The sequence below is a fragment of the Melitaea cinxia genome, chromosome 23 (assembly GCF_905220565.1).
Source record: "Melitaea cinxia chromosome 23, ilMelCinx1.1, whole genome shotgun sequence".
Lineage (NCBI taxonomy): Eukaryota > Metazoa > Arthropoda > Insecta > Lepidoptera > Nymphalidae > Melitaea > Melitaea cinxia.
Window position 1 is genome coordinate 7,086,733 of NC_059416.1, and position 72,089 is coordinate 7,158,821.

The following is a 72,089-nucleotide window of genomic DNA, read 5'->3' on the forward strand; positions in this document are numbered from 1 at the left end:
GTATAAAACGAACGGTGCAACCGCGGCTAAGGCAATCTTGGCTCTGGCTTGGCACGATGCACTTGCTGTATCCTGCTAGTAGCTTAACCTAGACTCTTTTAATAATTAATTTGTGCAAACGAATTAATTATTACATATTAGGGCGGACAACTCGAGCAGTGAAGGTGAGCGTTAATACTTATCTCAAAGGGGGCCTCCTTAAATCTACACCTAGGTCGCAAGTCCTAGGCACTGCTCTGAGTTACTCCCTCTGCCACACGATGGACTCGGCACCCGCACGGTGAATCTATCAAACGCTAAGAAGTTAGTCTTCGCCCCCTTAACTAATAACTATCCCGCCTTCCGTGCTGCGTTATCTTTCTGTTAAGTGAATCCTGTTTCATGATAAATTGTGTTTACTTGTGTCAACATTACTCACTGAAGCCCACAGTAGACTGGGTACTCCGAGAAGATGAGAGAGAAATATATCTTCAAGCCGACCAATTATATCTTCTTCATCTCCGACAAATATATATTACATCACAAAATATTGACTGACCTGTGTCCTGTATCCCATAGTCTAGACCAGTGATTGGTAAAGTACGGCCTGCGGGCCAACTCCGGCCCGCAAAAGTATTTAATTCGGCCCGCCTAGAGTCCATCGACTTGGTCCATCGATATGGCCCGTTGTAATTTCGTTTTGTCGGTTGAGAAGAAAAAGTAGATTCTACTTAGTAGAATAATATTTTCGAAAATATTATGGAAAATCAAAAACAATTCCATATGTCTCACACGCCTAACAAGGTAGAGCCTTCGATTAAAAGTTAAATTAATTATTATTTAGGGTAAAAGATATTTTTAACTGAGGTAGGTCACAGCAGGAATTTCCTGCTCAAAATATGGAGCAGCCCGACTGGGGTAGTACCTCGACCTTACAGAAGATCACAGCAAAATAATACTGTTTTCAAGCAGTATTGTGTTCCTGTTGGTGAGTAAGGTGACCAGAGCTCCTGGGGGGATTGGGGATTGGGTCGGTAACGCGCTTGCGATGCTTCTGGTGTTGCAGGCGTCTATAAGCTACCTTAATCGCTTACCATCAGGTGAGCCGTACGCTTGTTTGCCGACCTAGTGACATAAAAAAAAAAATTGTAACATTTGTGTGTAATGTTGTAATGTTTTTATAATATTATGATTAAAATTTTTAACAAAAAAGGCATTTTTTCTATAATTCTGGCCCTCCTCTAGAATTTCTTAAACTTTGTGGCCCGCCATTAAAAAGTTTGCCCACCACTGCACTAGACTACTTTCACAGATTGCGGACTTAGTGACAAAGAACGCCACTATATTAGATTTGATAAACCACAGGTACAAAAGAATATCTATTCAAGCCAAGGATGATCCATGGCTATTGAAATTAAAAAACATCCAGATTTCAACAGAGAAGATGGCTGGCCATTACCACCTGTTTGGGATCCCATTAATTTTTAAATTATTTTTAATATGTATATTATAATAATAACATTTAAAATAATTAAATACAAAACCAAGCATAATTAACCACAGATTAAAAACTCAGCACTACGTAGAGAGGATTAAACAAGAATGTATCGTTAGGACTTAGGTAGGAGTTAGGACATCTGACACCTCAGTCCTCCAAACGCCGGGCATCTAAAAAACTAATGTATATAAACTGCGATAAAATCCGCAAAAGTTGTTTTATTATAATATGCTTAATAATGGCCATTTAATTGATTATTCAACTGTCTACGTTGTATTAGGTACTACCTATGTTTTATTACACTTTTATTATATCTAGATTTCCATAATGTTGTGATTTAGATATCATTTAACCTATTGAGTTCAAGTCTCAGAGCACAACAGATATTGTAAAGTATTTTGGGTTTTCGTGTCTTTGATCTTGTAACAAAAAACCTTTTGATAATGACGTCGTTATTGCGTTGTTTTTCCTGTGTAATATAATACAAACAAATAATATTTTTGTATAATCCGTCGGTTAAGTTGGACGAAAACTGTTGTTTTAGATAAGTCACGAAGACGTGTGTAGCTGTTGAGCTTTTGTTACATTTTTTCTTCATTTATTTAATATTAAATTTGTTTGGAAAATAATTGTGGTTACCACAATATTACCACAAAATATCTGAAACCATGAAATAATAATGGTAGATGTCATCTATATACTTTATAATACCTAAAAATGTTACTGACGTTTTTTTTTAAATCCCAATAATAAACTACTATAGGTACTCCTTTACTATACTCCTTTTAAAAAATCGGCTAAACCAATGAGATGGTGGAATTGAGTTGAGTAATTATTTATTTGAGAATAATTTAAAGATAGTTTTGCCTACTAAGCTAATTTAAACTTTCTTTTTTTTAAATGACGCGTGTTGTGAAAGCGGTTCTATGTAAAAAGTAGAATTTTTAAAATTGATGAAAACCCTTACAAGTAATAATTAAAGTAAAACAAAATTAAATGAATTATTAGTAAACAAAAAAAAAGAATAGAAAATAGTTAAATCTATTTAATTATCAGTCCATAGATTCAATTGAAGCAGCATATATTATGTATAGTTATTATGTCGCATAAATTAATGCACGTAATTTTTACCTACAGTGAAGTTAATAAATAGTTTTAACATTTTTAAGATATTTTAGTAATAACATCATCATTACAGCCTATACAGTCCACTGCTGGACATAGGCCTTCACAAGTTTACGCCAAAAATAACGTGAACTCATGTGTTTTGCCCATAGTCACCACGCTGGGCAGGCGGGTTGGTGACCGCAGTACTGGCTTTGTCGCACCGAAGACGCTGCTGCCCGTCTTCGGCCTGTGTATTTCAAAGCAAGCAGTTGGATGGTTATCCCGCCATCGGTCGGCTTCTTAAGTTCCAAGGTGGTTGTGGAACCTTGTTATCCCTTAGTCGCCTATTACGACACGCACGGGAAGAGAGGGGGTGGCTAATTTCTTTAGTGCTGTAGCCACACAGCACACATTTAGTAATAACACTATGTATGTGATTATTTTATCAGTGTAACTTAAAAAAGAAAAAAGGTATTGATTGATAGTAATTAAAGATACTTAATTTACATTACATACATCTTAATATATATAAGTAAACTAGCTGGTCAGTTTACGTTGTTTTGCCATATATATTATTAATCCGTTTAATCCCCCGCCCCCTTATAACTTAGAGGTATGAAAAATAGATGTTGGCCGATTCTCAGACCTACCTGATATGCACACAAAATTTCATAAAAATCGGTCCAGCCGTTTCGGAGGAATATGGTAATTAACATTGTGACACGAGAATTTTATATACAAAGGTTACGCGTTACTTTGTTCGTCCGCGATGGACTCCTAAACTACTTGCCAGGTCAGTTTGTATGTCTTGCTGACAAACAACAGGTATCCAATTTTGATGACAACCTATTGGAATATTTTGTCCTGTATATGTAAATTTTTAGATGTAGTATAAGAACCGACACTCATGAAATGAGGTTAAGTATTTTTTTAGTACCACTAAGGTACCAAAACAAGCGTATGGTCCTTCTGCTGCTAAGAGGATGCCATAATCCGTGCATATCTGGAAAATCAGAAGTATAGATGTCAGATATATAGTATGCCTTACTACAAAGATCGTAAGTGATGAAGTACACAAAACCCAGCTCCTTTCAAATATTTTTTTTACTTTTAATAATATTGAACCTACCATACATATTAATTAAATAAATATAATAAAAATGAAACATTGAAATATCTCGTTAGGTCATTAAAATGTAAAACTGGTTTATATCGTAGTAATTTATAAAATTAACCTATTTTTTTAAATTTCTTACTAGAATAATTTTTATATGATTAAAATTTCAAATGCTATATGGAAACAATTTGTACTCTGTTACGATTATAGTGATTGGTACAAGTATCCGAACATACAATCCATTCATTCGTTTGACGTATGTAGAATGGAAAAGTTGCGTGACGTGCGTCGGGGAACTGTTGCTCGGTCAATTACTCACTTCATTCACTACTCTAAAACGTGAACGCGATTTGTGAAACATGTCCGTCTTTTGTGTTTTTTTGACGTAAATATTGGCGAAAATTCCTTTTGTGCTTTCATCTACGTGGTAATTTTTGGTGCTAAATCAGTTTTATAATGTGTGTGATTGTGTTGTGAATTGTTCATATGAGGCTGTTATACAAAAGTGGTCCAATGGAGTCTCTCAGAAAATGGTTCTACAAACCAAAGGTACTGTCAAAACAATTATTCTCGTGTAATTTCCTTTAGACACACTCCGTTTACAGCATATAATATGTTGCACTTTAAAAAACGATTGTTCAAGAATTTTATAAATTTACGAGCTACGATAGCTGTACTTGCGATGACTTAATATATTTGCTTCCAAGCCTTTGTTATGAGTGAATCACAAATTGTTTTTATTTTCCTTCTACCTACTATTTAATGGTCGATTACTTTGCAATGCAATTTAAATTGCTTATCGTTGATAATAATTAGTGGCAGAGATAAATAATGCGAAACGTTTAAACTTACGTCATTTTAAATGAGCTAATTAAATTTATTGCTGTGAGTTTATTTCTAATATATAAATGTGTTCCAAAATATTTTAGCAATTATAGCAACCGAATTTGACAGGACTTTCACTGGCAAGCTGATGTAATAAGGAGTACCTTAGGCTACTTTTATTTTAGAAATTTATTTATTTATAACTGCGAATATAACTTTTTTGTTAAATACCACGCAGACAAATTCGCGGGCACAGCTAGTTTAAAAATAAAAAGTAATCTTATAATTATTAAATTATCATCTTAAAGTAAAAAGTAAAGTAGTAAATAGGAGATATTACAATGAGCAAGGGAAAGTTCCAGAACCCACAAATTTATGTTTAATAAATAATTGTCAGCTGCGAGATAACAAATCACTATTGAAAATGTCACGTATAAAAATAAACACAAATATGTACAATTGAGTTGTTGATATGAAAACGAACAGTGTCTGCTTTTGTCTGTTTTTATATATATATAGAATAAAATTTACATAATTATAATCAGTTTTACATACCCATAACATTTGTAAACTGGTTTTCATGCTGATTAGATAAACAGTTGTTATTATGTTTTGATATTTTTGTTATTGTCTTGGAATTTTTTTAAATTCTTATTCTTGGAATCTATTCTATATCAGTAATAGAGATAATATTAAAATTTTTATAGATAAATAAAAATAAAGTGCCAAAATGTATGTAGATGCATAAGTTCCTCATGATTGCACTACATTTGATAAGAATATAGATATATTTATATTATTATTATATATTTATATATTTTATTTTTTTTGTTATTGTCAGTTATTATCAAGACCACTAAAAGACAGTAAAAAGAAACTATAAATTAACAAAAAAAAGTATAGCAGAACTTTGTTCACTTTGTCAGCTAGTAGAGTATAAAAAATACTTAAACGTGTATAAAGTAATGTCACTGAGATCTGTTGTTGTGCTCCCATCGTAGAATTAGGTACCATGTAAATCTCAATTATATCTTTTCAGTTTTATTTTCTAGATATGCTGGCATTATCAAAAAAAAAAAAAAAAAAAAACGCAACTATCTTTAAATATAAAGTTATTAAAGTGATAAAAACAATTCTTTTTATAAGCACAAAATGTTTTTATAAACATATTTTATATGTGATGTATGTTTTTACTTTAAAAAAAATTCTCCCAGTTTTGTATTCTTTTTGTGGTGAAATGAGCAATGCATTCGGTAATTATTATCAAAAGTAATTTTGATTCTTTGATATTGATCAAGCTAAACGATTAACCAGCAGTTAAAGTTCGATTCGATTGGGATTATACATGTGCCATTGATTGTCTAATGGTGCATGTATTTGTTCCTGAAATCATACCAAGTACATAGGTGAAAAAGTGAGAGTTTCAGTAACCATTATATGAACATTCTTGTTAACGGTAAACAAACAAACATTACAGATGATGATGCAGGAATAAGTTTTAGATACACTGATGTTTTTCCATTGTCATCGTTACTTTCCACTTTACATTGTTCCCAGAAGGAATATTCCAAAAACCTTAATACTTTCATCATACAATCTTCTCTGCCACATAAGCTACAAAGATACAAATTATGCATAACAAAAGTTGTATGTACATGCTAAGAAAAACGAGTGCTAAAGCTCAGTGTTCCGTATGTGGAACCCCGATAAAAATCAATTCTGCCTATCGCAGTCCACTGCTGGACATAGGCTTCCCTAAGTTCGCATTAAAAATGGCGCGAACATAAAAGGTTTGCCCCTAGTCACTATGCTGGGCAGGCGGGTTGGTGACCGCAGGGCTGGCTTAGTCACACCATAGATGCATCTGCCAGTCTTCGGCCTGTGTATTTGAAAGCCAGCAGTTGGATGGTTATCCCGCCATCGGTCGGCTTTTTAAGTTCCAAGGTGGTAGTCGAACTGTGTTATCCCTTAGTCACCTCTACAACACCCACGGGAAGAGAGGTGGCTATATTCCTTACTGCCGTAACCACACAGCATCACCGATAAAAATACTACTTATATTACCAGCAACGGTAAGGCTTTAGATTAAGAACCGTCGAATTATCTAAGCTCAAAATTAGACCATTTATTGTCATAATTTCATTACAAAAAAGAAAACAACCCTAAGAATCTATCTAACTTCCAAATTAGACCGTTTTTTCGACATAATTTTGTTACAAAAAAAAATCTCATATCTAACTTCAAAATGACAGTTCTTAATCTAAAGCCTAGCCCCAACAACTAATATTTACCAATACGTTTACTGTAATAATACAAAAAATACCTTACTTCTTCAAAATAAGCACTTCGTTACAAATCATAGTATTTTGTTTGCCTCAGAATTGTTGTTGTTATTTCTTTTTTGGTTTTTGAATACTCACAAAAAAACGTAACATTTTCAATCAATTTTTACACTAAGCCTATGGTAATAGACACTGTGAATATTTCTATATGCAAATGTTTATATTATACAATTACTATATATATCAGACGGTTCTATTAAGACGATAAGAGATATATTGCTGCTAATATTTTTATAGTTCTGAACAATGAAAGTGATTGTCCCATTTATGGTACTAGCTGTAAGATGTGACATAATTGTTATACTTAAGTCACATTAACCTTATTCTCATCCAACTTAAATGCATGCACTTAATTTCTAAAAACCAAATAGATAGACAAATAAGGTATTCAATGCATTATAAAATATTTGTCTTGTGATTTAGAATGAGTGCACATTTTGTTGGAATTTCTAGATCAAATAGAAATCTGTTATGTAAAATAAAAATGTAAGAATTAATTGTTTGTTCTAGAAAAAAAATTATGTTATATAATGAAATAGAATTTTATGTCATAGTAATTAATAACTTTTATACTTTTTTGTTTATTTTCTTAATTATTTGGTTTAATTAACTAATGATGAATGAGTTGCAAATTATTCATTAAAATGTAATTAACGCTTCAGCCTGTTATATCCCATTACTGGCCATAGGCCTCTTCCCCCATGTAGGAGAAGGATCAGAGCTTAATCCACCACGCTGCTCCAGTGCGGGTTGGCGGATACATTCCCTACTACGAGTAACGATCGCTATCAGGTGTACATGATAACAACCGGGACCGACGGCTTAACGTGCTCTCCGAGGCACAATGGCGACCCACAAGGACTGCACAAACACCCAGACCACGGCAAACACCTGTATGGCTAATACAAATGTTTGTCATGTGCGGGGATCGAACCCGCAACCGCCAACGCTACGGTACAATCCATGGCTGTAACCGTTGCGCCAACGCAGTGTCATTAAAATGTAATTATTAAAACGAAATTAATGTATTTACGTTATAATAATTAAATTTTAATGAATGATTACTCATTGATTGCCCCATATAAAATAACAAATGTAAAATTAACAAATTGTTTAAGTTAGTTTTTATTGTGGAACTTTTTTTCAGATGTTACATGAAATAGATTAGGATAGTAGTGTGTAAATGCACACTTACACACTTTAACATTGTATTTGATCGATTCTGTGATGTCCCATTGCTAAACATATGCCTCTTTTTCTCTTTTTAGATACAAAATTTCGTGTGGTTTTGTCATTAATTCAAATTAAATACGGATAATTTGTTTATTATAACCACAACTTGACTTCGGCCGGAGGTCAGACCGTCCTTGTTTTGCAGATGTCGTGAGTAGGGTTGCCAACCATACTTTATAATAAAGTATTCTACTTTATTTTTGGTAAATATACTTTATACTTTTGCATACAAATAAAGTATATTAAAATACTTTATTTTCAATCTTTAGTGTGATGCGTGAAACAAAATACTCATTATGGGTACTTAACTATTTAACGGTACACATAAGGTAAAACGGATGATGGAAAGGATTTAAAATTACTGAACGAAATGTTAGATGTCAGATGTGGTGTTTTTCGAATGTGACAGAACAGGTGACAATCTGACATTTGTCACAGATGTCACTACTCACTATCAATCGATATTGTAGAAAAATTGACCGTTGGCTTTGTTTATATGTAGTTAAGGATTCAATGGTTGGAAAAATGGTTTGACCTTAGCGAAGATAACTGGCTTTCAATACTTCCTAACGTGTCCTTAAAAAATGCGGTTAAATTTGAACATTTTGAAATGATAATTATAAAAACTAAATTACAAGACGGATTAAATATTAAGATGCAGGATATTATAATCCGATTTTATAAGACTTAAAAGAGATCCAAATAAAAATCGCTAATGATGATAAAGAATTTTCAGTGAAAAGTACAGTAGAAAAATGGCAATATATACTTAAAAATGCACCTGATAGCTTACAAATATAAAAAAAATTTCTTACTTACTCTCTGTTCCCACTACTTAAGCTTTCACTGAAAGGGTTTTTTTAGTAATGAATCTAAAGTAGCGAGAAGAGAGAAATATAGCGTCAATAAATTTAATTAGAAACGAATTTTTATTTATATAAATTTAAATATTGATTTTTAAATAAGTTTGAAACATTTAAACATAACAAAAAATTGTTAGCATGTGCTAAAGGCACACAAAAATACGTTTTTCAAGCAACAAAAACATAAAATTTGAAAAATACTTTTTTTTTCTTCCAAATACTTTATTTTTTCCTATCCAAACCATGTTATACGTTTTTTTTGTCAAAAAAAGTTGGCAACCCTAGTCGTGAGACTGTTCACCATCCCGCTTGCACACTTTCACTTTTTTTTACCGCTTTCCCAATAGCGGGTGAAACTCGGTCGTATCGCCAAATGTTTCGCGAATCGCCATACATTATAACTATATATTATTATTGTGAAGTTATCGTTTATTATTGTTGACTATTTTTGTATGACGTCATTCATAGGCGAATTATAATATTCGATTTTTTGATGTGTATCGTTTAGTACTTTAGTCAAGGTTTTTTTTCTTATAAAGTGTAACTTAATTCGTGTTTGCATGTCCTTAATAAGAAAAAACGTTTTTAAAATTGTAATTTAGCACGCGATAGTTAGTTACATTGTGCGAATGCTCAGTTAAGTAAACAATATTTTTCTGAAATCGTTGCGCACATATTTACTAATTCGAAAAATATATGAAATACTTCATTTTGAACTTTAATTCGTCAAATAAACGTACATATTGCATTACGTATTTTTTTTACATATAGTATTATAATATATATTTTATTATTAAAAATACTTAGTAGCTTATAAAACTTGTATTAGTTTTTTGCTTAAAGTAATACTTGAGAAAAAATATTAAATCAAAATATACTTTATTTTTCTTTTAAAATACATTAGAATTGTTATTTTACTATGCAACATTTATATGTCCTATAAAAGTATGTACGTATAAAAATATGACTAATATTAAATAAACGCAAAAGAAAGGATTACTATGGAATAACACAAGGGTAATTTTTATCCCTGAAAAATGTACGGTTTCATACTTATGTTTTCTCATGATCAAGTCCGGGTAACAGTTTTTTTTTATATATAACTAGCGACCCGCTCCGGCTTCGCACGGATATAAAATATAATTATAGCCTATGTCATTCACTGAAAAAATGATTAAAATCGATCCAGTAGTTTTCATTTATTCATTACTGCCCGTGGCCCGCACGCGTTAACTTAGAGTAAAAGCCGGCCGGAACCTCCGCAAACGCTACGTACCGCGATTTTTAAATCTGTAATATCTTCGAAAATATTCATTTAAATCATATGCTGTAAAGGGCCATATAGATCTATATTAAATAAAAAATATATTTAAGGTATTTAATTGGATAAGGATTAATGCTGTATTGGTTAAAATCGCTTCGAAAATTAGCCATTATTTGTCGTAAAAAGTAAATGACAAAAAATGTTATTGTGGGATATCCATAAGAGATAGGTATATACCATCGCGGAGTTTTCTGTAGACCTTTTCAATGTGTACAATACTTAGTACATTATTTTGATAAATCTCGTAGGGTTCAGCCTGCGTTTGCAATTTAAGCGAAAAAAAAATAATTATTTACGACGTAACATTAGAAAACTTAAGAATAACAGTATTTCTCCACTATTTAATGGATGTTATTATACATATAAACCTTCCTCTTGAATCAATCTATCTATTAAAAAGAACCGCATCAAAATCCGTTGCGTAGTTTTAAAGATTTAAGCGTACATACATGTGCAGGGACAGAGAAAGTGACTTTGTTTTATACTATGTAGTGATTAGTTTTAAATTATTTTTTCCGCAATCGCAATGTGGCTCGTCCTCTTTCCCTCTGGACCGACGATCCACGTAAGATCGAAGGCCGAGGCTAGATGAGGATTAGAGATATCCGGGATATTTGGAGCGAACTTGGGTAGATCTATGCCCAGCATTGGACTGCGGTAGACAGAAACAAAAGGCGAAGCGATTTAGTTTTGTATACTTTAAACCTACTTATATTATAAATGCCAATGGTTGTAAGGTTGAATAGTGAAAGATGAATGTTTGTTGCTCTTTGATTTTTTTTTTTTAATTGATTGTAATGGAACTTCCTATGTAGATAGCTGGAGAGCTAAATAACACATAGGCTCTTTTCTATCCCGACATACCAACGGGATCTGAAATTAAAACCGTGAAACCGCAAGCCGTAGCTAGCATATAAGAATCTTATATTGAATAGTTAGTTTAGTCACCAACACGTACGCAGTTTAGAACGTGACGGTTGTTTTAATGCGTGATTTATCAGTAAAGACGTTAAACGATATTATAAACGATAACGTACGGTCATGCTACTCTTTATTGAGTGCGATGTTGCCGTGTTATGATAAAACGGTATAAAGGTCAAGCCCTTTGAATTTTATTATTCCTAAACACATTACAACCAGCGATAAACCGACCGTGTTTCGAAAAACAAATCGTGATTTTTAGTTTTTACTTCGAAATTGGCGTTTAATTCTTTTTACGTTAAACGTGTCTTTCTGTATAGTTCATATAAGTATTTTGCTATAAGTACTTAATTGTAATATTTTCTGAAATATACTTTAATACTGGTGCTATTACCATTTGTGCATGTCGTTATTAGTTTGAACGTTAATTGTAATGTCTACAAACAAAACGAAAACGAAGAATTTACAAATGTATAATTAATTAACTATAATTAATTATTTGCTTGTTGATTACTTTTGTAATCGTGTATTTTAATGCTTCATTTAATGTTAATGTCATATTAATGTTATATTTGAAGTTCTGTTAGTTTTTTTGAGTATAAAATATCAATATAAGATATCCGTTTTGCGTGAAGTAGTATCCATTCATCTTTACAAACTTTGGCATATTCATAATGTTTGTTGGATTCATATGCCGTGTGGTGTCGGCCGAGTAGAATAGCACCACCCCCTTTCTTCCCGTGGGGGTCGTAAAAGGCGACCGAGGGATAAACCTGGCTCAAAATCATCAGGGTCCTGGAGAAGGAAAATTTCATTTGAAACCTGGAATGGGGTCTCCGTCAAGCATTCGTAGCATAGCTCTAAAATGCGAAGGACTCCTGCAGCCGAACTGGCTCCACAAGTATCGACTCGTCGTTCTTGTGGGCCTAGCCAGTGAGGTCGGGAGGGTGTCGCAGAGCTTAGGTAACTCTGCGTGTACCTGAAGAGTGTCCTAGGCGACACAGTGTCTGATCGTCTGCAATAGACGGACTGAGGCCAATGTATGTAGTTGGATCATTTTCAAACACCGTTGAACAGAACACCTACAGCTTGTCTAAAAGTTTGAATAATTATTATTTTAATTGATTGTTCCTCCGTTGTGCCAAATGATCGTGATTATTTCCCCGATGTCACGTTAAATTGTGATGATGCGTTGGAGATTGATCGTTCCATCGTCGACTATGATGATGATAAATTTTGTAGACAGTCTTGATAGCCATAATGTTGTTATAGCTGACCTAGGACACAATATAATGACGACAGCAAATATTATTTAGTGTGTAAAAATATATATAAAAACAATTGCGCATGTCAGCTCTGACACGTGACTGTAGTTTACACCATAAAAGAACAATTAATTAAATATTACTTAAATAGTTTATACATTTTTCATAATACGTAATAAGGGCGGTAAAATAAAGAAGTAAATGTTATGTTGTTATGTATTGTGTAATTTTAATTATTGTTGTTTGTTTGTTATATTTGTGTATTATTTCAGTTGTAGCATTGTGCTTAATAAATATTGCGTTATTTTATCAATTTCCATTTTTTTGACTGCATGCATTGTGTTTGTTATTGTCAGGATAAGATAATAAAATTCATACGAAAGATAAGATAACAATAAAAGGTATAATAAAAAAACCAATATCATAAAAAAGGAAGGAGATACGATCAGGGTCAGTATAAAATATTTTCCTTGACATAAGCTATACGTATAGTAACCGCTTACCATTAGGCAGATCGTAGTATACACTAGGGGTTTATATAAAAACATATATAATGTATTATTTTTTTTTTTCATCACATAGGTACTTCTCTAAAACTTTGCATTAGACAACATACGTGGCGGAACAGTCTTTTTCTGCCTTACAATGTCTCACATCATCCTCCATTTAGTGAAACGTAAATAAAAATATTTCTGGAAGTAAACTTGCGTACGAATTTCCTTCATACGAAAGATCCTCCCGGGATTATGGTTGCTGTAAAGTATCCGAAAGGTCAGGCATCTAAAAACTTAATAAACCGCGATAAGATCCGAAAAGGTTGTTTCATTGTGATAATGTTTTATTTTAACCACTGATATTCATAAAGATATCATGTATATAATATTATTTTATTGTTTCTGCCATATCTCAATGTCAAGATATAAGAGCTATTTTGACAGTCGTTAAATTCATCATTATTCACGAGGTTATATATAACGGGCTGATTGAACTGAAAATCTATTCACACATTATATTTTAGATTGTAATATATAATTATATTATAGCAGATGAGTTGGTTCTTAATTATCCACGATGTAAGTTTCATGTAAATGTATGAATGTTCTGTTTGAAATACCTAAAGATCGTAAACCTAAAAAATAAAACATCCTGAGCCTGATTCCCTGCTAAGCACAAGGATAGTTGTCAGGTGTTCATGAGATCACAGAGTGTTATGATGCTATGTTAGGGTACAAGGATCTTTTCTGACCATCGAATCCTAGGTCATACGTGTGAATGTAGCCTTTTGCACTACGATGCCAGAAGTACACCATGTCGATTCTTATTAAGATTCAGTTCACCAGTCTGTTAAACAAATTTACTTGCGATATTTTATATTTTAATTGCCGTTGTAGTTATAATTCGTCTCATATTGAAGTGGATTCGTGGGCGTAAGACAATCGATAACGTTGTCTTACACAATTGACCTTTTACTGTTTTATGAACACAACATAGGTACAGTTTTATATGTCATAAAGAATATTTATTTGACACAATTCATAACATACAGGTTACAGACATGTCTGTATGTAATAAATTCTTTACGACAGTTCTATAAGTATAATAACCTTATTAAGAATTTCGATTAGTCCTAACTGTTCTATTTTTAGAGTGATATTTGGATCTGATTTTTATTGTTTTCGTGATTTTGCTATTTTGTAAGTTATAATTTAGTAAAAAATGTAAATGAAGAAAATTGTACTAAATTATAACTTACAATGTAGAAATTTTACACGTATATATATTTACATAATTGTTCTTTATTGTTGCGAATTTGTTAATTTTTTAACAGTTTTGATCATGCTTTTCTTTTGCTGTGTTAGTTATCTCTGAATATCTGGTAGTCAATTTCTGGAGAGCAAATCATTCTTCTAACAAACTTCTTGAAGTTAATTTGCGTTTCAATTAGCTTCTTGTTAATCTTCCTTTAAATATGAACGAACCTAGGTCTCAACTCATCAATTTTGAAAACGATTGCAATTGTTGCAATGTAAAGCAGACGTAACCGTTGTGAAATCTGTGGCCTTATGTATAAAAATGTGTGTATACAAAAACACATATTTACTGCTCTTTTTGTACCAGATACGCTCGGTTGCACTGCTATAGTGTAGACTCGAAATGTCGTCACGATAATCAGCCTATTTTATTAACCTACTGTGTATATTTGGGGCCTTCTTTGTTATTCACTTTATATGTTAAAGAATTATGGTATGATTAAAAAAAATATCATTGGTAAGAAATTAACATTAACCTTTTCTTAGCGTTTTGTTTATTTATGTAAGTAATTTAATTAAATTAGTTTTATTTATTTGTATTTTACAGAGCTTTGCAACAGACACAAATAAATCGTACAGAAAAAAATAGTTTCAAAAGTGAGGAAAAAAAAATTTATACCGAAATATTCTTGATATCGTGTTGTTCCTTTCTTAAAAGTCATGCTTTATCTATTGCTCAATATTTAGTAAGTTGTTTAAATAAACAAATTCAAATATTTTTATAATTGATATTGCATAGAAACGTAAATTTGATGTATGTATATAGTGATATTGTATTTGAAAACTACATTACAACACATTGAGATTGGAACTTACTTTTACCGGAACCTTTTCGTGAACGAATATTATTTCTTTTACTGATTTATAAAGGCCGTTTTTGGTTCAGCCTGCATTTTTAATTAATATAGCCTATGAACCTACAATTAATAGGCGTTATAAAGAAGAAAATGTATGTAAAAACAAAAAAAAAAAACAAAAAGGAAACAGACTATCACTGTGGATTATAAGTTTTACTCTTGCATATTACGTATTATAAACACTTACGTCGTCATCATGTAATAGTTGTAGTGCGTCAGTTTGTAGAAGATAATGTTGTAAATAAGATTAAATTTTTTCTATTTTAGGGTAGTAAAAATGTTAATGACAAAGTAAAGTTTAGTATCTTGATTATTCAACAATATGTATTCTCCAAATAATTCCGTCGCATTTCTTTACTTTGGGATACATTTTTTATTTTTAAATATAATTAATATTAATTGGTAGTAGGTAGGAAATGATTTATTTAAATAATATCAAAATATTATTTTCGTAATGACGTAAACTGTTTTTGTTCAATATAATAAACTTGTTTTTAATTACGGCAGTCTTTTTATTGATATAAATAATTGATGCAATGCATATGAATTATCCATTTTTTTCTTAGTTTGTATTGGCCATATAGATATTGTCTGTGGTCTGGGCGTTTGTGCCTGTATATTGTGTGTTTTCGGAACCCCGGCACAGGACTTAATCTTAGTGAGGTACGGTGAGTGTGTGGCGTTTATTTATTTATTTATTTTTAGATAATTAAAGTTTAAAACGTAGTATTTATAATACTCTATACGTACTTATATTAAATAACAAACATGTTTTAGTATGGTATGGTAATCTTATGCTGTTTGGTTTTGCGGTTTCAAATATCGATTATCGATACATCTATATAATATGATATCTATATAAAATAACAGCTCTTTCGTATACTTAGTCAATCTTTGAGGTAAATAGTTTAATTAGGACTATTACTGCTAACAGTTGATATATGTACTAGTTATAAACTTAGGCAACTATTATTTTAGAAGAAGTATTAACACTTCGCGTAAAATAACATGACAAACATTTGTTATTGGCCATACAGCTGTTTGCCGTGGTCCGGGTGTCTGTGCAGTCCTTGTGGGTCTTCCCACCGTGCATCGGAGAGCACGTTTAGCTATTGGTCCCGGTTGTTATCATGTACACCTGATAGCGACCGTTACTCATAGTAGGGAATATATCCGCCAACCCGCATTGGAGCAGCGTGGTGGATTAAGCTCTGATCCTTCTCGTACATGGGGAAAGAGGCATATGCCCAGTAGTGGGATATTACAGGCTGAAGCGTAAAATAATAAGTCGTGGAATTGTACCAAGAATTCGATTAAATTTTGTTATGAAATAACTTTTTCGGATTTTATCGCGTTTTATTAAGTTTTAAGATGCCCGACGTTTCGAACATTTTACAGCAACTATGGTCACTAAACGACTGTCCTCTCGTAAAATATTAACTTAATAAACTGCGATAGAATCCGAAAAAGTTGTTTCCTTATAATGAGTGAAATTCGCGTAAGCATTAGAAAATAATGTTCGATTCAATGGTTACTTTGAGACCTATGCGGACGAAGTCATGGAAAGCATTTCAAAATAATAATAATAATAATAATAATAATAAATTGCCACGTATTTTAAACTTTAAATTTTATAAAAACGCGTTTATGTGTCTAAAGATTAAAAAGTGCGAGTGGGTTTACATCTATAGGTACCTATAATTAATTAATACACAAATAAAAAATGTTACTTGTATCAAAACGAACTTTATTGTTTATTTATTATCGCTTATTCTGTTAAGATTATTGATGTGTGTATAAAAAAAAAAAAAAACATGCTTGACCTTTTTGGTCTTATTCAACTTGAAAAATGGAGTTATTGGAAGTTTCGTTGATAGCTTAAAATAAATAAATCTATACTAATATTATAAAGCTGAACAGTTTGTTTGTTAGTTTGTTTGAACGCGCTAAGGTCAGGAACTACTGGTCCGGTTTGAAAAATTCTTTCAGTGTTAGATAGCCCATTTATCGAGGGAGGCTATATATTATCACGCTAAGACCAATAGGAGCGGAGCATCAATGAAGAATGTTCAAAATCGGGTTTTTTCTTTCTTTTTGTGAGCTTCCCCAGTTAGCCCAAAGAAATTGTTCCACGCGGTCGAAGTCACGAGCAGAAACTAGTAATTTAATATATCTGAATGATGATTGTATCAATTATTCATTGTTTGGCGTTACGTTGCGAATTTTTCGTCTCTGTTGACTAAATCGGTATAATGTGTTCAAAATAAAAATAGATACCTATAAATTATGTACATATTATTAAAGACCAACGTACTTTTTTTACACAAGCTCTTTACAATATTCACATCTTACTGCAAATAACGATTTGTAACGAAATAAGCTCGGGGAATAATGTAGTGCATGCAAATGTAATATTTATTTTAGATATAAACGTGCATATATATATATATATATATATATATATATATATATATATATATATATATATATATACAGGGTGTCCCAGAAATCAACGTCAAGCCGGCAATGAGCGATAGGCCAATTGATGGTGGTTATCAGAAAAATAAGAAAAAAAATATTTATGAATAATTTAAAAAAATAATGGCTTTTTAAAAAAAAATCGAGAAATTGACACCCTGTGACAGTCTTTCAAACTTTGTGACTAGAAACCTTGACTATGCTTTGTTTTTTTTTGTGTAACGGGTCCCTGAATAACTGTTTTATTAATTGTAATCTAAAATTAATACAAAACTGCCTCAGCTTTAGAAAAACACCATTTTATTGCGCAACCATTACGCAAAAAAGATAACAACATCTATCTTTATGTGACTGTCTTGTAAAAAAAATGTACTACGCTCTTTTGGCAAGTGGCTTTAAAAGATGGCGCATTTAGTCTGGATTCTAAAATGGTACTACATTTAGTAGTTTACACTTATAATTCGGTAGGAAAAAAATGTAAACCAAATGAAAGTTAATTATTTTTATATCACTCAAATTGCTATGGACCGCGTTTGAGTACGAATGCTATAATATAGTGACCCTATTGTGCCGTGTGTGAGCGAGACAGACAGTCCCAACCAAGTGACTAGTGAGGGAAGACCGAATACTTCTAATGAAGACATGGTCTTGCAAGAAGTCAGTTACGACCCGAGTACCTCAGTCCGTTTAATTGAAGCAAGGACGGGGGTGTCAAAAAGTACAGCACACCGAATTTTAAAGAGAAACGAGTTTCACCCGTACCATGTACAACGAGTACAAAGTCTCCTGCCCCAGGATTACCCTGCAAGGCTTGCATTTTGTCAAACGATGTTGCAAAAGTATAGGGAAGATCCGCAATTTTAAACAAAATTCTATGGTCCGATGAATCTACCCTAAAAAGAGACGGATACATGAATCTGCATAATCTGCACGAGTGGCATTTGGAAAATCCACACTTAATGCGAGAAGATCGATCTCAGTATCGCTTTAAAATAAATATGTGGACCGGCATTTTAAATGGAAAAATTATTGGGCCATTCGAGTTACCAGAAAATTTGACCGGCGAGGTTTATCTGGATTTTATAGAAAACCATTTACCAAATTTACTGGAAGACGTCTTACTTGACATTTACCGAAGCATTTGGTTTCAACAAGATGGCTGCCCAGCACATTATACTCGCTCAGTCAGAGAATTTCTCGATCTAGAATACCGAGGTAGATGGATAGGACGGTCTGGTCCAATTTCGTGGCCAGCCCGTTCACCGGACTTAAATCCAGTCGACTTCTTTTACTGGGGAACGTTAAAAGAAAAAGTATATTCTAAACCACGTCAAAGTTTAAACGAATTACGAGAAAAAATTGCGGCAGCTGTTGAAGAGATCAACTCGAAAAAGTACGCTCGTCTTGTAAACCGCTCTTTTTTAAGAAGATGTAGGGCTTGCATTTCGGCCGAAGGCAAACAATTCGAACATTTGTTATGAATGAATAAACTTTGATTCCAATAACTGAATTTTATTTCAACCGTATTTTTTTTGTCCTAATTTAGGTAACAGTCTTCTAAGTCTAGTGCCACTGTCTCGCTCACACACGACACAATAGGGTCACTATATTATAGCATTTGTACTCAAACGCGGTCCATAGCAATTAGAGTGATATAAAAATAATTAACCTTCATTTGGTTTACATTTTTTTTCTACCGAATGTTAGGTGTAGTCTCCTAAGTGTACTGCCATTTTAGAATCCAGACTAAATGCGCCACCTTTTCACAATACTATGACTGTCTGTCTCGCTCACACACGGCACAATAGGGTCACTATATTATAGCATTCGTACTCAAACGCGGTCCATAGCAATTTGAGTGATATAAAAATAATTAACTTTCATTTGGTTTACATTTTTTTCCTACCGAATTATAAGTGTAAACTACTAAATGTAGTACCATTTTAGAATCCAGACTAAATGCGCCATCTTTTAAAGCCACTTGCCAAAAGAGCGTAGTACATTTTTTTTACAAGACAGTCACATAAAGATAGATGTTGTTATCTTTTTTTGCGTAATGGTTGCGCAATAAAATGGTGTTTTTCTAAAGCTGAGGCATTTTTGTATTAATTTTAGATTACAATTAATAAAACAGTTATTCAGGGACCCGTTACACAAAAAAAAACAAAGCATAGTCAAGGTTTCTAGTCACAAAGTTTGAAAGACTGTCACAGGGTGTCAATTTCTCGATTTTTTTTTAAAAAGCCATTATTTTTTTAAATTATTCATAAATATTTTTTTTCTTATTTTTCTGATAACCACCATTAATTGGCCTATCGCTCATTGCCGGCTTGACGTTGATTTCTGGGACACCCTGTATATGCCGATAGGTAAAAAAAGAAAAACGGGATTGGCAATACGCTATTTATGGTATCCTGGTGTTGCAAGCATCCGTAGACTACGGAAACCTATTAGATACTATATTTATTTACCGTACGTTTGCTTAAGATTTTAGCTACTGTTAGCAGATTTTCATTGTTAATTTAAATCCATTTTTATTATAACTATCCTTAGCTTCCGTTCGTGGGTTTGCCCGTGTAGATTAGACTATTTGAACTGTTTCATTTTCCCCCATTAAAATATAGCCCATTTCAGTCAGTGGTAACGTAGTATTCTCTCAAAGGAATATATAAAAATATATAATGTACCTATATATATCGTTTATACTGTTGTTTGATTTAAAAAAAAAAACCAATATTTCCTCTTTATCATATTATAAAAAAAAAGGTTCAGTCCGGTCGATTACGAACTACTAGTTAATAGTACTATGTATTTTTAGGACTTCACCGATGAAAATTATAGTCACACGATACGAAACGATTTAATAGCATTAATATTCTTCCGAATAACGAAACATGTAATTAAATTTGTTTACGCCATAAATCACACTCATAATTAGGTATAATTACTTTCAAATATGATCTGATATTTTTCTTTATTTATTAAATTTTATATATTAAAATAAGAAAAAAAAATTGGGAAAAATATTTGTGTTGATGCTTTTTTATATTACTTACGACTATGTAAGTCACGAAAAGTTTCAAGAAAGATCCCCTGAAACAATAAAATTACATTTGTGTTCTAACTTCTAATAATTAATGATTCTCAATCGTTAAAACACGCTATTTGTTTATCGCTTGGAAACGAATCAGCATTCATCAAAACTATACTTTTTTTTTTTAATTCACAACATAAAAGTAAATATATCGCAACATAAAAATATTTTTTTTTTTTTGCTTTGTTTATAGATTACGAAGATAAGTGCGTACTTAGTGAGTAATAAATATTCCAAACACTCCGCCGAGTCTAAGGAGATAGCGCTGTGCGTTGCGCCTTGAATGTCGACGAATAAATTGTTGCAGGATTATTATGCATTGTGTGTAATATAGTATATTCCAATTGTACACGTGATGCTCCCGTGTGCTCTTTATAAAGTCGCGTACGCACTTATAAAGACAAACGTAAGACCGTAATTTAGGAATCACAAACGCACTTCAAACCTTTCGCGAACGAACTTCTAGAAGTGATACCTACAGACGTAACCGCGTTCCTTAAAGCATCTGTTTGTTTTGCAACAAAGTTTAAAATTAGTGCGCCAAAATACATGTTCATCGAATTATTCATTCATACATCAAATTTGATTTAGTCGCATTCAGTTGTGCAGAAGCACGTTCGATGTTTCTTACATTTATGAATTTACTTGTTGTAATTACGTAACATTTTTTCTTCGTTCATGCGTACGAGGTTCAAAATAACCGCGTCTACAAGGAACGAACAACAAGGTTCGCAGTCTCTATCACTGATTGAGTTGGTCCATTAGTCTAATAGCCGAGGGTGACCGAGATCTAGAAAACGCGGCCATATTTATTTTATCTGTATACAGCTGGTGCATTTAGTTTTAATGATTCATCGTCGTCATAACGTTTTGGTACTTTATTTACATACCTGTAGTAATACAAATTCCGTCCATTACAATGTACGGGTAGAAAATTGCCAAGCTTTTGCAAATATTTTTTGCCATATTAAGGATAATTTTGAAGGCTTAAAGATTGCCTGTTTTGATATCAATGTCGTGTCGTATATATTATCGTATTTATTATATTAGTAAATATTAACATATTGCGTACGTAAATGAGTTCCACGACAGCTATTTAAATATATATATATATATATATATTTTGTTTACTATATTATGATATGCAAATTTCTAATACTAAGTTGTTGCAGAACGGGTATAGTACTGACGTCGTTCTACAGGAAATCATTAAACATTGTAACAATTATGTGCAATAAATAATAATTAGTACATTATGTAGGTATATAAGAGATAACAGAAATTCGATCGACTAGCTGACGAGTTTGAAACGCGGCCACTGATCTTTACCTACAGTATACATATATAATGTATGTATGTACCGTATTCAGGCCATGTTTGTTCAGTGAACATATGATGAAAATAGTGTTTTGATAATATGATGCCTTTTGAGAAACGTGTGCTATTAGCTTTAATCCTACCTTGTAGATTTGACATAATCGGATTCTTTGAGATGTGTTTGTGGAGGGGAATCTAGAGTTCACTGTATCTATTTGAAAAATTTAAATCTTCATATTATTATCTATGGACTAAAGCTACAAATAAACAGATGTTACTAACTTACTTGCGCATCTAACATTTAGACAATACTTTGTTTACCAAAAGGCTTAATAGCGATGTCTAATAAAATGTTTAACCATTTACAGTAGGTATCTTAAAACGAATTATGCCTTATGTCAATTTTTTAGAATATGTTGAATTTTTTTTTTTTTTTTTTTTTGATATTTAAATGTCCTTAAACAAGCTACATTTTTAATATTCTTGCGACAGAGTGAACTAGAGGTACGGTTAAAGACAATGGAGTTTATCTTGTCGTTTCTTTGTCGTTTTTACTTTTGCAAATTTTATAACAACTAGCTGGCTCAACAGGCGTCATGTCTTGCCGTAGAATGCGTTAAGTTAAAATACATTTTTAGAATATTTCCAATTATTTGAGCAATTTTCTTGATTTTCATTATTGAAAAATTTTTGATAACATCGGTCCAGCCGTTTTCGAGTTTTCCTCATAGCACCATAAATTTTGTTATTCAGTTATATTTATTTAGGTTAATATTTATTTGTTTCTAAATATATCCCGAAGTGGTAGCCAAAAATGTATTTTTAGTTGTTTACGAGATAGACGTTGCTGTTTTGATTAATTTCAATAATTTTCTTAATTAGTATAATCGTAATAACTTATAATATGTTAGCTTGGCATAGAGTTCCGTATTTGACTCCAAATATATAGGTATATACAAATTGAAATTTTACTACGCAAAACTTAATTGCATCGTAATAATCAACTTACTGTTATAGAACTAGTTACCATGCGATATAGCCTGTTCGCGTTAAGAAAATAGTGACTCATCGCTGTCTTTTCGTTCAGCCAGGCCTCTTGTTCCATTAAATCGAAGTAAATTAAAACGTCCGTTTGAAAGGTTTGCTTCAGCTGCCTAATTTTAACACGACCTTTAAATTTACTACGTTTTATTGTAAGATATACTAAATTTCACGTAATTGTCCAAAATAGCCCTGACTGGCACAAAAGGCTATAAGACATGTTTCGTTCTAAAAATTTAGAACTTATTCTATAGTTTTATGGCTTACTTAAAATAAATTATCTCGTTCTAATTTATCATGAAATTCATGGTCAAGGGGCGTTGGTGTGAAAGTGAAGATTCTTCTTCAATTTTCCTTCATTTTTTTATTTATTTGAAAGACACTGTGATACGTCTATAAGTAATTCACAAGAAAAAGACGAAAGAATAAAGTGTTTTCACAATATAATGTCATAGTTATAAAAGTATTTATGTACTTACTTAACTCCATAGAGTTGTTATTATGAATTGTGATTGAACTAAAAAGGCTTTCAAAATATGCAGTATTCAAATACATATGATGCATAGATGATGCGAGTAACAAATACGTATAGTTCATGTTTATATTCAGCGAATACGATCATAATAATAGTGAAGGACCTTGCTGAAATATTCCAAAACATTATGGAGATAGACAAATGGTTCTTCACCTAATATACGAGTATCAGGACGAAAAGGTAGAAATTTTACTCTAAGCAGCTACGGAGAGTAACTGCAGTTTGACAGCTTCCTCTTTATAATATATATATAAATATCATTACTTTGAGTAATGTTCTTTTTTAATATTGAAAATCGCCACTATTTATTAACATTATAAAAGGCGTGATGAGGTGACCAATAAGGTCACTTACCCAGAGCAGACTGGGGTGAAACGTGTCGTGTGAACTTTAGTCACGGCAACCTGAACCTGAAAAATCAGATTACTATTTTAATAATACTATTTATTTGATATTATTAAATGGTTTTAAACTCGTGTGAACTGTAATAATTTTTTTCAATATTTCTATTTCTACGAATTAGCCCTAACAGTAGTGGAATAGCTAAAGTGAAGTCTTAATTACTACTTTATGTTTATATTTTATAGGGTTATAAAACATGGTGAAGCTTTTCTTTTTTTGTAACAATAAAATATGATGGTTTTCACCTTATTTACATCATTAAGTTCGTGCCTCGAGCACCTTGAACCGCGGTGGAGTCCTTAATTAAGGGGTCGTTGCACGCTGAAGCCGTAGCGTGGACTGTTTTCTCGAAAGTTCGTGAAATTTTATACGGCTATGGGACGGTCACATGATTATATATAGACGTACATTGAAATAAAAAGTGGCTAAAAGAAATATTTATATAATTTTAAATTTAAGTGGAATTTAACAGGGCGTCTTAGAATCGTGTCTTATATATAGGTACAGAAAAATATATGTAATTGTACGTGTATATGTGGTGGAAAGCCAAAATGTCGGGATTATAAAGTATCATAATTCATAATAAGACCATCTAATTATGCGCTGCAATTTGGTTTCTAAGTTTTTATTTGGTCGGGGCTGCATCTATTGATCTATTTTAAATTTACCTGGAAAAGTCTTTAGATGTTCTTGAAATAAAAACAGTCGTACGTACAATTTGGAAATGGTTCTATAAATTTCTTCTTCATCTTCTTCTTAAACATCTCTAAATTGGTTTTCTAGAAATATAAACTTCACAGGAATTGTGTCAGATGATGGTCCTAACGTCCTAGTATTTACGGATACTTAAAACAAATAACTTTTTTCAAGTTAGTCAGTCTTACAGAGATTACCGCAATTAAATAAACAAAGTTTACAGCCCTATAGATATATTCGAAAAGTATAAAAACACTAAAATAATCCACGACTAATTTTACAGTTATTCAAATTAAAAGTAGGGTAGATAAACATTTAATCACAGCTTTACGAATTGTACCTACACACATTGCGTAGACTCTAGCCAAACCAAAACGCTTTCAGTCAATCGAATGATTCACGACGATATCTGATTCGAACTCGTTGGTTTTTGTATCTGAGTCGCAATGTCGAGGTCAATTTGGGACGTGATTTACAACGCTTTAAATTAATATAGCCTCTATGATGAAAGAAATACGAGTTGAATTAGGTTTATCATCAACTTATTGTTCGATGACTAATGATGGTTGATGTTAATGTAGCTAATCTGTTTTTGTTAGGAGTGTTGTATTTATTTTTCGTTGTTATATTTTCTAGTTTATGATTTTGTAAGGAGGGTGTTTTAAATAAATGATTATTCATTTTTTAAAAAAAGTTATGTCCAACCTTTTTATTTTCGAAGTGACTATAGTTGACCTTAGTTGCCTTTTCAGCGTCAGCGTTGAGGAGACGGGTACCGACACCTTGCTGATGATAATTGTTTTTGTTCCCAAAAAAAGAAAACAACCGACTTAAATTATAATAATATCGACAAGTACAATACATTATTACGGACGGTCAAAATGTATACTCGTCAGATCTGGATAAAATTTAAATGGGATTATATGACAAGCACAAGCCCAATAAAAAGTTAGAGTAACGAACAAAAATGCAGTCGTATTGAGAACTTCTTTTTTGAAGTCGGTTAGCAATTGTTTAAATGAACCGATAATTCGATTGGAAATCAAATCAGGACTTAATTGTATTAAGTATTAATAAATAAAGTATGTTTTGACGTAATAAAGCTTTTAAGCTGACGCAGTAACCGCCGACCTTGTAACAATAACATTAACTTCAAATTGCGACTAATCGTGTCAGGGACCATTGTAAATATGTAATGATGAGATGCATTCACTAGTTTTGTCTGTTTTAATGTAAATTTGATGAATAATATTATTTATTTCTTATTACTTGACAATACTTACGGTTTTTGATGAATAATCTATCTTATAGTAAATAAAAATAAACCACTAAATGTATCACTAATTGGAAAACTTGAGAATGGGTGTATGGATGGATTAGTTACTCTAATTGTTTGTTTTAGATTCTTTAATACTATGTAGAAGCTTCTTATGTAATGAAAAAAAAAAATAGAAAATTTAATCAGAAGACGTAACAATTACTTTCAAACAATTGACAGCTTGCAAGATAGGATACGGTATGTTTCGTTACTTTTAAAATTCGCAAACTTTTACGATACTGTTATCCTCCTCTTAGTTTTGTAATTTTTTATAGAATGTTATGACCTTTAACAAAGGCTAACGTTTGTTATTGTTTCGGCATTATGTTTTTAGCGTGTCTTTGTGAATTTAATTAAATTTAATAACCTTTTGAAATTTTAACTAATAAATTAGTTGTAAATGTATGTTAAGTGTACGTGTATAATTATTAATTATTATTTTAAAATGGATGACTGTAATTTGTCGGTAAAATAGGAATTAAAAGTTTGACTGAAGTCCGTCATTTTAAACGTTAAAAACATGAAACTTTATTTTTTCTACTGATAAAGTAATAAATAAATAATGACGGTACTGTAAAAAAAAGTGTGTTTTAGACCACACGACTGAAGTAAAACTTCGTACTAACTCTAACGTAACCTTCTCTTTTTCTGTCTTTACTAACTTATATCTCTCTCTCAATTTTCGTTCGCCTTGCCCGATCACACTTTCCGTATCGCTCTCGTCACACATTTACAAGCTTTAGGCTACTTATTGCGTTTCCAGTAACGCCCCTGTGCCCATGTCGGGCCGGGATGGGAACCCGGTCCTGCTAGACATGGCGTCGTCGGGATTGTTCAGAGGTGAGCCGGACAGTCCCCATGGAAGAAAAGTCTGGTCTTTTCGCCGAGGCCAGCAGATCCGAGACCCTCCAATTAAAGCGGCTGAAGGCTCTTGCAGGGGTTTTGGTCGGTAGTGCATCCCCAAGTGCTGAAGCCGACATACGGTCTAGGAATGCCTACCCGGGCATCCTGGATATCACCCGTAAAAGGGTTACCCTGCGATATCAAAAAAAAAAGCTTTCTCCCCAAGTCAAGCGTACGTATAGAAGTTTTACTTAAAAAAAAAACCTGTTTATTTGTACAACACCCTTATCAATTTGTAATTGAAAGAGATGCGTTTAATCAAGTAATATTTAATTAGTTGTAGGTTGTCGACGCTTACCATATATATTTGGTATGTTGTTCTGAGGAAATCCCCGTTCGTTTTCCCTGTAATATGCTTCTTATCTAAGGTTGTTTGGTTCTAAGAATGTTACGAATATAATTATATTAAAAATGAAATTAAAAATGAATATAGCTTATTATATTTTTGTCTTTTTAGTTTTTGTTAAATGAATAAAACAAAGTACAACACTATCGTAAAGTTAAACCAAAAATCGTAAAAGAAAAAAAAACAAACAAATAGACATCTTTAGGGAAAAGCTAGCCAGTCTCAAGTCTATTCTTTTTTAAATGTGTTAATAATGTAAAATTTCAGTATATCCTCTTTAATCTTTAAACACATAGATCACGAGACTTTTCAAAAGAAAAAAAAAAGAAAAAGAAAAACGATAAAAAAGGAGCGGCAAACCAATATGTTTAAAAATCGCAACTCGTACATACATATAACATTCAACTTTCTCCAGTTATTTGTAAGTCACGTTATCGGTGACAGTAAAAAGACCTTTCAATTTCGTTTTTGTTTTCTTGTTGCGATTTCTTTAAGTAATAACTAAAGGATGCTATTATCGGAATTAAACTGTTTTGCTATCGCAATTGAATTGTTATATTATTGCTTTTAATATTTTTTAATATTATTTAAGTACTAGCTGACCCGGCGAACTTCATATCGCCTAACAGTGACTTTTAAGTATTATCACAAATCTTTTGTATGGGAGTATAGAAAAGTGTTGTTTTTAGACTTTTTCAGAAAATTAAAATTTTTTTTTTTAGAAATTTTCTCTCCGTAGGAACCATCCTCGTACTTCAAAGAATATTTTAAAAAAAGAATTAGCGAAATCGGTCCAACCGTTCTCGAGTTTTGCGCTTAGCAACACATTCAGCGACTCATTTTTATATTATAGATTACTAGCTTTTACTCGCGGCTTCGCTTGTATAGAATTTTTTTTATAAAAAGTGTCCTATGTTACCTCTAATACCTCCAAAAATATGTGTACAGAGTTTCATGATGATCGGTTAAGTACTTTTCGCGTGAAAGCGTAACAAAAATACATTCACATTTATAATATTAGTAGGGATTGTGTAGGTATGTGTAATGTGTATACGCGTGTGATATGTCCCATCGATCGACGTAATTTAGAAACAATATTAGAAAATATGTCAAAATAATTTGCAAAATAATAAACAAATAAAATGTTTATTTCATCAATAACACACACATTACAACAAAAGAGAATAGTGAGCGACACGGTATGTTATTCTAAAAATTTGAACGCGGTGGATATAAAAACCATAAGTAAAGGCGTTCTTGTGCAACTTTTTATGAAATGCTTTCACGAATCCCGCTCCAGAAGATCCAGATGGTACGTGGGATTTGCTTAGTATTCGGGTCATAAAAAATACTTAAGATATTTTTCGACGGTATCCTCATCGCACGAGTTACCTACCTGTTTTATGTTTTGTAAAAACTCAATGCAGTGGAAAATGTTAGGATCTACGTTATAGCTGACTTACATGGGCTATACTGTACCAGGAGAAAAAGGGAATCGGGTAATCGGCGCATGCAAAACCGCGTAAAGAAAGCTAGTTTCAAATAAACATACAGAACGCTGTTAGGGCTTTTGACATATTGTATTTTCAAATTTTTTCAATTTTCAAATATAACTTATAAATATGTATCGAAAATTCATATAGAAAGTATTTCCAGGCTTATATACATTTTCCGATACGATTCAGGCTTTGAGATGAGTTGGCACGACGCCAATGTAGAGGTCGTCGAGTATTTTCTTGTTAGAACGTAGGTATTAAATTCCAACTAATGGCCCTGACTTTGGCCGAGTGAAGTGACAAAGGGTATGAGAAATGTGCCTTTCTAAAAATATAAAAAAATAATTGTACCTATAGCCTGAATGGCTTACTTCAAATCAACTTAAGGACGGCGTTCTACTAATAAATAATTTAATACGTTTTATATATTTAATTGGTCAGGGACGTGGCTAAGCTAAGGGAACAGCGATGGCTCACTATTTTCTTAAAGATAATAAACACAGCCTTGACATTGAAATCACAACAGTAGTGCAATAGAAGTTTTCTTTTCTTAATGCATGTAATATTTGCTCGAAACTGTAGTTTTGTTTAATGGAAGTGCGAAATGTATAACTTTAGCGACTTGGTATAATTATTATAAAAGCTTGTATAAACTAAAGTAGTTAGTTACGAAATCGAAATTCTCCTTTTTATATCGCATTAGTGTCATTTATTAATGATATATTTGTGTGTTTTGTAATAATTGCTTGCAATGTAATCACTGCGAATATTATCTTCACGAGGTAGGATTATCAATTTTATAATATGCAGCCATTTAAAAAAGTAAATAGGTATATTAAGTACAATGTCAATGATAACATAGAAGAGATAATACGTTGAAAAGATTTTAACTACGCGAATTACATTCCTATAGTTGTTTTTATTCAATTGTATTTCGACCAAATCTAATCGTTTTTATTCTGGTAAAAGGGACATTAAAATTTTTTCTGACGGTTTCGTTGATTAAGTACGTTTTTCATGGTTCCAAAGACCGTGAACTCAGGACGTCGGCGGCACTTCGGTCTATTTGTCCGACACAAGGCTGCTTACATTTAACAATACTAAAGCCGTTTACAGTAACTGTATAGTATAAAATACTTTCATATTACTCCACGTTCCAATGTAAGTTACAAACCTGTTTTTCTTTAGTACGTATTTCATTTTGTGCCTCTTACTTTTACTGTATTTGTCCAGAATTTATACTGCTTTGTGTTTATTGTTATGTCCTTCTAAAGTAATGTCAATTTTCTTCGCTTTCGTCATATAAAGTTAAATATGCGAAGTAGTTATTTCCTATTGCGTTATTTCCTTTTGTTAGTACATTTATTCTGACTAGTGGTCGCCCATTGGTTGAAATTCGACCATAATAATCAATTTAAATTATGAGATTGAACATTAATAAGGTTCTGTTGTCAAAGACTGCGTCTGTTATAATAAACAAAAGGATGCGTGTGTGTCAAATAGATGGTAAATACTTCACGTATTCATATATAGTCTTCTAACATGTACTGTATTTCACCAGATTATTAATAAAATTCAACTTTATAATTGTTACTAATAATGATTTTTACAGGTGTGTGCACTATTAATGATTATTAATAGATTAGTAGGTTGTTTTATTGTTTAAAATAAAAATAATTGCTCTTGTTTTGTTTCAGAGGGACGACCGTTCACTTCTGGCGCAGTTTTTCTTTGCCGATGATGCGCTTAATATGATAGCAGCGGAGTTGGACTCCTTCGATGGTCGAAAAGACCCCGAAAGGTGTTCCACCCTCGTTAACCAGCTAAGGCACGCACAGGTTAGTTGAGATAACTGAATGAGTAATTATGCGAGTGCGTAACAAAAAATAGATACGATATATATATGTATCTATATAGCCACAGAGATATTTATCTATATATAAACATGCGGTTGATACGGGTTTGTCTTGTTTTAAATTATTTTAAGTTACAAAATATCTTTATTTGAATCGAGTACAGTTCTGTAAAAATCACTTCATAAAGACACATAATAGGTGCTAAGAATTACTGAAGCATGTTGTTAATACTCTAATATAAATAAAGAATTTACCAATGTTGTACGTGATATGTAAAGTGATTAAATTATATAGTATAAAATTTAAAGTTATTAAACATTATATTTAAAAAAATTGTTTATTGAATAAAAAAGGCATTTAGATTTAAGAAAACCATCTTTTAAGGATGGCAAGGCGCCCCATTAGCTGCCGTAACACTTCCCATCAGGCGGACTGAACGCTTATTTGCTGCCATTGTGGAATATGTCTGTTAAAAAAAGTAAAAGCAGTGATAATATACGGTCTGTGACGACGAAATCCTGCCTACTACATATCTCAAAATCTTCAACTCATTGCCAAGACAATGCGATAATGATGAAGCGACAATTTTCACAAAATAGCAAATATCGGTCAAGGCAAAACTTTGACCCATATCAATACAAATTATTAATATATCTTTTGCGTCTCCTTTAAAATTCAATGAATTTTGATGTTTGAACAGATTAATATTCTCACGTTAACTGAATTGGTCATTGTGTTCACGATGAATAAAGTTCTTCTTGTAAGTTAAGTTTCATAAAGAATGAGAATAAGGTGGCATACGTTCTAGATTGTGAGCCCGTTATCAAAAAATGTGTTACAATAACATTGCTCAATGTACTGCGCTGTGCGTCCCATGGACGTACAATTTCTGTTTATGATAAATCTTGTATGTGTAGTTGTATATCTACTGTTTTAGTTAACACCGTTTACGAGTGTGGTCATATCAGATTAGCGTAGAAAAATATTACTAAGATGGATTGCAGTATATGACATTTACTAGGTACATTTTTACAAGAATGTCAATCTTTATATATTGTTATACTAGCGACTCGCCTTGGCTTCGCACGGGTGCAAAAATTATCACTGTTCCTCCACTATATTATGCATGTACTTATTATACACCTACACACTAATATACACACAAGCTTCCTCTTGAATCATTCTATTTACTAAAGAAAACCGGAACAAAATCGGTTGCGTAGTTTTAAAGATATAAGCATACAGAGAGCGGGAAGCGACTTTGTATTATACTATGTAGTGATTTACTTATATTTTGCATTTAAATATATTCAGTGATTTTTAAAGGTTGCTGGTAAAGCTAGTTACGTATCCAACAGATAAAGGGTTTTTTTTATATTTTTAATTTTTATCATCAAACTCCACTTTATCTGTTACATATTTTGTTAACCGACTTCCAAAAAAGGAGGAGGTTCTCAATTCGACTGTATTTTTTTTATTTTTTTTTATGTATGTTACATCAGAACTTTTGTCCGGGTAGACCGATTTCGACAAATTTTGTTTTAATCGAAAGGTGGTGTGTGCCAATTGGTCCCATTTAAATTTATTTGAGATCTAACAACTACTTTTCGAGTTATATCTAATAATGCGTTTTTACTTGACGCTTTTTTCGTCGACCTACGTTTTATTATACCGCATAACTTTTTACTGGATGTACCGGTTTTGATAATTCTTTTTTTGTTGGAAAGGGGATATCCCTAGTTTCGTACCATGATAAGGAAACCAGGATCTGATGATGGAATCCCAGAGAAATCGTCGAAAATCCGCAATAACTTTTTACTGGGTGTACCGATTTTAATAATTTGTAATTTAATCAAAAGCTAATGTTTATCATGTGGTTACATATAAATTTTATCGAGATCTGATAACTACTTTTTGAGTAATCTTTGATAACGCGTAGTTACTTGATTATTTTTTCGTCGATCTACGTTGTAATTGAAGTCGGTTTTTTTTTCGTTTGCGAGCAAACACAATTATACTCAATTTGTGATATTATCTTAAGTTGTCGTTTATAAGTTAAAATGAAACAAACCCTAATCGCCTTTTTTCGTCCTGCTGATAAAGTCTATCTGTAACTTAGATAAACTACACCAGCAACCGGAGATATTTAACTGTCAAAAATATTAATAGTGTGGATTTGTTGCGACTTGCACAATTATATTCATTGCACAATATGCGGGTACAAATTGCAAATTTTCATTATTCATCCATATTCAAGAAATCAAGCAGTGTACAGTCATCCTTGTGCTTATTTTCTCGAAGCGTAAACAGTTACCGCCGTAATACTAAATTAGGTAAAGTACATATTATCGCGCGCATCGCTCTGGTTTATTGAAGACTAGCCGACCCGTGCCCACTTCGTTGGGCGTTAATTATTATTATATTAACCAAATAACATACTTTAAAGAACAAATTTTATAGCACTTAAATAAATAATATGTTGCTCCAACGCCATGTATCAAAAATCGAGGAAACGTCGTAGATAGACTAAAATAAGACTAAATTAATAACGTCGAAAGACTAATAAATTGTTATCTAAGTGGCTATAGATGGCGCTAGTTTATTTACCATTTTGATATTATATTTTAATCTTTTTCTTATTTACTGAATTTTTTGTTCAATTACATTAAAATATAGCCTATGTCACTCCTGAATAGTGTATCTTTCTGTTAGTGAAAGAATTTTCATGATCGGATCAGTATTTGCGAAGATTATCCCCTACATATAAACAAAGTTCTAAACTTTACCTCTTTATAATATTAGTATAGATTCCTGATGACTGGCGATGGCGTGTTCGATTGCCGCTCGGGATGGATATTTGTATTTGTTCAAATATTCCTTTCCGGTCTGGTTGTTATCTTTCCTTGTGGGTCTACCCCCCGTGCCTCGGAGAGTACGTTAAGCTATCGGTCCTGGTTGTTATCATACAAACATGATAGCGATCGTTACTCATAGTAGGGAACATAAGCATTACGCTCCGACAAAATTAAGCTCTCTATTCTTCTCGTACATGGTGAAAGAGGCCTATGCCCACCAGTGGGATATAACAGACTGAATAGTATCGTATCGTATTTACATATTCAATATAAACAAAAAAAAATCAATTTCATATGACATGTGATCGTAAATGACTAAATTTAAAACTAAAAGGTATGAAGAAAAAATACTAATTTAAAGAATTGGATTCCAATGCGATTGGTGAGTAGGCAGGCAGTATTTCCCCGTTGAATCGCAATTTCGATTGTCTAGGGATACAAATAAATCAGCCCTTCTCACGAGTGGCACGAGTGGATGTTGATAGTTTATTTGATTGGCTTCATTTTAAAAGGTTTCGTTAATGCTACCACACAGATGATATTCGCTGTCTGTACGATTGCTTATAAAGTATATATTTCGCTATTAAGTCGTTGCGTTTGATGTTTTTTCTTTCATATTGCGATGTATCGAAGTAAGTTTAAAATAAGTTTAAAAAAATGTAACTTTCATAAAGAAGTTACCTATTCATTCTTAGACTTTTCTATAGAATGTTTTTTTATGCAAAAAATATATGCATTGTTCGATGGTAATAATTTTGGCAGCGTTCGATATGAAAACGTTTGAAATATTGACTTCCATTTTGCTACACCGCTTTTAGGAAATCTCAAATATATAAAGTTTCGAGTTCGATAAATTTGACTTAGAAGCTGTAAATTTTATCGACATAACATGTAACTTAGGTATACCATAGTAGACTGGGCCAAAAAAAACGTCAATTTTTTTTCTTAACGATACTGTGAAATATACCTAGTCGTTTTTTTTTTTTTTTGGCCCAGTCTAGTACACAGGTATATATTATATTAAGATGTGTAGTTGGTATGTTATACTGATAACCAAAATATTTACTAGCGGATATTCTTTCGTCTTCGTAGCTATGAAAACCCAATCCAGTTTTCTGCAGAATATTTAGATTAAAAAAATAATAAATACACAGATAAATTATAAAAGTTATTCCTTTGAAAAAAAACAATATGAATGAAGCGATGTCATCGTTAAATGACGTGCCTTATCATTTATGAAAATATTTTGTTTTGAAGGAATTCAATATGCGTGAGTCAGAAAGAGTACAATCTTTGTCGTCATTCATTTGTTTCGAATTAGATATTTACCGTTGCGATAAGTGTACTTAATCGCTTATTACTTAAGTATTTAGTTTATAACTTGGTGTTCTCCGTCATTTTGTGGGTGCAGAAGAAAGAAAATTATACACATTTGAAGTATCTTGTTATAAAAATATATATTTCCTTTTTCGGTACATAAGAAAATTGTTAAAACGCGCGCAATTTTTTCTAATGAAAAGTAGAAAAGTAGATATTATATTTCTAATTTTAAAAGTGTCACTTTATTTCTAGTTTTTTTTAATCACAGTTTCCAATAGTGCTAAAATTGTGATTACGTAGAATGTAGTAGAGATGAAGAAATTCTGTTTCATTGTGTCACATGAGTGATAAAATTTTAGACATCGAAGGTGGAATGTCAAAAAAAAAAACTTTCATTTATCTAAAAGACCTATACAAAATAATAATACTTTCAAAATGTAATGAGATAAGATTCCGACTGGTCAAATTTCACGTTTCGACAATGATGATTCATTCAGACTAAATTTTATTTTATAAACATGGATATCTCCGAGTAGAAATTTTTTCGTCTTCCTTAGAAGGACCGGACTACCTTTTATATTATATCTTAAGAAGAAATTATACTATCCGCTAGAATAAAAGAAAACATAGACCACAGACTTGGCAAGTTGAAGTGGTAGTGGGCTGGTCACCTGTGTCGCAGTAATAAAGGCCGCTGGAGCCTGTAGCCTGTGACCTGGAGTGGAGACCGCGTGTTATCAGTAAACAGGGTGTGGGATGCCCTCCGGCCCGCTGCACCGACAATCTACGTTATATTGCCGATGGAAGCTGCGGAAAACCGGGATGTATGGGCGACTTGGGGAGGCCTATGTCCAGCAGTGGACTGCGATATTCTGAAGTGAGTGAATGAGTGATTAAGCAGTAATTAAGCGATGATTATAAATCATATATACCAAATAATTAATTAAGCAATTAACAATGTCGCAGTATTAAAATAAATCTTTAAAATAAAATGCGCCCGATTGGCGCAAAGCTTATTATTGTGAAGACACAATTTGTTGATATTTCATACTTATTTATACATAGGTAAAGTAGGTATGCATTATTTTGTGTCAGTACAACTACTAACTTGGTAATCTTCAGTGTTTTCATTCTAAGGTTGTCTGGAGGAAATTGTTCTATGCGATAAGGTCACCTTCTTGTTTTTATAATTTGTATTGATTTTTTTTGCTTGTGTCCAATAAATCGTGTATAATAATAATATTAATTGTCTTTTGATATTTAAAGTGAGGTTGGTACTCAGCGATTGATTTATGCGACTTTAGCCCAGTCTCAGTTTATATTACAAGCAGTTGAGTATGTTACTTTGTTACTCATTGTTGTTGTTTTTAATAGATATCGTAGTCGTAAGATAATAATTATTAATTTTATTATCCATTAAAAACTTTTGTTTATTTTTTTTCCTTCTAGTTGTTATTATTATTATGAGTTAGCTTTATTTTAACAATTGATAGTTATTTCTTTGATTGACTATTGAATATGCAAATACTGCATTGATCATAACTAAAAGATGCGTTCCCTGATATCATTCGCTCGGGGTGTAACAATGTATTTCCAGCGTCGGTCTTTAAATTGGCGAAGGATGTACTCATGTTGTTATATTGTCAGAAGTGGTCAGCAATTCAAAACTGACCCAGCTGTTAAAGACCCGCTGAAACGACGAGGGGTCAATTAATGTTACACTTTAAGAAAGTACGTGATACAATAGATTGTTTTAATTGTATCAGATTAAACGAAGAATGATGAAATGTATTCAATAGATTACATTTTTATGTACTTAATTGAACCTTTACCTGTGAAGGTGGATAGAAGCGTTAAAGTACAAATGCTTCATACAATTTGCAAGATGTATACAAACAATCAGTACAATTATACGTCCTATTGCCTCCGCTGGTGACAAGAGGCCTGGAGCAGTTTTTTCCCAGGAGAATCGGTATAGCGATTCAACGGACAAATGCTGCCAGCATTCTTGGCACCATTACACACGGACATGATTTATACCATAACTATCTGTAAATATATAGTTCTTATGGTATGAATTGTAAATGTGTATAATATTGTAAAATTTGAAAAATATTTTTTTTCCCATAGAAATCAGTGTAATAGAAGCAGTAGTTTAGGCACAACCATCATATTTTTTTTTTGTTTTAGGTGTTTGTATTTCATTTTTATTTGGAATTTATAAGATTGCCAGCGTAGTGTATACCTTATGTTCTTAGCTGCTCTGTATGTTCACGTTTATACCGCGTAAATCATTTTCTTCAAGATAAAATAAATAAAATTTCATGAATTCGCTCAGTCACATTAAAGTAAACAAATTAATAAAAAATTGTTTCAGTCTCCCTTTATAAATTATGTGCGCTTACAATTTTAAGTTTTACGATATTTCATGTGTAAAGTTTGAAATAATTACGAGTATGACCTATGAATATAATTGGATTATTGGATTTTAAAATTATTTTTTACGACGATATCCTAAATGAAGATATTAGAAATTCAAATTACGTTTGTACTTTAACAGTAGCTGTTGTGTCTCGAAAAGTTATTAAATCTATGCCTTCGTGGACTAATTTGCAAGTGCGTGCAGCACTGAGTCATCTTTAGGTACTAGGCTAATTGTAGAGTCTTGAAAGGAAGTTTTGTGCGCAATTTTATTGTAGCTCTGAGTGTGGTTTTTAAAGAAGTAATAGAAAATCACCATTTGCTAAAAATATACAAGAATTACAATTGTTGTTGTTAAGTTTTTTGATAATCGCGATGAACTTATGGCAGCATATTAATTTACACTGCAACATAGACTGACTATTGATTCAAAAGAAATTGTATAAAAAAAATAAAAAAATAAGAAAGCTATTTTATCCATAAATATGATTGAATATAAACCATCAACTTATAATAAACACTTCGTTTTTATTGTTCAGAAAGTTATACTTTCATAAGTTTGGTTAATAACTATAGGAATAGCTGGTGTACCAAATAGTATATGTGACATCTGTACTAATATTATAATGCAAATATTGAATTGAAAAAATATTTTTGTATTGGATAGTCCACTCACCGAGGAAGGCTATAATAGGCTATACCGAGGAAGGCTATAATAGGCTATGTAGTAATAGCAGAAAACGTGCTCCGACCCCCATGTCGGAGGTATAAAAAAAAAATAGGCTATGTAATATTTTGTGAGGTTTTTTCAAATTAACGTGGGTTAAACCGAGGGTCACAGCTAGTTAATACTTATATTGTACCATTTATAGAATATATTAAAACCTCGCTATGATACTTTCGATACGAGTCCAGTTATATTGGTTTTGATATCTATTACTGTCGCCTTTCTAGATATTGTTGATATTGATGTGAGAACAGGATCTGATCGTCTTTTTACATTTATTAAATAGGCTATCAGTGCGGTTTCACTCGAGGTTATGTTTACTTTAAGACAGTCTTCATTGCGTTTTAGTGTCATTCTAGCTTGTCCGGTCGTCCCTTCTGATTTCTAGTTTACTTAATTAATTTAAAACAATTTATTCTTATTTTTTTATTTATTAAAAATAGCTAAATAATATAATAATACAGGTTTGATTTAATCCGAATCAAGGAATAAATATAATCAGAACTTACTAAGATGACTCTCATATAGGTTCTAATTTCAAATCTAAATTGATTTACAAAAATAGACCATTAGATAACGCGATGACGATGAACACGTTTAAATAAACGAAATATATCCTTTTCTAGTTTTTAATGGTATTATACATTTAAAGTCTGCGCTGCTTTAAATAGTATAAAATCATTTTTTAAATTATTTATATACGATCGTTCGTTATTTTTAAACGATGAGGTAAATTTTGGTAGCTTATTCTTGTCATCGACTCAAGAAACGATAATATTCAGTATCGGAGTATAGCTGTAGTTAGCATTTAACATAGTTTGTTTACATAGGCTGTGTCACCTTTTTATTCCTTACAGCAAGCAAAAGCACTTTAGTACAAACTCTACTAATATTGGACTAGATATGTGTAGAATATTGTAGAATTCATAATAATTTCAAATTCAAACACTTAAATTTAGTATGACGTCAACGACGATGACTAATCGATCAACGTTAATTTATGTTGACTATTTTCACAATAAACCGCCTTATAGTTTATTTGCGTGAAGAAAATTACGATTATCGCTATCTTACCCTTTAAGGGTGAGTTTAGCCACACCTCTTGATCAATTAAATCCTAGAAAATTAGTATACCTGTGTGAAGGGCTTACTTTTACATCAACTGGGCAAATTGACACGGCGATGAGTTACTATTTTCTTAACGCGAATAGCCCAAGTAGAAATTTTTTCATCTTCCTTAGAACGGCCGGACCAGGCATGCCTGATCAGGACTAAATAAGGCATGTAACGCAGATGATTGGTCTGGACCTGATCAGGATGAGATGAGATTTCCTGATCGGGTCCAGATCAGGAAATCTCATCTCATTCTGATCAGGTGGTTCGGTCTGGTCCTTTTAAAAAACACGAATGTATATTCTTGAAAAAATTGTATAACAAAAAAAAAAAAAGCGAATTGATATTATAAATATCTTACTTAACATAATTATTATGATATTTATTTCCGTTTATTTTTTCCAATCTATTATTTATGTATGTTTTTACTTTAAATATTAATTATTTTTATGTTATTAATTAATTAATATTATTATTAATTAAATTTTATTTATTAACTTCTAATAATTATCTACTAATTAACTATTTCCTATTACTTACGACTGCTCCACTGTGTAGAAATGGACTCCCTGCTAGACTGTCCTGATAACTGTATATATACTAAGTGCGCTTAAAAACATTAATAGCGCGATTCAGGCTCAGTTCGCGTAATTTCTTTCAGGCTATCCTGATCTGGACCGGACCGGGTCCTGATCCAGTAAGCCTTACCATACTTGATTATATTTTACATCAGGCTAGCCTTGTCTGGACCAGACCTGGTCCTGGCAGAGCTTGCTGGATCAGGCATGCCTCATTCTATCCTGATCCGGTCCAGATACATGATCTGCTTGAGCCTGACCTCTTTTCTAGTCGGGAGACTAAAGATTTTATTTTACTCTGTGATAGATATTATACTCGTATTATCATGAAACGTTGCAACGCTCCGCTTATTTTTAAGTGCTGTTAATCTCTTGCGAAAATAAACCGTTAAATAAGTTTTTTGTTTATTTTGTTAATTTATTTTAACGGTACATTAAGAACGGTTTTGGTTTCTTTCAGAGATCTGAATTCTAAAATTATTGTATAATTGTTCATCATCATCATCATTACAGCCTATACAGTACTGCTGGACATAGGCCTCCACAAGTTTACGCCACAAATAACGTGAACTCATGTGTTTTGCCCATAGTCACCACGCTGGGCAGGCGGGTTGGTGACCGCAGTACTGGCTTTGTCGCACCGAAGACGCTGCTGCCCGTCTTCGGCCTGTGTATTTCAAAGCCAGCAGTTGGATGGTTATCCCGCCATCGGTCGGCTTCTTAAGTTCCAAGGTGGTTGTGGAACCTTGTTATCCCTTAGTCGCCTCTTACGACACCCACGGGAAGAGAGGGGGTGGCTAAATTCTTTAGTGCCGTAGCCACACAGCACTATTTGTATAATTGTTGATGTAATGTATTTATTAAAGTTTAACTCTCTCTAATATTCATTCCTTTCATAAGATTATTTTGTAATTTATGTATAATATAACTGTTAAAATAAAAGGTGCGTAATGTTTCGTAGCGTAAAAAGAAACACATTTTAAGTCTGTTTTTTTCCACGTTATTAAAACCGGTGTTTCGGAAATAAATTTATAATTTAATTAGTGTTTTATCGGCGTTATCCGGTTTTTTCGTAGTGATATATGTTTTTTGATGAAACGGACGTTGAATCAAAATATGATCTTTGTATAACACACAATGCCATAATTTTACGTGTATTTACTACTTTATTTATTCTTCGTGAAGGCTGTAATAAAAAGGAAATATGAACACGTTACGCTTTTTAAGAATCGATATAAAACCAAGTTTATAACTTATGCCTATGTTCTTATCGCTTATATTTATAATCTTTTTATATAGGCTAAAGCAAATTATTTAATAATAGTAAGACCAATTTTTAAAAAGAAAAAAAATGACTTTAATACAGCAAAATGTATTGCGTATTATAAAATTGAACATTTTCATTTTATTATGTCACTAATGAATAATTTAACCTAAATATGACCGATACGCTTTTGTAGTTATTTTATAAATGAACCAAGGACGTGTCGGTAGACTAGACAGGTTGATAATTAAAATTTTTATGTAGGTATATGTATTTCCCATAAGTAGTATAAAGAAGTAATTATGTAGTTCTTTAATTATTTACATCTTTCCGGAACAGTTCAATGTAAATTACCTTGTATTTAATAAGTTGCCATGAATGTGTCAAAAGTTTTTTTTTAAAGTTTTTATTGTACTACCATACCCATTATGAAAGATCTTACTTATTTTTCCGTACACTATATGACATATTTTACTATGACATATTTTTTTAGTTGACTCTGGCTCGCGATCATGTCGTGTCCCTCTCGGCACCAACGGATCAATTCTATTTCGAATACATGGTGTCCCCCATGGACCAAACAGTAAAACTAAAAATTTGTTTAACGTACTAAATAGTTAAATTTAAATTTTTTATTTTAATTAAATTAGTTAGAAGTTTTAAAATAACAATCGTGGTAAGTCGCGTAAAAGTGAAAGTCAGTTCAAGCAAGTTCAGTCAAGTTCAGAGTTAGTGAAAAGTTACAAACTATTAAATTATTGCTATTAAAGACCGTAGCATTTATTCCTTAAAGACAATCAAGTTCAAACAAATAATCCGGCATACCTTCCGATATTCGCTAAATATCTGCTTGTTTTTCTTAATTTGTTTGTGAAAGTACTCACTCACTTCACTTAATTCATCCTGTAGCAGTCAACTGCTGGACATGGCCTCCACAAGTTTGTGCCAAAAATGGAGTGAACTCACGTGTGTTGCCCATATCCACCACTCTGGGCAGGCGGGTTGGTGACTGCAGGGCAGGCTTTGTCACATCGAAGACGTTGCTGCTCGTCTTCGACCTGTGTATTTCAAAGCCAGCAGTTGGATGGTTATCCTGCCATCGGTCGGCTTTTTAAGTTCCAAGGTGGTAGCGGAACTGTGTTATCCCTTAGTTGCCTCTTACGACAGCCACGGTAAGAGAGGGGGTGGCTATATTCTTTACTGCCGTAGCCACACAGTCACACTATTTATCTACGTTTTCTATTAGATTTCGTTTATTACTAAATTATTATTGCATAGTATATAGGTACATTATTATTATTAATCGCACGATTGCATTAAAAGCGCATTGTTTCCATATATCTGATTCACTTGTTACGTCAAGAATATACGCGTGCAATGATTATATGTAGTATACTAACATAATTCTTCTGAGAATTCAGTTTGCAACCCCTGGGATTATGATTTCAACAAAGATATCGCAACAAAATTGTTTATAGAATTAGGAAAAAAGTTTTAAATCATTTTTCATTTTAATTCAATCGTTTAATTATCGACTTTTCGAAATTCATGTCAAAGCAATTTCTTAATCGAGTTGTAAATTATAAATATAATATTAAATATAATATTTTATATGACTATTATAATATTATAAAGCGGAAGAGATTTTATTGTGTTTTTATTGTTTTGTTTCTGTTGATTTCATATAAGATCGCGTTTGCACAAATAAAAGCTGGTCTTGTATGGGGTCGATTTGAAATAATTTTTTAAGCTTATCTTTGAGAAAGGCTATATTGCAACAAGTTATATCAATGAAAATGATCGTAGCCATAAATGTCAATACGGATGTCACTGCGTAGTTGGTATACATGCCTAATATCTAAAAAAAGACATAACTGCCTAGTTCTATATTATACACTGCTCGGAATGAAGTAACTTTGATAAGAATTAGTTCGACGTAATGAGATTATTTGGATTTAATTCGTTCTACGCCTATTTCGTGCTCGTATTACCTACTAACGCGTCATTAGTCAGGCTTCGTTACACAGACTTATATAAGTCAATACTATCAAGTATTTATTCAGGGCATATTGGTCCACTTTTAGTAAAACTTAGATATTTCAGTTTTTTTTTAATAAATATAAATATGATTTGACTGTATGTAAAACGGAATATTTATTTAACGGAATTATCATTATATTGTTTAGAGTTGCACTTTTGCAAGCATCGTAGTCACGAATGACGTCTTGAAACTTTATAAACTTATGATTGTAAATATGTAATAAATAAATTATGTTAGATAATAATTGAATAAATTTATTATAAATCAATATTTATAATTTATATCGACATTAACACTAACAAAATTGTCCGATTTTAATAATTGCAGTTGTGTTTTATTTAAATGAGTAATGCATATATGTATTTCCTTTGAAAAATGTCTTCGCCATCGATGTATATATTTTTATAATTTTTAAAGAAACTTTATATATAAAGGTATTGTATGTGTGTAAAAGAACTTTGTATATAACCGTCACGTCATATTTCGTACTAGACACTTCAAAAGATTTATTTACTGAAAATTTGACTCTAGCCAACTATGTTACAAAGTTAGATATACAATTATTATACTGAGCGTATGTTAAAACAAGCTTGTTCTCTGCACGTGGATGGAAAACACGCTCTGAATATGTGTCAGCTGCCAAGCCTTGTCGTTTCTCTACTATTTTGTATTTATGAGCACATCACTTTTTTAATAGTAAAAATGTTTTTATTAATGAAAAAATACTTACGAAAACTAACCGCAAATATTGAAAACTTGTGACTAACTGAAAAAAAAACCAGTCTAAACTATTAGCTATGGAGTTTACATAATGACTACTGGATATTTTTTTTGTCAATTTTCTCCTAAATACTTAGAAAAAAAAGAGTTGTTGCGAACATTTTGTACACTATCTGTTTAATTAATAATATGCTAAAACTAGAATATGAATAGTAATATTAATTGGAAATCGAATTTCCAATGAATGTAATACAATTATTTTACCTACATATTTTTAACTTTTTATAATTTTAACATCAGTTCTCAAATATGTTTTTAGTAACTGAACAGTTGATTTAGTCACAGACTTTTATATATGGCATGACATTAGTCTGAAAAGTACTGGCAGAAAAACATTCTTATTTTAATTTGTGTACAATTTTAAAGTACGAATATGTTGGATATGTATCATAGTAAATCGATCTTACTCAGTCATGCAATGTCGTTATGCAACTCAATGTACGTTGACACATTATATTATGCACTATAGTTGAAGAAGTTTATCTTAGAGTGCATTGTCCACACGTGGGATGTATATAAATATTTCATTGCAATGTTGTTTATCTGTACTCGTAAAATATTAATTTATAGTGCCAGTCCGTGCAATATAGAAATTGATTTGTCTGTTGATTAGTTTAATTTTTATTTTTATTTTATTTTATTTTTATTTTGTAATTACATAGTCTTGCCTTAAATATTGTTGCGAAGAAAAAAAAAACATTTTTTCTATTGCACGTAACATTTATTACTATTACAGTGTGTTAGTTTATATAGAGCGAGATGTTAGAATTTGCGATTTACAAAATATTTACCTTAGAGGAAAAATTCGAAATGAACTTTGCATATTTCATACTATTTGAAAATTTTACTTTCTCTAGTAATGTATGCTGAGTGTGAGGCGTTTATTATTATTATTATTATTATTATTGCTGCTAATTAATAGACATTAAGGCTGTTGATACGTTGGTTCATACTAGTGCAGCAGTAGGAAACCATGTTTTTCCAAAAAAAAAAACATGTTTTGAAATCGGGACGGTGATCTACTTTTATGTGAATTGTTTCTTTCGTTTGTTTATTACCGTTGTATAGATAAAAGGTAACTCTAAGAAATGATACATATATACAGCAGAGTAAGGATTCTTGCTATAAGAGCCTTACTTGTTTATATATTTAGTTTGTTGTGAGTAGAACCAAAGTCACGGCAAAGAGTTAGCAACTTTACTTTATAGTTTGTTCGTAATAGTGCACTACAAGTTAAAACTCTTATCATAATAACTAACATACTTGATTTGTTAAGTCTATTGACCCATTTTATTATCTTGTTTTTTTCCATTATAGGTGGTATTAGTTTTTAAGATGATCGGCGTTTTTTAAATTTAAATTAAAGAATAAAAATAAATGTTTCCTATATGGATACTATGTCTGATCTGCTGCAATTTGTCTTATTATCAATTTGTGCCTTTTTTTTAAATTTAAAACCTAAAATAAATAATATTTCGAAATTCTTTATATTTTTTATTTTTATTTGTATAAGGGAAACGAACCTTTTGCATTAACTCTGTAACATCCATAGGCCTCTTTCTCCGTGTAGGAGAAAGATTGGAGCTTTATCCACCACGCTGCTCCACAGCGGGTTGGCGGATATTTTCCCCATTATGAGTAATGGTCGCTATCAGGTATTTTTGATGACATTGGGACCGACGACTTAAAGTCCTTTTATAATTAGGATGATATCGTCAAACCTCATTTTGTTTCTATATTTTTATTAAAAAAAAAAAAAAAAAACGACAGATATTTCTTTGTCCACATTTAATTTCGCCTTACCGCACATACCTATATCCTTTTAAATCCGTAGGCATTGCCCTTTCTCAGGCTTTATAGTATGTATGTTATATTTCACGTCAAGTGCCTAACGATTTGGCTGTGAAAAGGCAACAAAGCTATTTTCCTATTTATAATATACTAACTACTTGCTCGCGGCTTCGCTCGCGTGTGTTTCATACACGATTTTGTCTGTTCCGTTTTCTTCCGTTAAAATATAGCCCACGTCAATCAATGATTATGTAGTATTTTTTTTATTATACCCAACGCGCTTTTTTATTATACATACTTACCTATACGCCGCAGATGTATTTTTATGCCTATATTTTTAAGTTTATCCATTACAAACAAACAAAAAATTAAATGTTTATAATACCTTATAGAATAGTAATGATGAACAGATATTATTTTGTTTTAAGTACTTTTATTACGTTTCGTGATGGTGTCTATAGCGTACGATTTCCTCACCGGAATGAATCGGTTGAGCAATGCTTTTCCTGCTTCACTGCTTCTCTATAACACAACAGAATATCGTCGTCCTTCTTTTGAAATCTCTAGCTTATATGGCCTCAAGCTTGTTGATTAAATAATTTTATTCAGGCTATTCATGATGCGTTTTTTGTTACTTGTAAATATCAATATACAAATATTTGTCACAGATGATAAAACTATTTTTGTATCGTATTGTTGTTAAAGAATGAGTTTTTGGAACGAAGTAAAACATATTATTTATATATTATTGTATAATTATTCAAAAACTATTCATAAACGGGATATTTACCATGTTTTTTATTTTCATTTTGCGGAGCTCGATATTTCGACATTACCTGCGAATGTCTTGTTCACGAGACATCATAAAATCTTATTGTATAATGTTCATAACTTTGAGGACTATTAACATTTTTTTTACAGTAAAAGTTTCTGGAAGATCAACCCGAAATGTCAAAAATGTATGTAACAGGCTACCATTAACCATTTATAAATTATTAGATTTGATCAAACAAGTAAACATTTGAATAAAAAAAATATGTATTTGTTCATAATTATATAAAACTACTGCCATAGACTACTACAATAAGAAATGTTCAAGTAGATTGTCAGACAAGTGATTCGACTTAAATCATTTCGACACGAACCCTGTAATACTAAAAGTGTATTTGAGTTAAATATATTTGTATATTTACAGGATAGAGTGCTCAACATCACGAGTCAGATAATGGACCAGGTGCTCGGGGACGAGCGGGTGGCGAGAGGCTTTCGCGTCAAGTTCCCTGAAGATGTGCTACAAGATAATTTGGCAGGCCAACTTTGGTTTGGTGCAGAGGTAATAATGTATTTAAATGGAATATGGATTCTCTAAATATTAAAGAAAAAATAATAATTATACAATATCGGCTGAATTCCTATATGCTGTTTTTTTTTTAAAATATATTTAGACATTTTAGTGATACTACTAGCTGAAATCCAATAGAAAATTTTATAAGGTACTTCCTTCTCTAAGGTGCAGGATAATGCTCGATCTACTAAAATTCGAGAAAAGGTCTTTAGCTCCATCCTATTAATTCTATGTTCTTTAATATGTCGTAGCGTATATTTACTATTAATATTCTAACATACATGAAAACCTCTGAGTCGACACACAGTTACACTGTTTAGCACTGGAGTGAGCCTGCTTTCTACTATTATTTATTTATATAACATGTATTTCTTATATGTAAATTTATCACAAAAAAGTAAATAGATCTATATCAGTTGGCTGTTTACTATAATACATGCATTAAGTTGCCTATTTTAGGAACAGACAACATTATATGTATATTAAACACAAATATTTATAGATTTTATTAAATTTAGTGTCTAGCAGCCGGTTCGTCAATAATGTCGCGCGAAGAAGAATCGGCAGCGATGAGACCTCTGGCCAAAGCGTTGACGCGTAGCTTGGAGACTGTGAGATCTCTACTGAGGGAACAATGTCTCAGACCGAGGGGATTAGCGCTACAGGATCATGACGATATGCTTCATGAGAGCTTGAGGATATTTGACAGGTTATTATTATATATTTTTATTTTCTACTAGCTGTTGTAACGACGACGCGTTGGCGCAACGGTCACAGCACTGGCTTGTGGTTGTTGCGCTGGCGGTTGCGGGTTCGATCCCTGCACATGACAAACATTTGTATTGACCATACAGATGTTTACCGTGGTCTGGGTGTTTGTGCAGTCCTTCTAGGTCTCCCCACCGTGCCTCGGAGAGCACGTTAAGCCGTCGGTCCCGGTTGTTATCATGTACACCTGATAGCGATCGTTACTCATAGGAGGTAATATCTCCGCCAATCAGCATCGGAGCAGCGTGGTGGATTAGGCTCTGATCCTTCTCCTACATGGGAAAAAAGGCCTATGCCCTGCATTGGTATATAATGGAGGTGGTTCTCAATTCGACTGTATTTTTTTATGTATCGTTTTTAATCATAAGCTGGTGCTTGTCGTGTGCTCTTATTTAAATTTAATTGAGATCTGACTAGAATTTTTTTAAGTTATTCCCAATAATGCGTATTTAATTTACATTTTTTTTACGTTGTATTACTTGTCAATGTTCATATTGAAGACGGTTTTTTGTTTTATAAGAACTTTTTTTCGAGAGTATTATATAGATTTCCCCCCACTGAAATATTTATTCTCACTTTAAGTAAAAAAAAAAAAACCGGTGCACAACTCCCCCCCCCCCCCCCCAAGGGCTCTGGTCACCTTACTACAGGAATACAATACTGCTTGAAAGCAGTATTATTTAGCTGTCTGTAATCTGCAAGGTCTTTAATTTATATATCATAAGCAAAATAGTATATTGTTTGATCGTCTGGATCAGATACTACCAAAGGCTTTTATTATCATGGACATGATAATAAAAGAGACAAAAGACATACAAAAAATACAATTATTTCATTTTACCTTCTTACTACTAAAATTATTACAGCATTTCATTAATTGTAATAGAATTATTACTATCATTGATATCGTTATTATATAAGTACTCTTCGAATCAACCGTGGGGACAAGAAAATGATGGCGCGTAACGGGAAAGTGTGACGCGTAACCGAAAAATGTGACGGTAAATTTTTTTCCAACGCCGATAAAGAAGTTTCACTTCTTTTTACATTTGAATTCAACTTAGCTACCGACTGTATGAACACACATCATATTTTATATCAACTGATAACTTATACCACAAACCGTTTTTATTTACCTACTTATAGATAGATTCTATTTTGATTTTTCGGCTTTTAAAATTTTATGATATTGTTTAAAATTGTTGTCTTTCATTGTTTTTTTATTTACATGTACCTTTTACCAGATTTTTATTTTTTTCTTTTAAATATTTTTACTGTTTTAGCATGGGTTTTAATTTTTGTACTGATTTTTATACGTTGTTTTACACTTTTTAGTGAGCTAATTTGTCATATGAAAAATATTTTTTTATTTTAATTTTATTTACATTTTGACCTGTTTTTTTTTCAGACTATTCGCTGAGTTCGAGCTGTGCTACGTCAGTGCGATGGTGAATGTTAAGACTCCACACGAGTTCGAAGCTCAGCAATTAATATGTGTATTGTTCTCTGAAAGTCTTCGTAGAGCTTTGAAATTGAATCTTTTGACGCAGGAACAGGTATGTTAATATATTAATTTAACACTTGATTGTACGGGTCTTGTCGACGTCGAAATATCGGGAGTTTCAAAATAGTAATCGCTGTCTTAGTAAAAATTACAAATGACTTTTTTTGATATCTGTTTTAGTATAATAAATATACAGTTTTTTCTGCCTTAAAGAAATTTCTGCCTTAATATGCCTTTTAAGAGAAGTTTGAAGTAATAAATAGATTGAAAGAAAGCCTATTAAGAATTTTCTTAAAAATATTAAGTTCTCAATCCGATATATCTTACATATTGAATCTTTTAATTATCATTGTGTGTGTGAAATTCTGAATTAGATCCTTAATATTAAATTACTATTATTATCAAATCAATTGTAATAAATATAATGTAAAAATAATTTAAATGGTTTCAGGTTGATTCGTACGACCCGGCGCTAATGTTCGCAGTGCCTCGCCTAGCGATTGTTAGCGGCCTACTTATCTACTCTACCGGCCCGTTGAGCATAGACAAACAATCGGGTAAATTGTCTATGCTATTATGCTTTTCTTTATTCTTATTATAAAAAAAAGTAAAATAAACAGTAATCTCAATTACCTTAAACGTTTACACATAATTGTTGAACTTAAATTTTTTTTTATCTTATGACAAGAAAAATGCAAATAAATAACAAAATAAGTAATGTTTTTGGAGTTCATTCCTTAAAAAACGATATAAGGTGCGTGGTATGAAAAAAATATGGGATGTGGAATCAAGTTAAACATTGACGGAGAGCAGTGGCACTTCGACCTGAGAGAGAGGGAGAGAGAGTGACGTTTCACTGCGTAACGTCTTTAGCGAGAAAGAAATAAATATATTTTAAATGTCACGGTAATCGTTCTTAAGGAGTAAACTCTAGTTGCGTGTCGGAGATGACACACACTTTTTTCAATAACATTTAATTCGTTCAACAAAAAAAAAAAAAATACATGTAAATTTTTTAAAAATATATTAAATTTGCAGAGGAAATGTCCGACATGTTTCGACCGTTTCGACATCTATTGCACAAAATTAAATCCCTGCTGTGGACGCTAGATAGACGGGAACTAATGGCTTTGGAAAAGTTACTGTGTTCCAACGAGGATATATCCAACTTGGCTAATTGGGAATTACCGACTGGTAAGTTTGAGTGGTATAGTCCAATTACTTTTGAACCTACCCTCTGCTTTTGTCTTAACATAATTACCTCGATACGATTTAATGATTTTGTTGTTAAATAACTGGTTAATAATATGAAACATTTCTTTATTATAAATGTATGTAAGAATGACGTTCTATTATTTTAAGTACATATTTTCAAGCTATGATGTCCCTTAATTACGAATGTGTTTTATGGACGGTCATCCATTTAGATTTTTAAAATTTACTACGCACTATTCAACGCGCAATGGTTGTCGTCATTTTCCCTGTGATTTGTGGTAGTTTTGAAGTTATCTGTTAGAAAAACCCAATGAAAAAGCAAAAATTCTCCATTCTACGTGATATTGGCGAAATCATCTGTGCTCATTTGCCACTATTGAAAGCCATTTTAAGAAGAAGAAGAAGAAGAAGAAGAAAAAGCAAAAATCATGAATTAAAAAAAATCTTAGTTATAAATCTAATCGTTTTATTTTTTGATAAATAGAGTGCATTGACATGAAAATAAATTGATATAATGAGAATATCATTAAATTAGTTGTTAATTATGATTTGAGCTATTTACGTGATGATGGCTTCACTTACAATGTAAACTTGTGTATGTGGTTTTTCTGTCACCACAATGTGTCATGAACATTTGAAAAGGACAATGACATGATTTTTGCGGTGGAATTTTTTTACTGTGTGAGCAATTACGTCTATTAAGCAAAAAAATAAAAAAAAAACATAATGCATATACGCACTAATAGTGTTATATATTCGGTCCTAGTTCTAAGCATCGAACATTCGGCCCTAGTTCTAAGCATTGAACATTCGGCTTCTGACGATAAAATGTGTGTAATCAAATTTTTGAGAACCCACCAGCTATAAATAATTAATATCATTCTGAATCACGAGTCTATCTGTGATTTGATAGTCAAAAACAAAAGAAAAAAAAAATGCTCTGCTTTAGGTTGTGGAATGATGGCCCAGGATATGGCTATATATATTTATCTAATATATAAAATTCTCGTGTCGCGGTGTTTGTAGTTAAACTCCTCCAAAACGGCTTGACCGATTCTCATGAAATTTTGTGTGCATATCGGGTAGGTCTGAGAATCGAACAACATTTATTTTTCATTCCCCTAAGTTATGGGGGGGGGGGTGTTGAGAAGGTTAATAAAATATATGGCAAAACAACGTTTGCGGGGTCCGCTAGTTTAATTTTAGGTATATGTTATTTATATCTATATTTATCAAAAAAAAAAAAAAACCACGCCAGTCTATTACCTATATTATAAGACAAGCATTAAATTGCCTACTTGTTGTTATTTGTTTATTTTATTAGTTAAATAATGATTATTTATTTACAATACTAGATTTACCAGAAGATTCCTGCTACCCGGACATGGGCGAGTTTGTGTCTAAATTTTATGAAGATCATGAACAATGCAGAAACTTATACTCGCAACAAAGGTATTTTATGTTTGGCATTGACTTTTTAATTTTTTAGGGAACGAGTTCTTAAATTCAAAAAATTATTTTTTTTTGTTTTTATTTTTATATTGCAACTAGTGATATGATCCTAAGAATATTTTTGTTTTTGCGACTATCAAATATTAATAAATTTTCCTTTGTTGACGTTTAATTTTTAACTTAACGTTAACACCTTTATGAATAAATTAAAGTTTAAAAAGTATATTAGTAAAACTTACTTTGATAATTTGTAATTTTTAAATATAATAGAGCTTTTGCACCTTTTCAGCTCAAGCGAACCTACAATAACGGATGCTGATTACCTCCCTGGCAACATCGAAGTAATGACACCGATAATAGACGGTCTCAAACGTCTCACAGGAGACGATGAGTCTGAGAGAGAATCTGAAAACGATATCGACAGACAAACGGATAAAGAATCTGTGGACACAACTAGCACAGACACATTCCAAACAAACGAAAGCAACATCGATAAAACGAGAAAGACCAGTCGAGCGGAAAACGATCTATCGTCACTGAGAAATTTATCGACAAACGGTCTCATGATGTTCGATCCTTTGGTTATTAATGCGGTATCAGCATCAACATCGGGCGAATCATCGAATCGACAAATACCAGATCTAGAGCTAATCACATCACTAAATGAGCAAGTCACTGAAATAGCGGATAGGTTATCGTCTATCGAACATCAATCACATTCTTTCTCAGCTAACGATGTTCCTAAACTTATATCGACAGATAGTTCGGAAGATTTTAGCTTTACAGGACCAAGAAACGACCAAATGAGTTGTATGCCATCAACAAGTCACGGCTATTTAATACCGAATGCTATAAGTCAGGAACCGGTCGTTCTAGCTTCTCTATCACACAATAATTCAGCGGTTTTCAATCAAGACGAAGAGAATAATTTGAATCGTGTTATTTTAAGTTCGGACGCACCTTTAATAATGCCGAGTATTGACGCCGATCTTGTAAATATAGATATGGCGATCGCTAGCGTCAGTCTCAGTGTTATATTAATGGATGAATACAACACGAATGGGTTAGGTGAAACTAATGGCAATTCTGAAACTGCAGAGAGGACGTTGAATGAAAATGAAGAAAGAGTGAAATTTATGCTAGGACATGAAAGCGACCACGAATCGCCGGCCGATTCCGGAGTCAGTACAGAAAATACAAGTCTAGATAGATCGCCAGATACAGATCAGAATAAGAACATTAAGGAAAACCATTTTATGCAACAAAACAGGGTCCTAAAAAGTCCAATCGAAGAAAGTATAGAAGATAAAGAGTGTAATACACTAGAAAGTTCCTTTTCTGATGTAAGACAAGACGTTGTAAATATTAATTATGTTGAAAATGATACTCAGAAAAACGAAGCGGGCTCCTCTCGTATAGAAAGTGTAAATATTGATGATAGGTTAAGCGATGAAGCGTCGAGTCAAGCGACAAATGTTAGTGAGTTACAAAATTGGGGTGCAGGCGACCCCCAAGAAGAGTTTAAAACGATAGAAGATGTTATTACAGAGTTAAGGAGGCATAGAGAGTATGATAAGAAAATGAATCCCCTAATTGAAGACAATAAACCTAACGATGTTCCAAATAGTAGTCAAAGTTCTTCAAGGAGAAAAAGTAAAACTAAGAAGAAGAAAAAAAAGTGGTCGCCCAGACATGTGATACTAAATCATAGAGTTAGTCAAAACCAGAGCAACCCGTTGAGATTAAATTTAGACCATTTTGTTGATGAAAGGTGAGTCTGATTACTTTGTCAAACCTAAAAAAATTACAACTATTGTTTTATCTAGTACCCGTTACTAGTAATTTCTGCTCTTTTTTATTACTTTAAAATAAAATGCAATTGGTATTTTTCTCGTTGGTTTTGCATCCAAAAAATCAAATATGTAATGTTTTTGCTAATAGTCTTTGCAATGAATATGAATTTCTGAGTAGTCCTAGTTGATCACTACATTTAATTACTTTTATATTTATTTTGTATGACGATGTGTTGTCGCAGCGGTTACAGCTTTGGCTGTTACCCTTGCGGTCGCGGTTTTGATCCCACACATGGTATACACTTTTATTAGCCATACAGATGGTCATGGTTTGGGCGATTGTGCTGGTGTAGGGTTTTCGGCCACAGAAATAAATCCTAGTGGGGGTTTATTTAGTTATTTATTTAAAATAAAAATCAAAAATAATTCAAATATGTTTCAAAGGCACCTTTAAAATGTCGTTCCACGAATTAAAATTTTAGTAGCCGTTAAAAGTAAAGCTACCACCGATTCGGAATGTAAACTCCGCAGAGAAGAATCGGCAAGAAATTCCGCCGTTACTCTTAAACAATCATTGTTTAAATATAAAATTGATAAATTTCAACGGATAAACGGATAAACGGATTTTATCGCGGTTTAAGTTTTTTAGATGCCCGACGCTTCTGATACTTCTGTCCTCCCGTGACGATGGTTGCTGTAATGAAATAATTAATTTATTTACCATGACATTTACAGTACGTCATCGGAATGCGCGGACGATGAACAGATCGCCTTAGCGTTGCAAGCTCAGGAGCTCGCTGCCAGGCAACAAGCGAGACAGAAATTTAAGTATGTATTATTTACTAATTATTCTTATTTTTTAACTGCATTCCAAAGAAAATGTTTACAATCCGTTTATAATTTTTATTAACTGACTTCCAAAAAGGCGGAGGTTCTTAATTCGATTGTTTTTTTTTTATGTATGTTACCTATGGTCGATGGTACCCTTCTCGAAGTTATTCAGAATTATATTTACCTAGGCCATACTATCCAACTAGGCCGCAACAACTTCGAGAAGGAGGCCGATAGGATGATTCGGTTGGGCTGGGCGGCGTTTGGCAGGCTTCGTCGAGTCTTCACTTTGAAGATTCCGCAATGCTTGAAGACAAGTCTTCGAGCAATGCGTCCTGCTTGTGTTAACATACGGAGCCGAGACGTGGACACTGACGAAGGGACTGGTCCACAAGTTTAAAGCCGCTCAACGTGCAATGGAACGGGCTATGCTTGGGGCTTCTCTCAAAGATAGGATTAGAAATGAGACTATCCGCGAGAGAACGAATGTAACCGACATAGCCCACATAATTAGCAAGTAAAGTGGCAGTGGGCTAGTCATCTGTGTCGCAGGACCAATGGCCGTTGGAGCAGACGAGTCCTGGAGTGGAGACCGCGTCTTGGCAAACGCAGCGTGGGATGTCCTCCGGCCCGTTGGACCGACGACCTACGTAAAGATACATAAGAGACACCTTCAGGTGTAGGCTGGATGAGGATTGCGGAAAACCGGGATGTCTGGTGCGAACTTGGGGAGGCCTATGTCCAGCAGTGGACTGCAAGAGGCTGGACTGACTGACTGACTGGCTGGCAGGCCGGCTGGCCGGCCTGTCGGCCGCCCGGCCGACCGGCCGACTTCAAAAAGTTTGACTCGGTGGACCGATTTCGATGACTTTTTCTTTAATCGAAAGGTGGTGCGTGTCATGAGGTCGGTCTCATTTAAATTTAATTTAGATCTGACGACTACTTTTTAGCTATATCTAGTAATGCAGATTTACTTGACTTTTATTATTTCGTCTACTTACCTTGTATTATATGTCAATGTAATTAAATTTGTTTTTTTTTTTTCATTTGCGAGTAACCACAGTTATGTGCTACCTCATAATTTTTTACCGAGTGTATCGATTTTAATGATTCTTTTATTTGAAAGTTGATACTCGTTTAGTGGTCCCATATAAATTTGTTCGAGTTTTGACGAGTAATTTTTAAGTTATTTATTATAATGCTTGTTTAATTGACTATTGTCTTTGTCAATCTACGTCGATGATGTTTTCTATTTACTTCTCGATGTAAATTGTAGTCGTTTTTTTTTTTTTTTTGCTTTTTTATCGTATCAACACGCGTTCTTTCTCCTTGCTTTTTATACAAATTATTCTTAAATACAAACGAGCAATGATCATTACCTAATTTAAATAAAACACAATTTTTCTTGTTTCTTTTGTGTACTTTAGTATTTGATCGATCACTGTTAGTTTATAACTAACTTATCTACCGTTTTAAGTATTAAACACGTATAACATATCAACAGATCGAGCGAGGACCTCATCCATCGTCTGTTTGTGTGTATCGCGGGTGTAGCTGATCAGCTACAGACAAATTTCGCAGCGGATCTCCGAAATATTCTAAAGGCGGTGTTTTTGCTGAACCAGAGCATTGAGCCCGAACCAAAAGCAGAGGAGACCATCGAGTACCAACCGACTGAAGATCAGGTTATACAAAATGGTGAGGGCATAGGTTTTTTTTTTGCTTTAGACTTCATAAAATTGCCTGGCATTAATTCTAGCATACACCATATACTTGAAAGATTTTTACAGAACTAGAAAATACTTTCAATGTTAGATTACGATATATAAAGTGTTCGACTGTTAATTGCAGTCCTCCAAATGGGGCTCATGTAGGTGTTATAGATCATGTTCCACGTGAAAGTATAAATAGAGTGTGTGCTTAAGACCGCACGGCAGAAGTGAAAACTTCATTGGCAATCGCAATCAATTTATAATATAATAATAACTATTAAATTAATAATGACAATTATTACATATTAATTGAATATACTAAACACAGCGACACAACAGTGAAGAGCAGTTGACTGTATCGTTCTGGCTCGGGTACACTCGGCCGTCCCGAGTTCACCCGATCGAGCCTTTCACCTCAGAGCGTGACGGATCAGCCAAAATTACTGCCTACGAAAAAAATGTGTGCACCAAAAGAAGTTTTCACTTAAAAAGCCGTGTGTGCCCATTGGACAGACTCACTATATACAGTGACGATAACTGCAAGTCAGTGACGATAGTTGTAGTCATTCTCTTTGTCTTACTTTTTTCTTGAAGATATTTGATCTGATAATGTAAAAAAAAAAAAAAAAAATTGGTTCTAACACACATTCTATTACGCTGAACTTATTATAGAATACGTTGAAACGACATTTTAGACACTGAAACTTATTTCCGTATACAGATTTGTAGAGTATACTATTAAACTTTCATGGTCACTGAACAGTTGATTTGATTTTGATTGAGGTTGATTCTACGGAACTTTTCGCGATTGTTATTTTGAAACTCCCAATATTTTTGTGACGTTGCGGATTCCTTTTAACTCTTACTCTAATTACATAATAAAATTTATAAAATTACAGGTAGTTCGTTCGATAGCGTATATTCCGCTGAAGAGGTATACGCGGATAGTAATTCGGAGTCGACTTCATCGGAATCGAACACCCGATTAGCCCGTAGGAACACTATGAATGCTACTATCAACGAACAGACGACAAGTGAAGCTAGAAGGAAATCCGTTGATAACACTACTAACTTGCAGGCGTCTGTTTCGACAGGAGATCTCACTTACACGTATGTATAATTGTATATATATATTAATAAGATAATTTTGCTTGTAAGGTAATAATACTAAAAAGTGACGTCACAGACGTTGTTTACTTATTAAGTAAATTATTTAATTTTTAATAATTTGTTTTCCTCTAATATTTTTATCTCTGCCCTTAACAACTGTACTATCTATCATTTGGTATTTGTCAAATATTGTTTGCACATCTTCCATATCAATATGAAGGTTTGCTGACTCTTGATGCTTCCCACAGTTGTTAGGTTATAACCAATTTGAAATATTACCTTGAAATTTATCTCCAAATAGTTCTCATAGTTTTAATGTTTACTTCGTGATATTTTCCATCTACATATCAAACATATTAATATGCAATAATATTTAATACTAAATATTTTTGTGAGAATAATTTAGTTACATTTTCATTTATCCCGATTTCTAATAACACATTTCTATACAACGGATTCGATTGTACAACCACTGACTTTAGCTTCGTATACAAGATAAAAAAAAAAAGTAATTCCCCTGTGTATATAAAGGCGCGAGCAGCCCGCGCGGCGCCAGTCGGCGGTGGAGCGCGCGCCGGAGTGGGTGCCCGACATCGCGGCGCCCGCCTGCATGCGCTGCGACGCGCACTTCACGGCCTTCCGGCGGCGCCACCACTGCAGGAACTGCGGTCAGTAGCCACCTATCGACGTAGGCACGCCTGGACATATCCTGCGCAATATCGGGATCAGCTCGACTGCGGAAGTACTTCAGCTTTATAGAAGATCACGGCTAAATAGCACTGTTCCTCAAGCAGTGTTGTGTTCCTGTTGTGAGTAAGACGGCCAGAGCTTCTGGAGAGGTTCGGTGATACAGTTCACTACACGCTGGTAATGGTTCTCGTCTATAGGGTATCCGCTTATCATCGGGCGGACCATACGCTTGTTTGTTGACCTAGTCGTATAAAAAAAAAACTAGCCTATATTTTACACACAAGTTAATTTAGGCATTCATATTAATTTGAGCCAGTAGTTCCAGAGGTTAGCGCTTTAAACAAACAATTAAGCTTTTCAACTGTATTTTATTAGTATAGATGACCAATAAGTTTTTTTTTTTTACATAATTTTGTAATAAGTACCCAAGTTTCCATATATATTATTTTACGATATCACACATTAAAATATTTTTTTTTCAGGCAAAGTGTTCTGCGCGTCTTGCAGTAGTAATTCCATTCCTCTCCCACGTTTCGGACAGTTGAAGCCGGTACGAGTCTGCGACGAATGTTTCCAAACAACCGCCCAAGACAGACCGAGGCAGACGACGCACCGGTGAAAATATTAATCATACGAAAATGAGCTTTGTTGACACTAAAATATTTACACTTTTTGTTCTACTTGACTTACAGCTATTACTATTTTGAAAATTGGCCGATTCGAGTCTCCATGGCGAACAACATCGCCGAAATATCGGGAGTTTCGAAATAACGATAAGTTTCGTGGAATAAAAAGTGTTCGTAGTGATTGTGCAAGTTTAAAAATTTATAACTGAAATATTTCTCACGAATTCATAGTACTTGTATGTAGCGGGTCTTGTCATGAAGAAATAAGAATTTGGTTACTTTTTAATTCAGGATTCTTCAATGTTAGATCAGCTATATATGTAAACTGCAATAACCAGTAATAATAATAATTTGACCAGTACTGACAAGGAATTAAATTAAGACAACAATTTAGAGGAAAATCGTGAATAGTTAATATACAGGTTGTTCGACAGGTTGTACGGTAATGCAAAAGTACGTTAGAGTAGCTCGTATATGAAGACAGTAAAATTTAAAAAAAAACTTAGTAATTTTTTTTCACGTGCTTAGTGATCTATGACACCTACATAACCCCCCATCTGAAGGAATGCAGTTAGGAGTCGAACAGTTCTATATATGGGTCGCGAATTTGATTAAATATAATTTTTTGGTATTTCTTTTTTATGACATTCCGTAACGTAATCATCAATTGCTATATCTGTGTGACAAATGAAAGTTAATAGTGACCATATGTTGTAAAAAATTTAGTATAGTATCAATCATCAGTTGGGCATTTGAAAAATAATCACTTCACTCACTCACTTCAGCCTATCGCAGTCCACTGCTGGACATAGGCCTCCCCAAGCTCGCGCCAGACATCCCGGTCTTCCGCAATCCTCATCCAGCCGACACCGGCAATCTTACGTATATCGTCGGTCCAACGGGCCGGAGGACGTCCCACACTGCGTTTGCCAAGACGCGGTCTCCACTCTAGGACCCGTCTACTCCAACGGCCATCGGTCCTGCGACACAAATGACCAGCCCACTGCCACTTCAACTTGCTAATTCTGTAGGCTACGTCGGTTACTTTCGTTCTCTCGCGGATAGTCTCATTTCTAATCCTATCTTTAAGAGAAACCCCAAGCATAGCCCATTCCATTGCACGTTGAGCGACCCTAAACTTGTGGACCAGTCCCTTCGTCAGTGTCCACGTCTCGGCTGCGTATGTTAACACAGGCAGGACGCATTGTTCGAAGACTTTTGTTTTCAAGCATTGCGGAATCTTCGAAGTGAAGACTCGACGAAGCCTGCCAAACGCCGCCCAGCCCAACCGAATCCTCCTATCGGCCTCCCTCTCGAAGTTGTTGCGGCCCAGTTGGATAGTATGGCCTAGGTAAATATAATCCTGAACAACAACTTGAAAAATAATGCCATTCTATAAATTTAAAAATTTAATTTTTGGCTGGGTGTGAACCTTCTTACATAATTATGAGAAGTGCGAATAATATTTTACAGGGGATGCATAAACGATTTAAGTCTAATCTAATTTTGAACTACAGACTATATTTGACGAATTAGTGGAATTTGACTAGGGCAACTGAAAAGGAATTGAATTATTAAAACGAGTTCAAAACTTCGATATTCGCGTATAAATCACATAGTTTCTTAATTAATCCAGGTTCAAGATTAATGTATCCCTCTATAGCTAGTATTAGTTGTCAGTACTGGTCTGTATGCAGAAGCGGAAGCTTTGCCTAAAACTAACAATAGCAATGACGTAAACAATAATACTTTTTAATTTTAAACTTGTCTTAAACTTGACTTACAAATCTTGACAATTTCATTCTTAGATATAATTTTGTTACTAAAGAGATTGTTATGAAACGAAAATGTTATATTTTACTATGATATTTTTATTTTTGTTACATATTTAAAATAAAAAAAAAAAAAAAAAAACATAAAATTTCTCGTAAAATTTAATGATTAAGAAATATAAATCTGCTTTTCTCGCCGCAACAAAGCTTGTTTTCTATTGCATTTTTAACTATCAATTTTCCTTAATTGTAAGAACAAAAATTACTAATAAAAAAAAGGTTTTAATATCGTTCAGTAGTTATCATTTATTTGCCATATTTTATAATAATTTTATTACAAACATATAGGCAGAAAGTTTTCACGAAATGTATACAATATTATTTTATTTGGTACGAAAATAAAATTAAAAAAAAGTTATCTTTGTCCTCGCAACATTTTTTCAAATATAAGTTACCTTGTGATAGTGAAAATTTATTCCAGAATATTCTACTAACCGCATTAATTAGCCGTTGTATTAAAAGCATATGTATTTTTCCATATTGACTGAAGTTATTATATGTAACGTTTTTTGTAGGTTTTCAGTTTTGATAAGCTCTCTAAATAATTAGCGCGTCAATCAAGATTAATTGGAAAAAAATACATAAAAAAAAATAAAATTGACCTAAAAATAAAAACTAATTCTAGGCCGACGTTGCTAAGTTTACTAAGCTAATTATAAAAATGTTGACTTTAAAATGTGTTGATATAAATTTGAAGTAAACAGTCTTTCCTAGAAATAACCATAGACAATTTGTTGCAAATTTTAGAAGTTTTAACATCAATATTTTCCTAAATTCAATTGCTATATACAACTTATTACCTATAGTTTACTTGACATATGAAAAAAGAATGCTATTTTTTATGAAGTGAAGAAAGGAATCAAAACTGAAATAAACGTATTATTAAGTAGACTCTTTGAAATAGATAAAATATATTTTAAGATTTATAAAACTAAGGACGTGAAGTGCGACATAGTGCTTCATAATCCGTTTGTTTTTTAATGTTTAAAATGATCTTTATATTTTTTAAATACGCCATAGATAATACAAACTAATCGAGGCAAAACAATAAAAGAAACATTTGTACCGCTATCTTTTTCTAATAGTGTGATATCCATGTTAAATATAGATAGATAAAAAAAAAACATAAATTTTTATATCCAACGGTGTTAGTAAATATGTTTTAAGTAATTTTAATATTGTATGTAAATTTTGTAAAGGTTGAGCGTTATTTTGTATCTAACCAATTTAGTTGTATACTTGAGCTGTTCGATAGCTTTTGTATGTTATAAGACGCTAATTCGGTATTTTCGAGACCACAAAATGTGTAAGTGATATAATGATACTGTTATATATTTTAATTGTGTAAAATAAATGTCAGATTTATTATTAGATAATCGAAAGTTTTATTTTTTTAACTCTCCGTATTGCAAACCCTATAAACACTATAAATTCTAATATATCTGAAAATTCTGATAGACATTCATCTGAAAGGCAGTCATTTTGCAATTTTACATTCAAAGATGCAAGTCAACCTTATTCCAAATTCATTTTTTGAAGTGAATATACTCATTCTTACTTTTAATAATAACGATATTCTTGTCGTTTTTGCAGTGATAAAAAGGATTCGATATCTTATTGTATCAACAAAGAAGTTTCATGATGTTTTTTTTTTTTTATGTCACTAGGTCAGCATACAAGCGTACGGCTCACCTGATGGTAAGCGATTACCGTAGCTTATAGACACCTGCAACACCAGAAGCATCGCAAGCGCGTTGCCGACCCAATCCCCAATGATCCCCAGGAGCTCTGGTCACCTTACTCACCAACAGGAACACAATACTGCTTGAAAACAGTATTATTTTGCTGTGATCTTCTGTAAGGTCGAGGTACTACCCCACCCGACTACCCCAGTCGGGCTGCTCCATATTTTGAGCAGGAAATTCCTGCTGTGCCCTACCTCAGTTATTCCTGCTGTGCCCTACCTCAGTTCAAATATATGTTAATATTATATTAGTATAATTTCTAAATAAAAAAACTTTTCATAAACTTAGTAGTTTAGTACTGGTTGTTGGGATCTTTGTTTACAATATCAACGTGTGCCCGCTGTGTTGATTCGATGGAAACGATATCAAATGTGTAATGCCGGTCGACCTTACCGAGATGAAGCTATTGAGCGAAACGTGAGGGCCTTAAATGTACCGTAAAATACAGAATTTCACCTAAACAAAGTGAAAAGTAAGCCTTAGGGAAAATACCCATACTACGTGATCCGTTCAGGGGGAGATGTCTTTAAAAATACCACGTTTGGACACAGGGGGGGTCGCTCTGAGGCTTTCGTCACGTAGTCAATAATCTAATTTACTTAAAAATTGTAGTGTAGGGTGCACTTAAAATATCTTAATTAACAGTATTGTTGTCTCCAATATCGACGTCATAAAATAATTCTTAATGGTTTTTAGAAACGTAGGAAATGTTCAGCCGATTTCGTTTTACCTCGATAAATCGATCGATAGATGAATCGATGCTTCTTACTGTTTCATGCAAAAACCACTGAACCGATTATTATGAAAATTGGTACGTGAGAGATAACACATAGGCTACATATTATCCTTATGGCTTATGGCTGTTGCGGTGGTGGTTGCGGGTTCGATCTCTGCACATGGCGTACATTAGTATTGGCCATACAGATATTTGCCGTGATCTGGGTGTTTGTGTTTTTATTTTTTGTGTTTTAAGATCCTCGCCCAGGAGTAAATCCTAGTGGCGGTCTTGGAGTGTGAGGTGTTTATTTAATTTTATTTATCTAAACTATCATGAAAGAACTATGGGAGATAAACCACGAGGCATGGCAGTACATAATAAATATAGTATAAAGAGTTCATTCACTGAATTTGCAAGGGAGTGTAAAACGCAGTGACCTTTACCAAGGGTGTCTAAGGGAACGTTTATTCAACCTATGTGTAGCAGCTGCACAAAACTTCATAGACAATAGTACAAGATCCGAACTACAGACGAACATTAACCCTCCTGCTTAATAGATGAAAATTATTTTGTATTTATTTCAGTGTGTTAAAAAATTATGGCGCAAGATTTATTTATTAAACATGTGGGTGAAAGTAGCTAGAACAATATAGGTACATTAATATACCTACTTATACCTGCCACCCAGTACTTATGCCAGGAAAATAATAGATAACTCTACGTTTGTATTTTCTACAAGCTTCATATTTTCGGTAGGTATTAAATTTATTCTTTAAACTTGAAGGTGCATTTTTAAATATAAATAAATTTGTCAATTTTGAAATAAATATAGACTAACCAGGAATTTTCCAGCCAACTTTTCCGCGATTTATCTTTAACATAAGGGAAACTTGAGAGACTTGATCACCACATTATATTTTACTAAATAGCTCAAAAGGTATTAGGTTATTTAAACATTTTTTTTTTGATTAATATTACAAAACATTTAATAGGTAAATTATACGCTACTGTTAATTTGTTTTTTTGAAAAATATGATTTAATTTTTTTCATTAAGCAGATGGGTGAAGATCACATCTAGTTCGTATCTTAGACTATAATCATATAATCGCAATTATTAAGCGTAAAATTTGTCTGAAAATTGTAAACAATCGTTTTTATTTTGGTCTGAACTCGTATCTACAACTTTGGTAATTTTTCTAAAGCATTATTTTTATGTTTTGTTCACCACTTCAGCCTATCGCAGTCCACTACTGGACATAGGCCTCCATAAGTTCGCGCCAAAAAAGGCGTGAACTCATGTGTGTTACACATAGTCACCACGCTGGGCTTTGTCGCACCGAAGACGCTGCTGTCCGATTTCGGCCTGTGTATTTCAAAGCCAGCAGTTGGATGGTTATCACGCCATCGGTCGGCTCATCGGTAAGTTCCAAGGTGGTAGTGGAACTGTGGTATCTCTATCAAATATCAATCAATCAAAAAAAAAAAATACATCCTAAACATTAGGTACATTACAAACTAAGGTAATGTACCTGGTGTAATCCAGCAGCTTTAAATTAGTCACAATATTTAATTAACAAAACTCGTCAACAACTTTCGTTAGAAATTACCTTTCGATGATATACTCGGCTTTATTAAATATTACAAAAAATAAAATAACGTCCCTTGTGTAGGCTTAGGAAAATAAATAAATATATAACTGGAAGAAAAAACTTTCGGTACTGTTAAAATTTGAAGTCATATACAAGACAAAAAATAAACAACAGTATGACCATAAAATGATCAGGACAAACACGAGACAGCCAATCGTGTGTGCGCAGATCATTACAACCTGCTCAAAATATTTTTGAGTATATTTATTTACAGGATATTTTTGACTATATTTTAATATAGAGCTAGCCTGGTGGAGATTTTTCAATCCCATGCCATTTCATAATTAAGGTATTCATTGATGTTATAATAAGCTTTACTACATAAAGTTCACTTGATAGTTTTTTTTAAACATCAGTAAAGGCAGACATTGAACCGCAGCCGAAATCTTATTATATATTAAAAAAGACATACCTATAAAGGAACGACTTTTTTCCCTGAGCCAGCATTATTAAGAAAAAGTGAATTTTTGGTCGTTCCCGAGTGTTACATCATTTGAGGCATGTTGATTATACTGATAAATCAATACCTATATTTCCGTATGTAAATTATGACTATCATGTACAATATAGGTAGATTTTTTATCGGAGGTTAAATTTTTGTTATTTCTGACTTTACCTTAATTCTGGTGCTGCGGTAAGTGTACTCATGCTCCGTTCTGCGACTATCACGCGTTATTTTCGAACAAATTTACGTAAAAACGATCTTTACTGCAAGATCAAAATACGATACGAACTGACCTTTAAACGACTGACAAATCGACACTTTTAAACAAAATAACGCGTCAGACATAATATTCTAATAAAATTAGTAACATTGCGTGCTAGAATATAGGTTTAGAAATTCGAAAAACACCCAAAACCGAATCGCAGCACCCCACTGTCCACGTGGTCTTGGTCTGCCCTACCCCTAGTGTTTTTTTTAAGCCGCGGAGGCGCGGAGGGAGGGCAGCCCTCACCTGCCGTGCGAAAGCGCGCGAACGAATGCGTAGAAGAGCGGCTGAACGGAGCATGAGTGAGAGGGCTTTCGCACGCAAGGGCGGAAGGGCTGCACTTCCCGCAGCGCCGGAGCCAAGCGTTACTCTAACCTTAAAGGTTACAGCGGGGTTTAACAAAAATTTAACCTCCGATAAAAAAATCTACCTATATTGTACATCATAACCATTCTTCACAACCCATAAGGGCTAGAATATAACTTTAATTTAAAAATTAAAAAGAATCATTGTGTAATTATAATCTGTCTTGGGTGAACTACTATATACAAAGTAATACAAGCAAATATTTTAGACAAATATTACATTAGATATGTAGGGTACAACAAAAATTTTAAGTACGTCAAGTGTTAGTTTTATTATAAATCGATCTTTCAAGGTTGCGACCTTGTGACATTCGTATTATGCGTAGGTATAAATAAGCAAACCGACGTAAAAAGCAAATGAGTAATAAAATTAAAAACACAATTTCTAGATGCGGTCAAGCCTAAACAGCACCGGCGGGAATACTAATTTTTTACAGAGATGTCACGAACAAGACGCGATCGATGGCATTGTTTCCATCTTTATAAACTATTTTTGTTTGTTTTTATCTTTATACAGTGTTAGTATAACCGCTTTAAAGATTTTATATAATTATTTATCGTTGTGTCCATTTGTTATAAGTATTCTTTGACGGTTCGCAGGACCATACAACAACATGTTGTTGTATGGATTAATTAGTTGTACAGCTTTCTTCAATGTTTGTATGTATTGTAGATGCCTGATGATGGTCCAATAAAGGATCGAAACATCGCATGAATTTGCAATTAGTGGTTTGATTGGCACCTTATGTCCACTTTCCTGCGAACCGTCAAAGAATATTTTATATAATATTTAGTATTTGCATTTATTTAAAGCTTGGCTTTATCTATATCTGTATAGGTATCTAGATATAAATAAAAATGAAATGTACCTGTACTATAGTAAATTGGATATTTTTTGTGGTTGTTATTATTAGGACGAGGTTTGTATAAAATTAAAACTTGAAAAATTAAATCGATATATTCCCGAAAAAAATTACGGTTCGAAGTTCGCTGGGTAAGTTAGTTATTAATAAACTAACCATAAACACTCAAACATTACCCTTATCTGCTGTATTGTTTTGTACACAATTGTGGGTCATACTTGAAAGGGCCTCGATTATTAGCGAGGTAATGTATTGGTTCGTTATCCACAAATTTCTGTCTGTATTTCATCTGAATCACTAAAGTGTTTTTACGAAGTTATCCTCTACTACAGAGCACGTGTTGAATTTTAAGTGTTGTCACATGAAAACTGCGGTGTCAGATCGAAGTTTAGTACCACCATGCATATCATATAATTATATATGCAGGCATTCTATTCGCAGTGCTATCTCGGCTTTGTGTGATTTCGCTATATTTAAATATTTTATAAAGCCAAGACTTCTGAATATAATTATTTTTACGATTATTTCAATTTGTATATTTTCATACACCTTTAATTAGAGCTTAATTTTTTTTTTCAGTTTCATCTTGTGACCGTAGAATCATAAACGGTAATGAAGTTACTGCTGATAAAAGTTACATGGTAAGATTTAATGAATAATTTGTTTCTAAAGATTTTAAAAGCTCATTTTACATTCAGTTTACACACGCGGTAAGAGTAATATTGTAACTAAAGTTAGCCCTAGGCCTTTTTGGCCGTTTGACATTTGCGAATGCTGCCTACACTGGGTTTAAAATATGCGATACATAAAAGATGTCGTACTATTTTCCAAAAATAGTTCAGAAGACTCTTCATGAATCTTAATGAAGATTTTATAATTGTGTTTGCTCGCAAACGAAAAAACCGACTTCAATTATATCGACAAGTAATACAACGTAAGTAGATGAAAAAAATTAACAAACGCACTAGTCGTCACTACGATTTTCGAGGGTTTTCCTCGATTTCTCTGGGATCCCATCATCAGATCCTGGTTGCCTTATCATGGTACCACACTGGGGATATCTCCTTTCTAACAAAAAAAAAAAGAATTATCAAAATCGAAAAAAATACGGTCGAATTGAGTAACGTCATCCTTTTTTGAAGTCGGTTAAAAATAGTGCTTATATGAACAATTTTTAATTTTAATTAAAATGAACTAAATTTTAAGGTATATCTTGCAAAATCTAACACATCTACTCGTGGTGACTCCTGGATCTGCGGGGGTGTGATCATAAGCGATTGGTTTGTCTTGACGTCCGCTGCTTGTGTTGAAGACGTAAAGTATATGGTCGTGGTCTGGGGCTATAGGAATTATGTCAAATCGAGTGACCTAGATAAACATGAGTGTACAAGAAATTGCAAGAGGATTGTTACAACTTTGGTTCCTGAAGGTAATGATTTAAATACTGTCTATATGCGCTTTTTCCCCATGTAGGAAAAGGATCAGAGCTTAATCCATCGCACTGCTCCAATGCCGGTTTACCAATAAATTCCCTACTATGAGTAACGATCATACATAATAACAACCGGGACCCACGCCTTAACGTGCTCTCCAAGGCACGGTGAGGAGACCCTCAAGGACTGCATAAACACCCAGACCACGGTAAACATCTGTGTGGCCAATACAAATATTTTTTATGTGCGGTGATCGAACCCGCGAAGCCAGCGCAACAGCCACAAACCAGTGCTCTGACCTTTGCGCTAACACGTGGTCTTATTTATATAACGCAAAACTTGAGAACGGCCAGATTAATTCTGCTGTTTTTTTGCAACTTTTTTGGGTAGGTATATTAGTTTAGCCTAAGTTAATCTAGCCTGAACTATATGACTTAGAATTTGTTCAGCCTTTTTTACCTTTGAGTTGACACAAAGAAAGAAGTCCTATTTCTAATTCTTGATAAAAGTCATTTGGCAACGTTCTCGCGCTAAACATTGACACTGAAGGGCAAATATAAAATATATAGCAATAAAATAAAATTTTGTATTATTTTAAATTTAGATTATCAATTGTCTTACAACAAAGTAGAGCAATGGGCTAAACTTGACATAGCGATTGTTGAAGTTGAGATCCCTTTCGACTATTCTTCATCAGTGTGTATGTATAAACCGGAAAAAATTAAAATCAATTTCGATGTTAAGTACGAAGCAGATGGTATAGATGTCACAATGTTAGGATGGGGACACTCAAAGAAATGGACCGAGGTAAGATATTATTTTAAAATTATTTATTTTCCATCCTTTAATTCCATATATTTCGATTTCACCATATTGTGAGAATTCACGCAATTGGATGCAATTTGTTTTGCTTGAAAACCTTGGTACATTTAAGTACATGGGTATTTTATGACCTGTTAGGTCTATTTTTACCCGACTGCCAAGGAAGGGTTATGTTTTTCGCGCGTATCTTGTATGTATGTTTGTATGTTTGTATGTAATATTCTTTACTACCTCATATTTCCAGAACCACTGAACGGATTTACATAATTGAGGTATCGTTAGGTTCGTCTTAGCTGCCCAAGTGTTCTTAGATAGGTGACATTAAACAAAATTAAACATGGCGGCTGCGCGAAGCCCTTGTAGTTAATGAAAAATTTTTTTTTTCTCGAATACTACAATATGGGTATCAAATTGAAGGGCACAATACAAGGATTTTAAAAAGGTATATCATGATTATTATTACCGTAATACTAATAAAGAAATACAATATGTACGATTTTATTTTTGTGTACCCACACATTAGGAATTCTAAACATTTTTGAATATCATATCAAAAATTGACCGCTCTAGCGGGATTCGAACCCGCGTCTCCGACTGACCGTGTCGGCGCTCTAGCCAATTAAGCTATGGAACGATGTACCCGCTAGAGCGAAATTTTTTGATATGATGATTTTTTTATTTTCGGTTTAAGCGAACTGTGGCGCCGTCTATAGTGAGTTCTTTACAGAGACCCGTAACTATTCAAAGTTTCATATTACAATGAAAATCTTTGACAGGAGACGACACCATGCTATTTTTAATATGTACGATTTTATTTTTGTGTACCCACACATTAGGAATTCTAAACATTTTTGATTATCATATCAAAAATTGACCGCTCCAGCGGGATTCTATTTATTTCGCTGACTTTGTGTGCATATTAAATTTTTATCTTGTTCCAGCTTTTTCAGTTGATTTTCTATTAGTTGTTCTTCACGCAGGCGGGTTTTTTGTTTTTTTTTTTTTAATTATTATTTTAGTGTTATAAGTTGCTAGTTGTAGTCGTTATTTGCTAAGCTTAGTTTTGCTTAGGACATCTGGTACTAATAATCGTCCACTGCTGAAAATACTCCTTTTTGGGTGATATTATTCATAGAAGTAAAAATAACCATGATTTATAGGTAGAATATAGGTATATGGGGCTCTTCGGGGGGCGTTCATAAAATACGTGAGATGTTTAAGGGGGGGAGGGGGTCGAGTCAAATCTCATCTAATCTTACGTTGGAGGGGGGGGGGGGGGCAAATATCACGCATTTTTTCTGAATGAAACAAAAAAAATATACTATTTTGGTCCATTTAATCCAGATTGTACATGCTTAAGATTTAATCTTAAGCGTAATCGTAATACGATTGAGATCATTTACTAATTCGTTCGAAAGAAAATAATTTCATTCATACTTCGACGTTATACATCTACTGACTCTCTGATTTGTTGATTGTGTCTGATTACAAAATAATATCTTAATATATATAAATCTCGTGTCACAATGTTTGTCCTCAATGGACTCCTAAACCACTTAACCGATTATAATAAAATTCGCACACCATGTGCAGTTCGATCCAACTTGAAAGATAGGCTATATTTTATTTTGATATATTAATTATTATATTTAAGAAAAAAATAAAGAAGGCGGTACAAAGTTCGCCAGGTCAGCTAGTAATAATATAAATAATTACTAGTCTTAACTAGTCGTAAATGAGAGCACGAAGCAAATTATTTTTTTTTTCTTTTTACAATAACAATCCAACGCGTTTACGTAAGAAACCCACATTTTGAAAAATCTCACGTGAGATTGGGGGATGGGAGAGGGGGTTGAATAAAATCTCACGACATCTCACTAATTTATGGACGCCCCCTAGTTTGCATGAAAGAAATCATGATAGTTACTTATCGAATACTTTTAAAACATGACCAACTCATGTGTCACACTTTATTTAATACGGGACATACTTAATCTAAAAGGTTGCCTGGAAGTAATGGCAGATTTAGCGATTAAAGGCCTTCTCTTGCAACTAATAAAAGTTGGATATTTTCATATTCGACTCGATATTTTGTTGCTTCTTGTTTTCTTATGTAATATTCTGTGCACGTATGAACTTCTCGTGTATGCCTGAACACAATATTTTCAGCAAGACAATCCTCCTCCCAGTCCCAGTCCTCTTTTTCACTAAAGATTCTATTATAAGATTAAAAAAAAATCTAATATTTTCTACAGGCCGATGCTAAAAAAGACTACAATCAAAAGACGCTTCATTATGCAGCGACTAAAATATTTAACAAAGAAAAATGTAAGAAATACTTCACGCAACCTGACCTCAGTAATCTCATAGATACGTACATGATTTGTACGTATAATAAATACAAGTGGAATGACCATTACAACAAGAGTCAACGTAAACGTTATTCAAACTCTAGTGTTACTCTTGAATCTTTTATATATGTAAGTTTTTTTTTTTTAACTTTCTTACCCAAGTCGGCTTCCAAGATCGGCTTAATCATTTCAAGTACCTATTCTGATGAATGAAGCATACTTTATAATAAGAATTTACTTCTTGAAATTACTTCTCAATCCATAATTATTTATGTATGTATCTATTTCATGTATGTATGTATTTTATGTATGTATGTACATGTTCATGTAAGTGTGTATGTAACCAAATATAGATGTATTTTATATTATTAATTCTGAATAAGTTTATAGATTTATAATCATTAATATTAATCACTCTTGTACTTCTGTGCCCCGCGGTAACAGCAATTCTCACCACCATTCTAGAGATAAGTTCGCCCTTGCCAACTTTCTTTGTAAATATGATTTTTACTTGTTTCTTTTTTATATACAAATTACATATTTTATATACATATTGTTTCTTTTTTATTTACATTTTATGTACAATAAAGAATATGATATATAATTACTGGTACTAAATTTACTTTTAAAACCAGGCTTTCTAATTCAATACGCCTGTCTATTAGCCATGCGCATTCACTTACGATTTAAAAAATAAAATTAAAACACTATTTCCTTCAATTTTATTACGTTACCCTTATGTATCTAGACACGTCGTTATTTTATTTCATCACTTTGAATTGTCATAATAATTCCTTATCCACATGTTTATGTTTGTCTATAATCTCTTTAGATATACATATATTCATTTCCATGCAAATGTGTCCTATGTGTAAAAACGAGACACCTAAGGACATTATTTTTGTACCTTTTATTTTTGTTTTGATTGAATTTGTTATTTATAAAAAAAATATTGTATAACACTTTAACCTAAAATGAAATGAAACAGTTTGTAAAACGTCTTAAAGCTGAACACAATTCTTTTCTCTCAAAGAAAAGAT

General features: G+C 32.9%; 1 protein-coding gene across 1 annotated transcript; it reads left to right on the plus strand.

Moving 5' to 3' along the window:
- The first annotated feature begins 4,002 nt into the window (after nucleotides 1-4,002).
- On the plus strand, nucleotides 4,003-59,318 carry LOC123665309 (lateral signaling target protein 2 homolog). Its single transcript, XM_045599634.1, has 14 exons — nucleotides 4,003-4,250; nucleotides 30,466-30,606; nucleotides 46,710-46,847; nucleotides 47,378-47,568; nucleotides 49,036-49,183; nucleotides 49,583-49,688; nucleotides 50,170-50,325; nucleotides 51,702-51,798; nucleotides 52,088-53,569; nucleotides 54,327-54,419; nucleotides 55,927-56,120; nucleotides 57,034-57,244; nucleotides 57,776-57,912; nucleotides 58,417-59,318. The coding sequence occupies exons 1-14, from the start codon at nucleotides 4,188-4,190 to the stop codon at nucleotides 58,551-58,553; spliced, it is 3,294 nt and encodes a 1,097-aa protein (XP_045455590.1). The 5' UTR covers nucleotides 4,003-4,187; the 3' UTR covers nucleotides 58,554-59,318.
- Nucleotides 59,319-72,089: the final 12,771 nt, after the last annotated feature.

Excerpts from the sequence above, each read along its gene's own strand:
- LOC123665309 (XM_045599634.1), top strand. The coding sequence starts at position 4,188 with ATGAGGCTGTTATACAAAAGTGGTCCAATGGAGTCTCTCAGAAAATGG. Across the intron at positions 46,848-47,377 it reads AACTTTGGTTTGGTGCAGAG|TGTCTAGCAGCCGGTTCGTC; the intron begins GTAATAATGTAT and ends TATTAAATTTAG. Across the intron at positions 49,184-49,582 it reads ATCTTTTGACGCAGGAACAG|GTTGATTCGTACGACCCGGC; the intron begins GTATGTTAATAT and ends AAATGGTTTCAG.